This window comes from Lactuca serriola, chromosome 9 (genome assembly GCF_051521515.1).
Source record: "Lactuca serriola cultivar US96UC23 chromosome 9, Lser_US96UC23_V15, whole genome shotgun sequence".
NCBI classification, from domain to species: Eukaryota; Viridiplantae; Streptophyta; class Magnoliopsida; order Asterales; family Asteraceae; genus Lactuca; species Lactuca serriola.
Window position 1 is genome coordinate 179,328,226 of NC_136416.1, and position 72,089 is coordinate 179,400,314.

The window sequence follows — 72,089 nt, forward strand, 5'->3', positions numbered from 1 at the left end:
AACACTTTGTCCACATAGGTGCTTTGACTAAGTCCAATTAGTCTTTTACTCCTGTTTCTCAAAATCCTTATCCCTAGGATATTGGCAGCTTCACCAAGGTCGTTCATATCGAAACACTTCCCAAGCCAGGACTTTACTTCCTGTAGGGTTGGGATGTCATTTCCTATGAGTAGTAGTCATCCACATACAGTACCAAAAAGCTGACTATACTCCCACTAGCCTTGATATAGACACAAGATTCATCTTCACTCCTTGAAAAGCCAAATTCCTTAACTTTCTCATCAAAGAAAAGATTCCATCTGCGAGGTGCTTGCTTTAACCCATAAATGGATTTCTCAAGCTTACACACTCTATTGGGGTACTCCGTACTTACAAAACCCTCTGGCTGAACCATGTAAACATCTTCAGCCAACTTTCCATTAAGGAAATCGGTTTTGACATCCATTTGCCATATTTCATAGTCATGAAATGCAACAATGGCTAACAGAACCCTAATAGACTTAATCTTGGCCACTGGTGAAAAGGTCTCATCATAATCAACTCCCGGAGTTTGAGAATAACCCTTTGCAACCAGTCGTGCCTTATAAGTGTGTACATAACCATCCATGTCGGTCTTCTTCTTGAAGATCCATTTGCACCCGACTATCTTACGATCAGGTACATTGTCAACCTAGTTCCAAACTTGATTGTCATATATGGACTGTATCTCACTATCCATAGCCTCTTTCCATTTAGCAGCCTCAGGGCCTGCCATGGCTTCCGTGTAGCTGTTAGGCTCATCCAGATTTACCACTGTGTTATCACTGATAAGTGTCTCACCTTCTACAGTAATATGGAAACCATAATAATGCTCAGGTGCATTCCTAATTCTGGTGGAATGCCTCAGAGGTATAGATTCTTCAGTCGACTCAACAGGAGTTTCCTCCTCAGGTTGAGGGCTAGGGTTTGAGGTTCCTTCATCACTTGACTCTTGAATTTCCTCAAGGTCAATTTGCCTCCCACTGTCTCCTTGACTCATGAATTCTCTCTCTCGAAAGAATCCTCTTCTTGCTACAAAGACCACATTATCACTGGGTTTGTAGAAGATGTAGCCAAAGGATTTCTGTGGATAGCCGATGAAAATACACCTTTCACTTTGGGGTTCGATCTTATCGTGAGTCTCGCGTCTCACGAAAGCCTCACAACCCCAAATCTTGATGTGGTCTAGATTGGGAACTTTTCCAGTCCACATCTCATGAGGTGTTTTGGCAACCTTCTTTGTATGGACTAGATTAAGGATATGAGCGGTAGTCTCTAAGGCATACCCCCAAAATGAGATTGGTAGCGAAGCTCGACTCATCATGGAACGAACCATGTCCAACAAGGTCCGATTGCGCCTCTCAGCTACACCATTCAACTGTGGTGTCCTAGGAGGTGTCAATTGTGAGATAATCCCACATTCCTTAAGATAGTCAAGGAACTCAGTACTAAGATACTCACCACCTTGATCGGATCGAAGCATCTTAATGTTCCTGCCCAACTGATTCTCCACTTCTTGCTTAAACTCTTTGAATTTCTCAAAGGTTTCTGACTTATGCTTGATTAAGTAGACATATCCATATCTACTAAAATCATCAGTAAAAGTCACATAAACCGATTAACATCTCTTGTGGTGGTTCTGAAGGGTCCACACACATCTGTGTGTATAAGGCCCAACAAACCTTCACCCCTAGCACAAGTGCCAGTAAAAGGTGACTTTGTCATTTTACCAAGCAAACAAGATTCACAACTATCATCTGACTTTAGGTCAAATGACTCTAAGACTCCATCCTTTTGGAGTTGGCCTATGCGTTTCTTGCTTACATGTCCAAGACGACAATGCCATAAAGATGCTTTATCTAAGCTAGTGGAAGAGTCAATACACAATACATTATTTCCTAGATTATCTACAACAGATACAGTTTCATACACACCATCACAAGGTAATGCTTTAAAATAATGAACATTATTAAAGAAAGCATCAATACTACCATTATTATTATCAAAATAAAAGGTAAAACCTTGTTTATACAATGCATGAAAGGAAATAACATTTCTTGCCATTTTTGGCGAATAATAACACTTATTCAAATCTAATGTAAACCCACTATTTAGCACTAAGGAATAAACTCCTATCTTGGTGACAAGTGAAGCTTTCCTATTTCCCATGATCAAGTTTATCTTTCCCTGCTCCACATTCTCACTTCTTCTTAGTCCCTGCAAATCACAACATATGTGAATACCACAACCTGTGTCAAGGACCCAAGACTTAGAATGAGGTGAGTTATTAGAAAATATAGTGTATATACCTGCATGGTTGGGTTTTACTTTCCCATCCTTCACATATTGCTGGTACTTTGGGCAGTTTCGCTTCCAGTGCGACTTTTCATGACAATAGAAGCATTCAGCCTCATTAGGGTTAGCAGAAGGAGTGACAAAGCCTTTCTTGGTTTTTCTTGAAGAGGGTATTACCCTTGGTACCCTTAGAAGGGTTCTTTCTCTTCTTCCCTTTTCCATGCCCGATTTCCAAGACATTGGCCGCAATTGGAGTAGGAGTAGGAGTAGTAACAACCAACTTTCCACGGTCTTCAAGAGTCCCTGAAGTTTACTGAGGGTGACTTATTCCTTGTTCATGTGATATGTCAAGCGGAATTGATCATAACACGATGGTAAGGAGTGCAAAATGATGTCTATTGCTAACCCCTCGGGGAAGTTCACATTCAGCTTCAGTAAACGGTCCACATACCTTTGCATTTTCTGCATGTGGCCCGTGATGGGTTCACCATCCTTCATTCGGGTTTTTATCATGGAGGAGATTATTTCATATCGCTCTTGACGAGCACTTTGATGGTAACGGTCCATCTAATCCTGGTGCATCTCAAAAGGATAATAGTCCTCATAGGACTTTTGGAGCTCGGCTGTCATGGTGGCCATCATGATGCATGCTACTTTTGTAGCATCCCTTTCATGTACCTCATAATCAGCAAGCTCTTCAGGGGTAGCAGTTGGCTCGGGTACCTTTAGCTCCTTGTCGAGAACATATTCTTTGTTCTCATAACGAGTGACCATCCTGATGTTCCTGATCCAATCAGTAAAGTTGGATCCATCGAAGATGACTCTCCCACAAAGATTCATGAGAGAGAAAGAGCTAGTAGGGTTAGAGCCAGAAGCATTGTTATTGGAAGACATCTGAAAAGAAGAGGGAATAGATTAGATTAGATTTAGAGATAGTCCTTAATAAAACACCCAAATGTAGTATTAAGGCTAGGACCCAACACAATATTTTATAACTTATAAGAGGGAGGCCGTAATCTAAGCTATAATATATTTGAAGGTAGGTGAATGACGATTCACCAATTTCCACCATGAAAAACGAAAATTTTTAATTAGGTTTTTTAATTTGTTTAGAAACTCCTAGATTCTTTGAGATTCATTGAACTTTCTTCAATGGCATGTTTCAATCTCGAGTGTGCCCTTCAAGTTTTGTGACTGGGATGCCGAGGATCACAAAACAAGGTGTGAAGTAACCATGCAAATTACTTGGTACCCTTAACGTATTACCCCTCAATCGATGTGCCGGTTAACCACACATGCTCCATCGATACTATGATAAACATTAAGTCACCCTTTACCTACCTTGTTAAGTTCAAGTTAGTGTGCCGGTTAACCACACACGCTCCACTAATGACTTAAACAAAGTGTAAAGTGTAATTTCATGGATTAGCACCTTATTCACATTTTCCTAAAATAACTAAGATTGCGAATTCAATAAAATTTAGTTACTTTAGTATTATCATTATACTTTTAATGAGAATTTATAAGTCCTTGTCCTACCCGTTCGGCTAACGACCCTCCACCGATCAAGGAAGCGGTGGGTGAGAGTGGACACCCATTAAGTTGCCATTTTATAGGCAACAACCTTATACCCCCCTTATAGACCGGCTTCGTGAATGAGGCGTACTAGCGGTAAGACGACTTTGATCTTATACATATATATATATATATATATATATATATATATATATATATATATATATATATATATATATATATATATATATTATTAACTTATAATATTATAAGTATAAGGGTTGAATTTTAACTTTTAAAATTCTAAGGGTTGGAACTAAAGTTTTAATCGTGACTTTACTTGTTCCAAAACTTGAGGGCAAGTTTTGTAAACTTTCAAAACTTTTCATTTCTTATAACTTATGAAGTTAATTGAGTATTAAAATGAAGACTCTTCATTTTTCTAACTCTTGTGTTCTTTTAATGGTTTTAATTCAAGTGTGACTCTTGGTTTTCCATAACTTGAGGACAAGTTATGGACTCCATTAAAACATATTATGATCAAGAATTAAACTACCAAGTAGGTTACAAACAATTCCTATGATCATCTAATCTTCATAAGTTCAAGAACATGAATATGAACATTTCAAGAATCATAAATTACTCATAAATCTTGTAATTTTTTATTATAGCCATTGTAAATGGATTAGCATAAACATTACACCATCTAAAACAAGTTTTATAACACCAAAACAGTTTAGGGTAATGTTTCTAGTCCATTTCCAGCATCAAAAGTCGAAAATCTGCATTCTGAGGCTCCTACTCGTCGAGTGCATGAACCTACTCGGCGAGTAGGATGAAGATATGCATGAACTCGGCGAGTCCCCCCATGGACTCAGCAAGTTCATCAGGCAGATAGCAAGATTTCGACTTTTTTCCAATATTTTGCATCAAGTATCAAACAAACAAGCCTAGGCTCTGATACCACTGATGGGTTTTGAGCATTCTAACACTTCCTAAATGTACATGCAACCCTAATAAACCTTGGATCTATGTTTGTCTAAGGAACATGTAAATAATTATTTTTACAAGGTTCTTATCCTATCTAGCATGGCATGGGGAACTTGAATCAAATAAAGCTAGTAAAATTACTTACCTTGTAGTTGTAGTTGATTGCTTGGAGTTTTAGAGCCTAGCACCAATAGTGTGGATGCCTCAAATGGAAATCAGAAATCACCACAAACTTGAAACTTTGAGAGAATAGTCACAACTATCTTGAAATCGTCCCTCTTGCTTTACTCACCTCAACTAGTGTGATTTCAAGAACCAAAGCCTCCTTTATATAGTGTGGTGGATTAGGGTTACATCCATGTAAACCCTAATACCCATGTCTCTTTATTTCCATGAGATCCATGGGTTAAAGCTCCATGGAGTATCCATGGACTTTCCATGCAAACCTAGCCCATTCCAAATGAGCATTAGCCCACACTATATAAATATAGGAGCCCATATTTAATTTGTAATACCTTTGATCTCTAAATTAATCCTAGATTAATTATAGATCAATACTAATTAAATAATATGATCTTATATTAATATATTAGAACTTATAATATATTAATAAATCATAACTTATACTATTCTCAAAAGATTATCCATAAATTGTTTGGGTGAAGTGCAACCCAAATGGACCATGCCGGGTCGGGTCGGGTCAAGTACATACCAAATATAGTTATGGACTTAGACACTATATCCAACAATAACTTCTCGTATCCGCTCATCCATCAGCTCACTACCAACACCTGAACCTGAATCAGATTCTCTTCCATGAGTGTTCATCACCATACTGAAAAGCAACCATACACATGATCAAAACACACCCAAATAATCCTCATCCCACTGTCTTCCTATATTTTCTATGACTCTTCTCGATTCGAGTATGGATCTTGTGCTTCCAGTAGTATGTAACGCTCGTAGATCCGGGCTAGTCAATTTAGAGATGATAAGCGTCAAAAATGACTTTTTGATGGAAGATTATTTAGAAGGATTAATGTTAACTAAATTTTAGTATATGTTACAAGGGTTTCATACATCTAAAGAACACTGAAATCCGAGTTATAACGAAGAAGTTATGACCTGTCGAAGTTCCGCGACAGAATCGGCACGACACAATGCGACATAAATAGTGAATTTATGATGAAGTGATTTTTTTAGCCAGAACAATCTAAATGAGAAACGAAGGTCTCGTCAATAGTAGTTCAACGATAAAAAGACAGACGAAAACAGACGTCAGATGAAGAAGTTATGAGTTTATAACGGAGTTTTCCTGTCCCGGCCTACTAAAAATAATATAATAAAAAAATAAAGTGAAAATTAGCCGACGAAGTCTAAACAAGAGTTTAGAGCATAATCTCACCTATGTGTCGATATAAAGAACGTCGAAAACGGAGCTCGTATGCGAAAGATATGAATATCTGAAGTTCAGGGCGCGAACCCCAAAGTTGTGTCAGAGACCACGACGTGAAAACAGTATTCACAACGTGAACTGACTTCTGGAGCCTTCTTGAGCATGATAGAGCAAGTGGACGGATGAAGAACGCACTGGCCTATGTCTGACCAAGCCCACGACGTGAAATAAGGGTCCATGACATGGAAATCAAAAAATCAACCCTATAAATAGAAATCGAAGGCAACCGGTTTTGGTTGCTAATTTCTCAACCTCTCTCACTCCCGATACCCTCTCTAGCCCTCTTAAAGTACCCCCGAAGCCTCGGTATCATCCCGACACCCGAAGCGAGTCCCGAAGCCCCAAAGATCCCAAGGAGAAAAGAGTTTCAAAGCCGAAGCTCTACCTACGAGAAGCCCGGTGTGTGAAGATAACCCGGTTTCATCGAAGAATACTACTTTACAAGCCGTAGTGCTGTCCGAGCATCGTCTAATCAGGTGAGTGTGTAGTTACTTTCTTCCAACACATAGATATGAAGTATTTGCTATGAAATACGTTTTATGTGTTTATATATTGTTTGTTTGTTTGAGATGGATGTTGGATGAATGTTTTATACACATTTGTATATGATTTAAACTATATATGTAATTTATATCTACAAATATGTTGGGTAGAACATGGGTAGATGAAATAGTTGGTGTGTGATGAAAGATGAGTTTAAGGATGAGACGTAAGATGATATAGATCATGAGATGAGGGTGACAGGTGAAAAATGAGTGAAACCTTTACCCAAACGATGGCCCCGTCATTCAGCAGAGTAAGGATGACAACCACGGACGATTCTAGATAGTCCAATGGAATGTTGGCAGGTTCATAACCTATAGGTGTTGTGAACGATGGGTTCACCGATATACTCTAAGAACCCTAGCAGCTATAGATTTAGTGCCTTATATATATATATATATATATATATATATATATATATATATATATATATATATATATACAATGGTAGCTATGGATTTAGTATTGTGTAGATGAACCTTGGTACCTATGGATTTAGTACTGTGTAGATTAACCTTGGTAGCTATGGATTTAGTATTGTGTAGATGAACCTTGGTAGCTATGGATTTAGTACTGTGTAATGAACCTCGGGCAACAATGGACTTTGTGCTAATTCCTTAGGTCAATCCTTAGGAATGAATGAAGGAAGGATAGTTGATTCTTAGGGTAAAACCTTAATAAATAAAGAAGATAATGGGGATGGGTAATTGGGTTGATTGTTTGATGATTAAATATAATAATTATATTATTGTGGGTTGAAAACCCTATATGCTCACCAGGCTCCCAAGCCTGACCCACTCAGTTTTCTTTGTATCACAGGTAGTGGCACAAGAGCATAAGTTGGTTGACATGACGAGAGATTTTGGATGATAGATCAGTAGTTATAAATAACTGTTGTAAGGTCTATTTTATACTGTTTATGTTTTTGGTCTGTATCGGAACATGACATCCCGAGATTTTATTATTTAATGAAAAGTACATTCTCTTTGAGAAATGTTTTGATAAAGTTTTATCATATCTTGTTTGGGAATGTGTTCCACAACTATTTTCTTTAAAAGATTACTCTGATTTATAAAACAAAGCATAAACAAATCGGTCTTTTCTGGCTGTGAAAAAAGGGGATGTCACATAGTACATGCCCAATACTATCTTCCACACCTATCCATACTTTCCTCAAGAATTGTATCGAATCCTCTAGGTCACATTCTCAACTAGTACTCCAATTATTCTCTAAACAAAGCAACCAACCCACTAAAGCACTTCCTAGGCTCTCCTAGGTTCCTGACCTCACCCTGCAATCAGCTGTCGGAGAACTCCCAATAATGTCGATTAACCACCACATGAATACAATCACATGCAAGAAAGCTTAGATAATCCTTCAAGTAAAAGTCCCATCCCTAAAATGGTTAGACTCGTACAAGAGCTACACAATAGGTCCAAATCAATCACTTTGAGATCAATTAACTCGCATCACTAAGAGTTCCACAAAGCACCAATCAAGCAATATTCGGACATCGGAAAGTCTAACCAATGTACCACCTATTCAAGCCATTCTATCCAATCATCTGAAATCCATACTGGCATATGACACTAAAAGCTCAAACAACAGGCATACAAAGGCATCTATCCTATCATGAAATCTTGAGCAAATCATTAGCCCAGTTCTAGCATGCAATTCTCATATAACATAAAAACATGTATGGGTATTCTGGGAATCACTTACTTAAACTCGGATGATTGCATACACTACACCCCCTTTCTTTTATTAGAAAAATCCTTTAATAAAATATTTATTTTATGAAAAATCTACTAAACCCTCAATTTGAGTTTAGAGACACCCGAGAATGTGCCTGAATCCCTCAAGCCAAGGCGCTGATACCAACTTGTAACGTCCCAAAAATTATAAGGTAAAATTTTCATTTTTAGTTCAACCATAAACACCATTTGACTATTTCAATTATTTAAAAGTAATCAGAGTAAATAGTTATCAAGGTACAATTCCCAAAATCATAAAGTGTAGAAACATGGGTGGATGCGTTGCGATCAAGCCAGACTTTTCCTTCACAAACCGGGAGTACTTGAAAAACATTCTAAACATAAACGATAAGCACGAAGCTTCGTGAGTTCCACAAAACACCACATACCATACATACAATGGGCCTTTCCTTCCAATCATCGGGCCACGCCCGACATCAGGCCCCACCCGAAACAAATATGTCAATAACATACGATGGGCCCCGCCTAACATATTCAGCAGGCCTGCCAGGTATTCATACAATACACATAAAACACATACATAAGTCACTAAAATAAGCAGCAAACAATATACTCATCAGGCTCCACCTGGCATCAGACCCCGTCTGGTATACACATCACTTATCACACATGCAAGAGTCACACAGAAAACTAGCATCCAAATCATAATAAATCATCGGCTGGCATTGGGACTTCGACCCGTCAAACATAGGGAGGAGACTCACCTTAAACTGCTGAAGAATCAGATAAAAGCTCGGGCTGCTGATCCAGGAAATCTCCGCACTAACATCATCAAATAATACCCAATTAATAATTGATCCATAAACCATAACTGAAATTCCTAGTTCACATGTCCAACACCCAGGGTAAAGGACCATTTTACCCTTTCCTTACTTGGCCCAAAATCAAGGCCCAACCCAATGGCACCAAAAAGCCCAATACAACCCAAACTCCTAAATGATACCTAAAGTCCATTATGGGCCCATTCCAAGAAGGCCCAAAGTCATAAAAGATATTGGCCCAACAAGGCCCAAACCCTAATAGTCCAAAATGGCCCAATTCAACGGTCCAAACTTCAACAGTTGATCCTTACGGCGTGACCAGCTCATGATCACGTCGTGAGCATCAACTCGACCTGATCCTAACTCGGCGGGTCAACTCAGCCCATAAATTCGATTCCAGTTATCGTCACGTTGTGACCACTTCCTGAGTCACGTCATGACCTAATATGGACAAAACAGTTAGGATGGCAAGCATCCTCATGACATGACAGATTCCTCATGTCGTTAGCGTTGTCATGGCCAACTTTTAGCATTAAGCTCTTATTCCTTTCAGCCATAACTTGGGACTTTCCAAAGAGTCTTCCCTCACCCAAAGGATGATAACAATCATAGCTTCTTATTCATGCATGTCCAATGCATGACTTAAACACTCATTAGCTTAAAAAGAGGAAAAATGAGATCAAGACTCATGCTTGGAGCCCAAAACTATTCCAAAACTCATATCCAAAGCTTATAATTCAAAAGATGTCTCAATGATCCATAAAGTTGCCAACTTTATGGATCCCATGCATGTAATCCCACACAATCAAGCAAAAATAAGCTTAAAGTCTAAATCTATAAACTTAAACTCATAAAGGTTGAATCTTGGAAACTTACAAATGTCCCTAATGTGAACAAGATGAAGCCTCCTTGCTGGACCAACACTCTAGAACATCTTCATCTAGTTACTAAAACACCAAAATGGATCCAAACCCACCAAAAAGGACTAGGGTTAGGGTTTTCTGAGTTGGGAGAGGTGGAGGCTGAGAAATGAACCCTAAAACCGAGTTACGGGGGATTAAATACGTGGGCCCTAAAAGTTTGTGGGCTTGGGCTGCCGCAGTTCTCACGTCGTGAGCACATTATGTCTCATGTCGTAAGACCAGTCCCGCATAACAATTCAACTTAACCCATCTCACGACGCGATCCTCTTATTCCTCACATCGTGAGGCTCATTTTTCTCCAAAAATCCGACCTTTTGACCATTGAAATCCTAATTCGATTCGTCCAGGAAAACGGGTGTTACACCACCCCACCCAACTATCAGTCGCAGAAGAAACTTCTACCGATATCAACTAACTAGCCTACAAATACAATTGCATGCAACAAAAATTAAATAGTCTTTTGACTAAAAGATCTTGTACTACAATAGTTAGAATTAAACGAGAGTGCACAATAGAACCAATAAAACATTCTAAAACTATTTAATTGTTATGGCATGCAACCTAACTTATTCACTTAATAGTTATCTAATATCAATATAAGTTTCTCTTAGCACAAAGCCAGCAACATTCAAGCAGTCAGTCTAACAAGCAATTCTATCACATCCACTTTATACTAGTATTTGCTACATCTTTCCTAGACCAGTAGGAATCACCCTCACCCTGCTACACTAAATCACATGGATTCTCCACCTGTCCTGACATGTTGTCTCTTGAATGCACATTCGTATACATTGTAAAACTAGATAGTCATTCGAATAAAAGATTCCACAGTAGAACGGTTGGACTCAAACGAGAGTTGTGCACCAAGCTAAATAAGGCATTCTATGTCTACCTAGCTCCTATTACATACAACCTAAAACATTCACTTAACAACCTATCATTACTAGCACAAACTCCAAACAACACATAACATGCATACAACATATCATGTAAACATATCAGGATATCTAGCATACATACACCTTATGTCCTAGAAAGCAGTAAATCATATCAAACCATTTAACCTTTTCAGATGGCTTCGACTGACTGTACACACTGCGTCCTCAACTTTGTTTTAAATTATTTATTTATTTATTTATTTTACAAAACCTATCTTTCAAAATAATTCTCGAGCTGCTAACTTGAGTTCAAAACTCCCCGAAGTGAGGTTGATTCTCTCAACTGTGTTCTGATACCAATTTGTAATGTCTCAAAATTTGCAATAACTTTCAACTTTTTAAAACTATATAAGTATAATCAAAATCGTATCTTTTATTCAAAAAAAGTTTCAAAATGCTCCTTTTTGACCCCTCACATAAAAATCTTTAGATTTTGCTAATTTATTATTTTTAATTAGTTACTATTACATTTCTTATATTATTATTATTATTATTATTATTATTATTATTATTATTATTATTAATCATATTTATTCATTTGAATTTATACCTATATTCTTTCATTAAATAATTAAATAGAAAACGAGGCGTTACATCGAACTCTTGAGATCAAATCAACTAAGGCATTGTTTGGTTCGTAGAATGTTTCTAAAGGAATTGAAATTTGAATTGGAAAATGAATATGTCAGTGGTAAGTGGTGATGGTGGCGGTAGTGACGGCGATTGCAATGGTGGTGGCGAAGGTGGTGAAGTTGGTGGTGGGTGGTGGTGGACGATGGTGATAGAAGTTATGTTGTGAAATAAAATAAGGATAATAAGATAAAATGTCACTTTCTTTCATAGTAGGAAATTAATTTCATCATCTTTTTGAAGGAAAGTGTTTTCCCCTATTTGATGAAAAAAATTCATTTAGGATTCTAATTCTATCAAACAAAGTTGAATCAAACACTCTACTCTGGTGAAATTGGATTCTTTTCGGCCAAATTTCATTCCATTCTTGTGAACCAAATACACCCTGATGCAAGTGTGCCCTCCGCACTATCCGAACTCGTGATATAGCCGAACATTGTTCAACACATATCGAATTAATTTTGATCTCACTAAAAAGTTCAATGACACTAAAATCACCTACATAAACTACAATTGCTTTGAATCAACAAAAATATTAGCAAAACTTATTATATCCGGTCATGTTTTGTTATTTATTAAAAAAGACTTGCAAAATTCTTGATAATTAAATTAAACAAAAAAAAAATACAACTAAATTTTGTAATTTACCCTAAACTTTTTGCTCGTTTCGAAATTATTTTTTTTACTTTGGATCGGATTCAAGCTAATTCTTTTTATTAAAATTTTTGAATTAAAATATTTAAATCCAATAAGTAGGAACCATCAATGAAGCAAAATGTGATGTCAATTCAAAAGATCCTTAGGGAGTCGTTTTCAATTAAATATGGAAACAAGCGGCAATGGTGCGCACTACGTAAGTACGTAGGTGTCACAACATGCAACCATTCAATTTATTTTCCTTTCATAATTGAATAAAAAACAAAAGTCAGCATATCGTGCATTGACCTTTTGAAAGTAGTAGGAAAAAAGAATATCAGTACTCAAAAGGTACTAAAAAATTGTTGAGGCTAAAAAAACCAAAGGTTGAAGAACAAATTCCCTCCATACGATAAAGGCATCACAAGCACCAAAAAGAAAGTTTTTCACAAAAAGTCGATCCCATCCTTTCTCTTCCACCAGAAATTTCTGGATCAAGAACAAATGGAATTCAAACTAGAGGCGACCCTACTCCCTACACCTCTGTCGAATTTTGCTTTCATGATCCCTAAACTATGCTCTCCTGCATTCAATCACACACCTTCTTCTCCTACAAAACCCTTGATCTCTCCATCATTCACTACCGATTCGTTTTCGAACTATAACAACAAGGAGATTTCATATTTGAAGATTGTAGTATCGACTAAAAGGTTAGCTTTTTGTATATGTACTTTGAGTTAGTTATATGTATTTTGTTGTTGTATGTTTGGTTGTAATTGTGTTGATTTGGCATAGAATTACGAATGAAATAAATAAAGATTTCTTAAATGCGTGAGGTTTAGATTCATGTGTTGTCTACTGCTGACTATGAGATTTAGATCGAAATGTTTACAGAATTAAATACAGTTGCCGATTTTACGTTTTATTTAGAAACTTCATTTTGAATAAAAGGAAATATGATTATCCATTTATGTGTATAAGAGTGTGCCTAGTTATTCATTTTGCGACTTTTCGGTGAATTCACAACAAGGCTATGGTGAAATGAGGGTAACCAGGTTACCCTTTAAGATGTTTTAATTAAATTACTATTCTTTGACCTTAATGATGTTGTAAGGACATTATCATATGTATATTAAACCAAAAGTTTCAGTATTTGCCTTTCTTATTTTCACCATAATAGTTTTATAATAATATTAAACCAAAAGTTCATATTCTTATTTTCACCATAATACTTTTATAATAATATAAAACCAAAAGTTCTTATGAATAGTAAAGTATATGCCTTTATTTTTATTTATAACTTTAACAACTTAAGTCCTCAGAATTTAATATCACCATTTAACTCTCTCCCTAAGCTTTCATTATTTACAACTTTGGCCTACATTTTAAATTGTTTTACAAATTTAGTTAGTATATTTTTATGCTTTCATACTTTGACCATACATGTTTTTCATTTCATACTTTAGCTACAAAAATTCTTTTTTCTTTGACATATTTGGTTCCTATATTATAGTTTTGTGGTTTCATACATTGGCCATAAAACTTTTTTATTTCAGATTTTGACCATAAAAGTTTTGTTGATAGATTAGGTCCCTACACTTTCGTATGTTGACACTTCCCATCCCTACTTCCCCCGTGGAGAGCGGGAGCAGGCAAATTCTAGTTTTAAACTATAAGAGTGTGCCTAGTTATTCATTTCAACTCGAAGGACATTTTAAAACCTATTCATTGATCTTAATGATGTTTTAAATATTCACATAGAAGTTTAAGCACCTAGGAAAAAAAGTTTGGGACCAATTAAATCAATTTCAAAATTTTTATAGAGTACCAGTGATATTATCTCTATAGAGATGGTTCGAATGCAAAAAAAGAAAAATAGAGACGAAACTATCAATTTTGATCAACTACTAGAAGTCTAAAACAATTTCAATAATTTACTCGCTCATATGTTTAACAACCAAAATAAATAGTTATAAATGTGTTCATAAACTTAAAGTTTTTTAAATTTGAAAAACAAAAATAGAACAAATTCCCTCCATAGTATAGGGGCATCCTAAGCACCAAAAAAAGGTTTTTCACAAAAAAAAAAGGCATCTCATCCTTTCTCTTCCACTCAAAATTTTTGGATCGAGAACAACCCGCATAAATGAACTTTCATTTTCTTTCTTTTATGATTTTCAATATTCTTTATTTAAAAAATAAAGAATATCAACAACCTTTGCTTTTTCTTTAAATCTATATCTTTTATAAATATTGATGTTATTAAGAAGGGATAATGACTTGAAAGGGTAACAGACTTTCGATTTTGTTCACATTTAGTCATTAAACTTTTTTTCATTATCTATTTGCCGCTTAACTATTGAAACTGTTCACATTTTACCTTTATGTCCGGTAACAACCAGTCATAAGGGTAAAATCTGAACAATTTCAATAGTTCAGTGACAAATAGATAATGAAAAAGTTTAGTGATTAATGTGAACAGAGTTGTTCAATGACTAAATGTGAACAAATTTTCCTCTTGTATTATGGTTTAGCAAATTATGTATTTTTGTTAAATTTTAACAAAATTTGTTGATGAAAAAATCTATGAAATAGAAAAGAACAAAACCCCGAAAAATGTATAAAAAACAAAAAACGAAACCAATATTAATTTATAAGTTTTATATTATAAAACTATGCAATATTATATGTATAAAAATTATCCTAATATTATATGTATGAATTTTGTGTTATAAAATTATGCAACGCATAAATTGACATACATTAAACTATATACGCTGTTTATAAAAGAATACATACATACATTGATGCATTATATATGTTGTTATACTCCATGTATTGACATATATCATATTAGTATATTTACTATTAAAAAAGATATCGAAAATGAAAGTCAAGTTGTTTAGAATTTAAACATTTTTAATTTATCCGGACAATTGATTTATATTTGAGATTGTATTTTTTTAAAAAATTTGAATATTTAATGAAATTTATGATTATTTAACTACACATATAGAGTTAACTAAAATCGTTAACATGTTTTATAAAGTGTTGGCACAAACCACCCCATCCATATTACCTTTACAAAAATATTTTTTTTAACAAAAAATAGCTATATATTCAACAATTAAAACGGTGCTATGGGTGAGAATGATTTATTTTTTTGTTAAACCAAAAGCAGATTAGAAATTTTTATTTTTTATTTTGGAAAATACCAAACCATTGGTTTTTTATTTCGGTTTCGGTTTTTCATTTTTTTTAATGTATTTTTTGGGGTTTTGTTTTTTTATTTTATAGATTTCTTCATCAACAAATGTTGCTAGAATTTAACAAAAATAAATAATTTGCTAAAACATAATACAAAAGGAAGTTTGTTCACATTTAGTCATTGAACTTTTTTTTAGAGGGAAATGAACTTTCAACTTTGTTCACATTTAGTCACTAAATTTTTTTCATTCTTTAGTTGCCACTATCGGTCATAAGGGTAAAATATGAACAATTTCAATAGTTCAGTAACAAATAGATAATAAAAAAAAAATTGATGACTAAATATAAATAAAATGGAAAATTCGTTATCCTTTCAAGTCATTATCGTTATTAATAAGAAACACTACCATATTATCAATGATTTTGACAAGTATTTTCGTGTTTCCCTTATGAGGTTTCTATATGCTAATGCTAATGGTAGTGTCTGTTAAAATAATATAATAAAAATTGATGACACATGTGTCATGTGAATTTTTGTTTACATGCGAAAAGACCACGTGGTTGGTAACACAGAGTTCTTCACTTTTGGAGTGAAGGTAAACAAAGAAAAAAAAGTAACTTATTGATTTTATTCATGTTTTTAGATGAAAATTGAAAACCAAAGAAAGGAAATAATATATTCTTATAATTTGTTGCTTTTGACCATCATTATAGATTGTCGTAACATAATATATTAGTTTCCATTTTTTAGAGGAGGCTCTTTTACAAATTAGTATAGTTGCTTAGGGCATTCCCATTCAATATATTAAATTTGAATATAATATAGAAGAGTAGATTAAATTTGAATATAATATAAGAGAGAGAAAGAAAGTATGTGTATAGAGTTCAAATTCAATCTTATTGAAGGGTTGTATTTTATGATGAACTTGTTTTTTTTTTTAATATATAATTCCTAGTTAATTGCATCTAAACTACACCTTACATATAATGAATCTAATCGAGCATAGTATAATTTTGATAAGTAAAATTGTCGAACACAAGGGTAACTGTAGAGAACTAATATTAAAATATTTGATTATGGGTTACATTAAATAAATGAAAGCAATAAAAAGAGGGTTTTATTATAAAAAGCTCAATTAAATCAACAATTGAACTAACTAGATAAACTGATTAGAAACGAATCACTTTAGGTACTTAAGTTTAGATTGAATTACTTCTCAAAATCATGGTTAACTTCGATAATAGTGTAATGGATCTATTAGTTGGTTACCAAATTCTAATGTGACTAGTTATCTTGATCAAATTTCTTAGTACTAATAATTAATGAACAACTAACACAATGATCATACAATTAGTAAATACATAATTAATTTAATATATTTGGATTATGAATGATATGATCTAATGATTTCTCATCAATGGTCATGACAATCAATCAAAGCATAACATGGATATCTAAGCTCTCTAAACACTCAAAGTCACATATTAACATTACCTAATCCTAGGATTTGATCAATCTCTAGTCCTAACATTTTAATAATCATAAACTAATTAAGATTCAAGTTAATGTAATTAGACTGGTCCTCTTAAATACACAAAAGTCAACAATAGGCAATAAAAATCATAACTTTAAGATGATAGGTGATGATCAATCAAGCACAATTAATAACCAAATTAATAAAATACAAAATCATTGAAATCAACACATAAAATCGAGTTTTATCTACTCTAAACAAAAGCAACAGGTTTTAACACCTGAATTTATAAAGTAAAAACAGTAGGAATACAATTGGATTACTAATCGTGACCAGAAAAGCAAATCGAATGATTCCCGACATGAATCTACTCTCGAATCTTTCAGATCTTCGCTCCATATCAGCTTAACGGCCATCCGACCGCCTTTTAGACTCTCAAAACGGTTTCTCTGAGGTTTATAATCGTAGGGAACAAATTAGGGTTGAAGATATATCATTAGAGGTAATTCTCGACTCTATTTATAGCTTATAACTGGTCACCACGTCGTGGTTGACCGCCACTACGTTGTGGTCCTCATTGAAATCTCGTATCCTCCATGTCAGCCTGATGGTATCGAACATTCTAATCACCACGTCATGGTTGGATCACCATGTCATGGTGAGGGGGAATCAACATTTTCTCAAAACACGAAAGTGGTTCGAAATTGTGTCTACTTTTCAGAACATTTTAAATTCCACTAATTGGAGTTACGAGTTATGAGATATGGCCAAAACACTGACGAGCGGTCAAGTTGTCCAACAACATCCTTTTTGCGTCTTTTTAACTTCTTTCTCCTCTTTTTGCATTCCAGCTCTGATTTTAACTGTAGTTGAACATTTCAAATCATATTAAGTATCTTTTAGTTCTAAATAACATAAAAACGTATTATAAAATAGTAAGAAAACATCATAAATATATACATAAAATAGACGTTATCAAAGGGTTGAATAGAAATTTTAGCACAAATTTATGAGTTTTTTAAGAATTGAATTGAAAACACACATTATCTCCCCTATCTGGCATTGTATTCAGCCCTTATTGTGGATGCCCGTAGAATCATTACAAAGTATCGATAAATTAAGTTTGTTTTGCTTCATATTTCTATTATTATTTAAAAATTATGATCCATAATTTCTCCAATTATTTAAAAATCATTTTGGAAATGATCAAATATTTTTATTAAACTATTTGCTAGATTTATATTATAGATAAAATTTCACGATTAGTCCCTATAGTTTACAAAAAGCCATACATCTACTCTTTATCCTTTTATTTATCTGGATGGGCTTAGTGCTAGATTATATACTATATTATAGACAAATTTTCACGTGGTTTTCATGTGATGATTTTGGTTCTTGGTGATGGAATTCTTGCCTACTATCTCCCTTTTTAACCCTTAAAATATTCTATCATTTGAGAGGTACAACCCATTTAAATTCATATGTTTCTCTAGATTTTACATTTTATGTGGCTTTGCAATAGTTCGGAAATCTGGAAAGCCAAATCCAAGTTTTTGTAGGTCTAGACATTTTCCCTAACTTTTATGGGTATGAATAGTTTCCATAATTTTTTTTCTTTTGATTTTGATATCAATTGTAGTGTTGGAATCTAAAGATATACAGATGACCATAATTTACATTGGATTCTGACAACTGTATTGGAATCCAATATAAAGGACCTTGATGGAGATGCAGTCACCGATAAGAAAAAGGTGACCAAGAAAACTGAAAAATGAGGATGGTAGTTGGGGGTAGTGGGGCAAGGTTTATGATGATGCCTTTATAAAGTAATACTAATACAAAATTATAAATAAGTTTAAGGAAAAAGTAAAAGATAATAAAAATATATAAAAATCATTTTACATCTGTTATGGACCAACCATACAAGAAATTCAAATATCATGGGGCATCTACACAAAAAAATAGACATTAAACCTAAGACTTTTGTAAACAAGAACCAATCATAGAATTTTTTTTATATATATTATATTTTTAGGTAAAATATCATTAAATGGTCAAACACTTTATTTGCTCTTTAAGAAACTAAACTTCTTATTGTATTTAATTTACCAACAATTTTTTTCTTTTATTATACCATCAACTTTGTCTTTTACTCGGGATAATTCGTTATGTGCCTACGTGGATGCTTCATCCCCTTATGTCCACATAGTCAATAATACAATACAATAAAATAAAGTTTGTTGGTTAACGAGATACAATTGAAACTTTAGTGACTCAAAGAGAAAATAAAGTATTATTCATTGTAATATTATGATATTTTCTATCTAAATAAACAATTGACCATAAAAATATTACTTCCTCCGTCCCAAATTGATGGTCCACTTTTGACTTTTGAAGTATTTTTTCTTCAACTTTGACCTTAAATATTTTTATTTGTATTATATATTACTTGATAAAACTTATAAGAATGAAAAACACTTAAAATACAATTCATTCATATATTTTGCATTAAGTATTATCTATCAACAACAAAAATAATTAAGGTCAAAATTGAAGAAAAAAGACTTCAAAAGTCAAAAATGGACTATCAATTTGAGACGGAGATAGTACATCTTTATCATAAAAAGACTTTACCAGCTTGAAACTGAAAAAAAAAATAAAAAAATAAATGAACAATCATATCCACGCATATGTACACATCATACAAACTTATAACCTTTAGATTATCATGAAGTTTTACTAATTTGAATATCTTATTGAGTTAACTTTGGTATTGTGGATATTAAAGTTAGTGATAGATATTTAGGAGAAATTAGGACTTTAATATAAAAAATATTGTATGACAAGTTAGTGATGCAAGAATGATAAAGGGTATGTCATGCACCATACCATGAACAACTTAAGAGACATTGCTGGCACCCAAAATTTTAAGAATATTGGCAAACTGATGAGGTTTGTGAGGGGAGAAATAGTGCGAAAACAGGCATTATTGAGCAAATTTATTGCATACAAGCTTACACATACACACACATAGAGAGAGAGAGAGAGAGGTTCATAAAACAGAGATCTTGATATTCAATCTCAACCATATATTTCACATCTACCGCTCTAACCCTCCGGCGTACCAGCACGACATACCTGTTATAATCATAAATGATTATATCGCGCCGCCCGTTCATTTCTCCACCGCCACCATCCCATCACCACAACTGACACCGCCACTACCACTACCACCACCTCTAATACCAACCGACCCCATCATTGTCACTCCGTCACTTATACCACTGCCACCTTTGTCACCACCACCTCTTCTGCCATCAACTATCATAATCATATATGATTACTCAATCAGTGAACAAACATATATGTATACTCATTTAAGATTAGGCATATACGTACAAATATGTATAACCATATATGATTATACCTCTCTGTCGTATAATCATTTATGATTAGGCATACCTTGCTGTTGCCGGTACCGATGAGAGAGAGGGGGCAACCCTTCATCGTACGATGTTTCGCCTCACCTTCACCGCACCGATAGTGTAGTGTTCGCCACTGTGGTAAAAACACCACCATACCCCACTGCAGTATGTGAGCGAGGTAATCCTTCCAAACTTACGGGGATAATACTTTCCTTGCCTACGTGGAGTCCATGTCATCGGTTTATATCCAAGTAATCAAGGAATAATAATGTCAAAAAAAAAAAAACAAAAATTATGGTCAGTTAGATACAATTAAAACTTTATTGGTTTACATAACAAAAAAATGTATTAATTGCCATTTTATGTCATTTTCCATTTCGACAAAAACAGTTGGCCATAAAAAAAGATTACATCTTTATCATAAAAAAAAGTTTTATAAGTTTGAGGCTAACATAAGATTCAAAAAGAATCTAACAAACACGTGTATACACATATGTATACAACATACGCATAACTTTTAGTTTGTTTTTTAATAAAATTTGGTATTATGGAGATCGAAGTTATTATGATTATCAATGTTACTAACAGATACTTATGAGAAAACAAGACTGTATACTTGTTTGTATAAGTTTCATATTAACGGGGCATCAATATTGTGAGTATCGAAGTCAGTGATATTAAAGACGATATACTTCCATTTTTTTATTGAACGACAATCTAATCTACTCTGAATTTTATATAAGTCTCTAATTAGACTTGAATTTTTAACCTTAAAGAGAAAAGACAATATTTAATATTAAAAGATTAAAATTGATGGTATGATAAAACCAAAAAATGATGCTTGATGATTAATTAGATACAATTAAAAATTTAATAACCAAAACAACAAATAAATTATCATTGATGATTATTTTAGATATTTTCCTTATTTTTCAAGATAGAAGGACTAATGTTTTTAAACTTCTTGAAAATATACATTTTTGCAAAATATATTTACTTGCGTCAAAAGAGACCAACAAATAAAAAGGGTTCAAAAAAGTTAGGAACAAAAGGATCAAAAAAAGAGCGAAAAAGATTTGGTTGTCGTAATCGAAAAGATATTACAAAGTGTATTCCGTATGTGTGTAAATTCATTTTATTATTCGTATAAAGTGAAAACGAATAAAAAAAACACTTTCTCGAAGAAATTTATAGTTTTTAGTTACTATATATATAATAATTTTAAACTTATTTATCAAAAGCATGTTTTTATAAATATTAAGAAGAACAATTCCAAATCGCATTCAAGTTTTTGAAAGCTTTGCCTTCTACCTACAATTCTTTTGGAATGTGTTAACGACCCAGAAAGATAACGAACTTTGGTCTTTCTCCATATGTAGGTAACCATGTTTTTTCGTACACTTTTGACAATTGAACTTGTTTGATCTGTTCAAAATATGGTAATATGATCGGTAATTACAGTAATATTACCCTATTGTAAACAGGTCAAACAAGTTCGATAGTCAAATGTGTACGAAAATAACATGATTACCTAAATGTGGACAAAGACCAAAGTTCGTTACCTTTCTAGATCATTAACCATTTTGGAATAGATGCAGCGTGTGTATCTATTGTAGTACAAAGCTAAAATAATATGTATCAAAATTTGGATTAATATTTTCATTTGAACATATATTGTTCGTGAACGTTGTTTGTTACTTTGTAATGTAGTATGCTTATTATGATGGTAACTAATTTTTTCCTCTTCATCTCAAGCAATTAATCTGACGTGATATATACAGTAAAGTCCCAATATTTTCATCGATTTGATAAGAAAGTCCTAAACTTTATTTTTTTGACAGTAAAGTCCAAATTACCGGCAGTTTTTGACACATTTACCTTTTTTCTCGGTTAGCCGGTAATTAGGACTTTTTGTCAACAAAATAAAGTTTAGGACTTTCTTGTCAAATCGTCAATTAGGACTTTACTATATATATAAAAAAAGTTAAAACTTTTTTATCAAATCGTTGAAAATATTGGGACTTTAGTGTATATATAATTTTTTTGGTTAGAAATTTAATGGTATGATACTCTTTAAACATAAGAGTTATTGAAATCTTCTCTAATCAGCTAGATCCTATTGAAATCCTTTACGTTTGCTTCTTGTTAAATCGTTTTTTTAATCTCAACAAACCGACATTGAAAAAAATTGAGATAATCAAGAAAGAAAGAAAGAACCAGGGTTGTGTTGGCCTTTTGCAGTCTAAAAATGGAGAAATTAGAAACCTAAAAAAACGAAATTGTCTTGGCTTTATACAAACACAAACAACACATGCCTAGTCAAAATGGTGTGAATGTGGAGAAGGGAAAGAAGGGCAATTTCGTTTTTTTCGGTTTCTTATTTCTCCATTTTTGGGGCTGCAAAAAGTCAACACAACCCTTGTTCTTTCTTTCTTGATTATCTCAATTTTTTTCAATGTCGGTTTGTTGAGATTAAAAAAATGATTTATCAAGAAGCAAACGTTAAGGATTTCAATAGGATCTAGCAGATTAATGAAGGTTTCAATAACTCTTATGCTTAAAGAGTATCATACCATTAAACTTTTAACCAAAAAAAATTATATATACACTAAAGTCCCAATATTTTCAACGATTTGACAAAAAAGTCCTAAAATTTATTTTTTTGACAGTAAAGTCCTAAATGGCGATTTGACAAGAAAGTCCAAAACTTTATTTTTTTGACAAAAAATTCCAAATTACCGTCTAACCGGGAAAAAAATGGTAAAAGTGTCAAAAACTGTCAGTAATTTGGACTTTACTGTCAAAAAAATAAAATTAAAACTTTCTTATCAAATCGATGAAAATATTGGGACTTTACTGTATATATCCCTTAATCTGACCATTTATTTCTTTAATATTGTTTTGGTATAAAAAATTATAGGATTCAAAATATCTTTTGATAAGTAAATTCAAATTATAATTGTTAGTAAAAATACACATTTCTTTCGAATTACCATCATTTCATACAAAATTCAAAACTTTCATAGGGTTAAAAGTAAATGCCAAAAGCTTAATTTTATTTTAACGATTAATCAAAAAAGAAGTATTCTTTTTTGGGTTTTTCCTTGGAATGTCTATTTTATCATAATGTTGATTGCAACATGCCTAATTAAAAGCAACATAAATCTTTACTTTTTTTCATTATTCAAAAAATAGAAAAACGTAACATAACTTATTTACTTTCCTTGCCTACCGGAACCTAATCATGCACCTTTTTGAAAAGTATTTCTAGACTTTCATGTGAAAAACAACAAAAAAGGTATTGAAAGGGATTATAGGAAAAACAAACCAAAATTTAGGTAAAATAATATGATAAATGACTTACTTTTTACACTTGAAAATTCTCATTTCACCTTTGTCCTTCTTCTTGAAAATTCTCATTTCAACTTTAACTTTCTTCTATTTTCTTTCATATTACTAGATTTCAAAAATTGTTTGTTAGTTATTGAATAAGATCTAGTTGTTGAGTCAATTTTGATCAAATCAAACCATAACATAATCTTTTTCAAACTCAATAAAAAACCATATCAAAAAACCAATTCAAATTATGATATCAAGGATATTAGACTCAACTTATACAAACCCCTTATTATTTAAACAAAATCAATTTTCAATTTAAATTAATATAATAATAATGAATTAATAAATACAATCCCGATCATCACCAATCATCGATGTTTTTTTACTTGCATGGCTGTGAGACATAGACCTTGTAAAGCTTACACGAGTTTCCATCTGTTCCCTCTTCTTTCTCCCACTATGTCTATATTCTGCAACCCAAGCGCCTCCTCTCTATCTTTCTCTCTCTCTTAAACCCTCAATTCAACGGCGGGGATTCAAAATCTCCGGCGATCCGACGGCTGATTCACTCCAAGAAAATCATTCGATCTTGGTGAGTCGGTGTTTGATTTCTTGTTTCTTGAATCCATATCAACTGGGTTTTGTTTAATTTCTCGAAAAGCTCACTCTTTTACGATTTTTACCCAGTTTCGATATAACAAACTTGACATGCAATGCCTTTTTTTGTCAAAATAACCTTGAAACTAATTCGAGTCTATGGTAAATTAGGATGAATTAAAACGTGGGGTTTTGAAATCTTGGAGTAAAACAATACGACACAAGTGGTAGACCCCATAAATTATTTGTGGATCCCATTCGTTCTCCGTATTATCTCTTTCTTTTAAGCTATAATCCCCCTTTTTTGGGTCATCTTGTTTTCATTCTGTTTACTTACGATAATGAATCAATCCAATACAATTATTACGATCAGTGATTTAACTGTTTGTTACACTTATAATGTAGAAGAAGAAGAAGTAGTAGTAGAAGAAGAAGAAGAAGAAGGGGACATTTTCGAGTGGCGTTAAGGTTATGCCTGGGAATAAGTACAACGGAAACTCATCTATTCCAACAAGTCGTATAGAGAGGCTTTTGAGAGAAAGAGAATTACGAAAGAATAGTAAAGCTTCTTATAGTAATGAAGCTAACAATGATGGAATTGGAATCGAGTATGGTGAGAATTTAGTTGAACAGTATCTAGAAGGTGCTTCTTCAGCTGCACGTGAAGGGTGGGAAAAGCCCGATGGAGGGTTGTTTACACAGCGGTTGTTGGTGGTTGCTAATAGACTGCCGGTTTCCGCCGTTAGAAGGGGGGAAGAGAGTTGGTCTTTAGAGGTTAGTGCTGGTGGCCTTGTTAGTGCTCTTCTTGGTAAGTTTTAAATCTTTTTTTTTTCTTTTTTTTTTTAATGGAATTGTGTGAAAAGATCAAAAGAATGAAACCTTTTAATCTGTTTTTTGTTTTGGTTGAATTGAAAGGGGTTAAGGAGGTTGAGGCGAAATGGATTGGATGGGCAGGTGTAAATGTCCCAGATGAACCTGGTCAAAGAGCTTTGACCAAAGCATTAGCTGAAAAGGTAGTTTTCTGTTTGTAGTTTTCTGTTTGTTACACAGTACATGACATGACTACTCAATATTTGTACAATAGATGATACTGTTTATGGCATGTGTTGATTTGTTACACATGACATGACATAACAGATGATACTGTTTTTGGCATGCATTTGTATGTTACACATGAGATGACATGTGTGATACTACATTGGACTAGGTTTAGGATATAGACTTGTTATTAGTCACTCTTATGTGCAAAAGACGTAAATGGCCTTCTGATCTTCATCATTGGAATTTGGAAATACCCTTTGTTCGTCCAATTCTAGCCTTAAGAAACTTGGTTTACACTCTTTGGTCATATGAGATTAAAAAGTTAAAATAAAGGGTATTGTTATTATTATTATTATTTGAGTATTACTTATGACAAATTATTTATGATGTAGAGATGCATACCGGTGTTTCTTGATGAAGAAGTAGTGCATCAATATTACAACGGTTATTGCAACAACATATTATGGCCACTTTTCCATTACCTTGGTCTTCCACAAGAAGATCGATTAGCCACAACAAGAAGTTTTCAATCCCAATTTGCAGCATACAAAAAAGCAAATCAAATGTTTGCAGATGTTGTAAACGAGCATTATGAAGAAGGTGATGTTGTTTGGTGCCATGATTATCATCTTATGTTTCTTCCAAAATGCCTTAAAGATCACAATAGCAACATGAAAGTCGGTTGGTTTCTTCATACTCCATTCCCGTCTTCTGAAATTCATAGGACATTGCCTTCTCGCTCTGAGCTTCTACGCGCGGTCCTTGCCGCCGATTTGGTTGGGTAATTTCGTAATTTTGTTCCTTACAATTCTATACTTTTGTAGTTTTGTCATGTCAGTCATCAGTCAGTCATCTAGCAGGCCACTGTGTATCTGATTTTGAGACAGTGTGGGCCAGCTCAGGGGTTGTTGGAAGAATGACAGTTATGTCTTGTCATTGTACCAAGAATCTTGCTTTATATTTCTTTATTGTGATTTAAAAGAAACTTTTTTCACATGTTGAGTATATTTTAATTTACTTGAATCTTTTTTTTTAATAGTTTTCATACGTATGATTATGCAAGACACTTTGTTAGTGCTTGTACTCGTATACTTGGACTTGAAGGAACACCTGAAGGAGTAGAGGATCAAGGGAGGCTCACTAGAGTTGCTGCGGTAATTTTAAAATTAATTATGTAAAATCTACTTGTGGGCCCCACTGTGTACCTGATTTACATCTGACATGATTATTTCTTTTCTTTTTTTTTGTCTGATTGAATTGGTGGAATTACAGTTTCCAATTGGAATAGATTCAGATCGATTTATTCGTGCACTTGAGAATCCTCAAGTACAAGAACATATTAAAGAATTAAAAGAGAGATTTTCTGGGAGAAAGGTAATGTTACTACTATTAAAAAACTAAATCTTTTAAATTTTTTTGGAATAATAAATCTAAATTCCTTATAAAAATTTGTTCTTTGTGGAAGGTTATGTTAGGAGTTGATAGGTTAGATATGATCAAAGGGATTCCTCAAAAGATTCTTGCATTTGAGAAGTTTCTAGAAGAAAATCAATATTGGCGCGATAAAGTGGTTTTATTACAGATTGCAGTTCCAACAAGAACAGATGTTCCTGAGTGTATGTTTCTAAAAAATATTGATATATTTTTTATATTTTTTAATTTCTTATAATTTTTATTTTTTTTGCAGATCAGAAACTCACAAGTCAAGTCCATGAAATTGTGGGCCGAATAAATGGAAGATTTGGGACTCTCACAACTGTTCCTATACACCATCTGGTTAGCTTTTTATTTTTTTATTCGGTAAATTTACAGGAAATAGCAACATATTTTACTCTTTTTACTAATATAGACAATTTACTTTTTTTTTTTTATGTTTTCTTTACACATAGTAGCAACATACTTACAATTCTTTACTCATAAAAGCAACATAATTAATACATTTCCTTACTGATTATAACAATATGTAACAAATAAAGTACAATGCTATTATTGGTATAAAAAAATAAAATACATTGCACATATTAGTATGTTGCTATTCTCTACAATTTTCCATTTTAATTAATTGGCTTTTCAAATTTCTTTTAGGACTAATCAACTTGATTTTTTTTTTCAACTTTTTAACCAATAAAAACACATAGAATTGAGAATAAGTTGACAGAATGTGCATCAAAGTTTTCATCTTTTTTTCTTATTAATGTTTGTTTTTTATCAAGTTTTGAACAGCTTTATGTTATGTTTTCAGGATCGATCTCTTGATTTTCAGGCTTTATGTGCACTATATGCTGTTACTGGTACTGATACTGATTCATTAAAATTAATGATTACACGAACTTACTTTATAATTTATTTTGTTTATTTATTTATTTATTTTATTTTTTTTACTTTTTTACATTGCCAGATATAGCAATTGTCACATCATTGAGGGATGGAATGAATCTTGTTAGTTATGAGTTTGTTGCATGCCAAGATGCTAAAAGAGGGGTGCTGATTTTAAGTGAGGTAAGTAACTATTGCCTATTGCTATCATAAATGTTTTCTAGAATGGATTTTATTTAATTAATATTTGTTATCAAAGATTTTATATAAAATTTCTTTTGGTGTACATATATAGTTTGCAGGTGCTGCACAATCCCTTGGTGCTGGGGCTATTCTTGTTAACCCTTGGAACATAACTGAAGTTGCAGCTTCAATTGGCCAAGCTTTGAATATGACACCTGAAGAAAGAGAGAAACGTCATCGCCATAATTTTTTACATGTCACAACTCATACAGCTCAAGAATGGGCTGAAACTTTTGTTAGGTATTTACTTAAATGCCCTTCTCTTTCCCCATCTGTGGGCCCCGTTTTGTTTTGTCATACAGGACAAAACAGAACAGAACATGACAGTCTTGTACTGTGTCTCTGACATGCATTGGACTCTGGGCCTAGGAGTATTGTGAATGAGACAAAAATTGCAACTTTTTGTCCTACCCAAAAAGGCGAAACAAAATAGGACAGGGATGCACTCTCGATCTCTCGTTTGTGTAAAAGACGTAAATGCCCTCCTCATTCTCATCATTGAAAATAGTTGTACAAGTCTAGTCTTGGTCTATCCAAGCTCTATCCCATGTAACAAATGCAGCCGAAGGCTGCATTTGTTACATGTGATTGGACTGGAGTAAACCAGACAAGCTTTCTAGGGCTATTTTTGATGATTAGGATGAGGAGGGCGTTCACGTCTTTTGCACAAACGACAGATCGAGAGTGAATCCATGTCCCATTTTGTTTCACCTTTTTGGATAGGACAAAAAGTTGCAATTTTTGTCTCATTCACAATAGTCCTGGGCCCAGAGTCCAATGCATGTCAGAGACACAGTACAAGATTGTCATGTTTTGTTCTGTTCTATCCTGTATAACAAAAAAGAGCTTAAAGTAACAAATTTATTATCCAGAGTTTAAGGTTTAATTTGTTATTGTAGCGAACTGAATGATACTGTAGTTGAAGCACAACAAAGAATAAGACAAGTTCCACCACTACTTCCGGTTGAAGAGGCGATCGAGTGCTATTTACAATCAAGTAACCGTTTGGTCATACTGGTATTGCCTCCAAATCTTTTTTTTTTTTTTTTTTTTTTTTTTTTAAATAAAAAAATCCAAACACTTGAATTATCTCATAACAATTTTTCTCATGTTCCACAATAATTAATATGAAAATCCACAGGGATTCAGTGCTACATTAACCGAACCAGTGGATACTCCTGATAGGCGTGGAGGTGATCAGATCAGAGAAATGGATCTAAAATTGCATCCTGAATTAAAAGAATCGCTAATAAAACTTTGCAATGATCAAAATACAACGGTTGTTGTCTTGAGTGGAAGCGATCGAACTGTATTGGATGAAGTAATATAATAAAAACCGAATTCATTTTTATGTTTCTGAACATGTTATTTTTTGACAACTCTGAGGTTTTTTTTCTCCTTAATTTTTCAGAACTTTGGTGAGTTCAACATGTGGTTGGCTGCTGAGAACGGAATGTTTCTGCGGTCTACTAGAGGAAGCTGGATGACAACAATGCCCGAACATTCAAATATGGAATGGGTCGACAGTGTCAAGGTTATTTTCGTCTTTTTAACATGAGTAAATTACATGAATAGTCCCTATGGTTTAGGGTAATTTGCGCGTTTGGTCCCTAACCTATTTTTTTAATTCGAAAGGTCCCTGCTGCTTGTTTTTGTTACGCGCTTGGTCCCTGTCTTACCTAAAAAGACTATTTTGCCCTTGATTTTTTGATTTATTTAAATAAACACACCTCAATCCCACTCCCTCATCTTACCTTACATACCTCGCCATTTTTCCCTATTTAAATAATAATCTTTTTAGGAAAGATAGGGGTCAAACGTGTAACAAAAACAAGTTGTAGGGACTAAACGCGTAACAAAAACAAACAGTAGGGACCTACCGAGTTAAAAAAATAAGTTAGGGACCAAGCGCGCAAATTTCCCCAAACCATAGGGACCATTCGTGTAATTTACTCTTTTAACATTTTCCTTCCTAGTGTCTCCTTTTGCTACATTAGGGTTATTTTTTTATGATAAGGGCATTCCCGTCTTTTTATGAGTTGTGGTCCCATTTCAATATATGCCAAACACAGTACAAAATCATCCTGTTCTGTCTTGTCCTGTCCTGACATTACTGTGTAATCTTTTATGGCAGCATGTGTTTGAGTATTTTACGGAACGAACACCTCGATCACATTTCGAGCTTCGTGAGACGTCACTGGTATGGAATTACAAATACGCAGGTATTTTTACGAAAATGCCCTTATCCAAGTTTTTAGATAAGCCTTCATTAGTATTGTGTTTTCTTTTGTTTTGCTCGTTGTCATGGCAATGGGAAATGCAGATGTTGAATTTGGGAGGCTTCAAGCACGTGACATGCTCCAACATCTGTGGACGGGCCCCATTTCTAATGCTTCCGTGGATGTTGTACAAGGTAGCCGCTCTGTAGAGGTCCGAGCAGCCGGCGTAACTAAGGTTGACTTTTTGACTTTTTGACTTTTTTTTGGTGATTGTGTGATTACAATAGCAAATGTACATAATATAAAATTATTTAGTAGATTTTTCAAAGTACAAATATAAAAGGGAAAGTAGAATGCTATAATTTAGTGGATTGTTTGAGTTACATTGTTATAATGAGAAAAAAGTTGAATGTATATTGTTGTAATAAGAAAAAAATATTGAATGTGTAATGATGTAATCAAAAGAAATGAAAGCAATATGTTTTAAGCAAAAAATGATAGTAAAGTACAATGCTATAATTAGGTAGATTTTTCAAAGTACATTGTTTTAATTACAAAAAAAAAGTTAATGAATAATGTTGTAAATTGTAATAGAAAGAAATGAACATAAGACGGTATAATAAACAAATAAATGAAAGTAAAATCCTATGCTATAATAAATTAGTTTTTTCAAAATACATTGTTATAATAATAAAAAAAAACACATAACTATAATGTTGTAATAGAAAGAAATGAAAGTAAAGTATAATGCTATGATTAGGTTATAATAAAAGTACGTTGCTATTTCCTATATTTAGCCCTTTATATAATTGGATATTATTCTAATCCATTGGATCAATCTTCTTTTACAGGGTATCACAATTGTTCGTATATTAGGGGAGATTGTTCATAGCAAATCCATTTCATCCCCAATTGATTATGTCCTATGCATTGGCCATTTTCTTGGAAAGGTATATATATACCCAATTCTTTAAAAAAATCTACCCAATTGCAACATTCCACTTTACAAAGTATAATGTTATCATAAGAAGAAATGAAAAAGCAAACAAATTGTAATTTTTTTTGTATCTTTGTAGGATGAAGATATATACACCTTTTTTGAGCCAGAGTTACCCTCTAATAGCATCGGTATTCCTCGACCGAAGCAAAGTGATGCTACAAAGCCTCAGGGAAAAAGCGGGTCATCAAAATCTTCTCAAAAACAGAGTCACCAACACCAACGAGCTCCGGATAATAAGCGGATGAATAATAATAATAATAATAATAATAATAATAGAAATCATCATGTGTTAGAGAATGGTGGGAAACGATCGTCCGCAACGCCGGACAAGGTATCGTGGAATGTTCTTGATCTAAAAGCGGATAATTATTTCTCGTGTTCCGTGGGAAGGACACATACAAATGCTCGGTATTTGCTTCCAACATCGGATGATGTGGTGTCGTTTCTTAAGGATCTTGCTCAAGCTACTTGAATATTATTATTTATAGGAGGTTAGTTTTGGTATCTTATTGTTATAGAGTTAGTTCTCTCTATTAAAAAAAAAAGAAAAAAAGAAAAAAAAAAAAAGAAAAAGAAAAGAAAAGAAATCCAATTGGGTCAACAACTTTGTGTCATGAGCATATGTTAGACGTGAATTAGATGCATTTGGGTCAGTGCACACAAGTAGCTCACTCCACCTTAAAATAAAAGCTCTTGTACTTTGGTTGTTCGATTCGTATTTTTGATTTTTCTTGCAAATGTAACAAACTATGCTAATAAAGGGGGTTTATTATTTGAAAGGAAAGTATAATTTCCTTCTATGATTGACATGTGTAATGTACTTTTTTTTTTCTATTTTTTTTTTCGCATCCTTTTATTTTGATACTACTTGTCATGATTTGGTGAGTAGGAGGATATTGTATCTTTTTTATTCAAATATTAATGCGTTTGAACAATGTGACATAAATATTCGTTGATTTTGAAAAAAAAAATGTTATTTTTTATGATGTGCATATGTGGACAACACTATATGCATATATACATATAACAAAAAGAAATCATCTTTTATGATAATTTCTACATTCTTGCTTATATATGTTTGTCTAGATGCATTAAGTTATTTTCTTGAAAAGGTTATCAAGAAAAAAAGTTCTTAAGAAACTATGAGTTCTTAAAACTAATTGATTTTTTTTGTGAAATTTAGTATTATTTATCTATAGTTTTATGTACCAATTACTATTTGATCAATATAAAAAATAAGTTTCCCCACTTTCTACTACAACTTCTTGATATCACATAGTTAAACACATAAAAAACGATATATAAACATCTTAACACTTTCAAATTATGAAAACATATTTGATTTGTTTTTATGGGACATGTATTCGATAATGATCATACTATTGCAAAATAGCAAACTTGTTTTTGAATGGTTCCACCACAAAAAACTTAAAACAGTTCGTAATGTCGTAATCAATACCTTATTTGAAGTTTTTACGAAGGTTTTTACCATCAAAATAACAATTTCTCAAATCAAGAACCATTACTAAATTGAGATTATTTTGTTTAAAGTATAAAAAAGATTATCATTTTCTTAAAATAAGCCGTCTATTTTGGTCTATCCCTATATTAAAAGATTAAGCATTAATATATATGAGAAGATTGCCAGCTATTTCTGTGGTGCTGTAAGAATATTTATATCCTCATGTGGAAAGATCGATGGCGAGGTGGAAGGTATGATTGAGGACGTAGTGATATAATTAATATTCTAAGATGGGATCTTGTTTTTGGTTCGTGTCAATTGTACATTTAATCCCCAAAGTTCATCTAACGTTACATGAATATATAAATATTATTAACAAGAAAAGAACTTTAAACATGATGGATTCGTTGCTAAAGATCATGGATCTTGTATGCTTTATTTTGTACATTCTTGAAATAAATATAATATTTTTTGGTCCAAAAAAACTTTTAGTAATAAGTATTTTTGATACCGGACATTTTTTTTTCTCCTTTTTTGCTAATTGTAGGTATAACTTGGTATGCATTTTTTTTGTGTGTGTTTACTATAAATAATTGTCCACTTCTTTATTAGCTATATAAATTAGAAAGCGTTATATTTTTTAAGACAAATATATTTATGAAAATTGTGGAAAATAGATTCCATGATTTCAGTAATAGGGTAGCAATCCATGACACAACACAATAAAAATACATTATAGGAAACAAAATCGGAACGAAATTAAATTTTAAATTCTTGTTTGTGTTCGTGTCAAGTGTAAAAAAACACAACGTAGTGTCGTGTTTTTCATGTTATCTAAATGTTTATTTTTATTTTATCCTTTTTCGAGATAGTCATTTTTAGCGTGTTTTAGTTGGGTGATTGTCGTGTTAGTTTCGTGTTGACTAAAAACATGACACGACCATCCGATTTGTCATCGCTAGTGATAAAGCCATTTTTTCTAGAGGCAATAAGCTATTGTTGCTTATTAAACATTTAGTATCATTTATTGTAATTTACCGAATAATACAAAACCATTATACTTAAACCGAAGGCCTGTAAACCATCTCTAAGCAAATCCGTATAAATTGGGTTGTTCCATTTGTACATATTGATTTAGGGTGTTCTTGGAAGAGAAAAAGAAAAAGCTAGAACATGGAGTTGAAACATTAAGTTATAATTTTTATTTGGAATTTTTGAAGATTTAACTTTTATTTGTATGAAATTATTTGTTAAAAGTAGTTGCAAGCATTACAATTATATTTTTTTTAGAACAACTAATATACATATCTTTTAAATTACTCTTAACCTACACATTTTGACCACCATGAGATTTAAACCATTAATCTTTTAAGAGGTGACACATTTTCAACCATGCTAGACCAAATGCGTTTTGATATTACAATTAAGATAAAGAACACATGAATAAAAGCTAGAGTTGAAGCCCGAAACTTTAGTTTTTATTTCGAGTTGGAAGCTCTAACTTTATTTCTGTAGGAATATTTGCTAAAAAATAGTTTTTCCTTTTTTAAGAAATATAATTAGATAAAAGTACACCTAAATAAAATATATATAACTTTATAAGAAAAAAATTATTAATTTTGTTATAAATAATAGGAATTTTTCTTTAAACACTAATTAAAATAGTTTTTGATTAAAATTATTTTGTTTAAAATAATAATTTTATGCTTGTATTTTCTTAAGAAAATCTTTTTTCTAATTTGAGCTTATTTTTAGTTAATTACCCTTGATATTTTATTGAAGGGACTTGTCAGAGTAATTATCTTTTTGTCTCGTTCATTTTAGACAATTTCTTTATTTTTATACACATTTGACCATTTAACTTGTTAAATGTGTTCACATATTACCATTGTGACCTACTATAGCCGGTGACAATGGTAATATGTAAACACATATAACAAATTAAATGGTTAAATATGTACAAAAAAAAAGTTGCTTAAATGTAAACAAAACAACAAAGATGATTACCATGATAAGTCATTTTCCCTTTATTGAATAGTTGAGCCAATCTTTTGAAAAAAACACTCCACTTAAATTGGAATTTTTTTTCACGAAAAACAAGTAAGAGATAACAAAAGTGTTTCACTAAAATTTCGAATGACGTGTCATCGAGTTCAAGTTCATTCTATTTTGTCTTTTCCTCAGAGAAAGATCTAGACATCAATTCAAATCTACAAGATTGGATATATTTCATGTACCCTTGTATTTCTCATGAAAAAATTCACTTTTTCTTTGGGTTATTGTCACTTAAGCCCAACAATGTTTCATATATTGGTTTAAATAGTCAATTGTGACTTTTTTTTTTGCATTTGAAGAGTACGAACTTGTGTTTTACCGGTTAATTTCATACATTTACCCATTTTTGAAGGTTACATTGCCAACTAAGCAGGTGAGTCAACAATGACTCAGGAGCGAGTCGCTCATCGTTGCCACGTAAGCCAAGAGTTATTACGCCCATTTAGTCAACAACAACATCTCTCTCTCTCTCTCTCTCACACACACACACACATACCATTTTTTTTTGCTTCTCATTACATAGATCTTCAATTATTCGTCATATTTTGCAGTCATTGCCGCCTGCTTTTGCTGAGAAGTATTTAGAAAAAGACATCAACAAGAGAGCAACAATTGTTCTCAAGAAAAAAAATCTGATGTTGAATAGAGTATCAAATATGTTAAAATCAAAGACAAATACTACTTCATGGATGGATGGATCAAGTTCAATAAAGAAAATTGTCTTCAAATTGGCGACTTGCTTGTCTTTTCGCTTCTGTCTCCACCTCCAAATCAATCTTTCAAACACCCGATTGTTCTTCAATTTATGAGCCCACAATTTGATTAACCCCCTTGGAAATCAAATCCATTTCCCTCAATACTTTTTCGATTTGTGAACACAGATTTACCATTTAAAGTGATGAAAGAACAGAGCTCAAGAAACAAACCTCTTGAATTAGTTAAATCTTTCAAATCAGAAAAACCCTTTTACTCTGTGACGATGAAACTTTCACACCTTCGAGGTTCAGGGGAATGGGAGGCAGTGCAGATCTGTCTGACATGAGAGGCGTCAAGTTTTCTAGTAATTCATTTGGAGGAGGTGGCGGCAACAATGGTTCACCCTTTTCTAGTAGCAATGGTGGTGATGGTATATTCGTCTTCTTCAATGGGGGTTCTTAACACATTTCCATTGGTCTGCATAATTCTATCTTCGATTTCTCGTATCACTACATCGTCGTCAACTGCATTTTTACACAAAATCTTATCGTTTTCGTCAGAGCTTAAACCCATTAATCTAAGGAAAATATGTTTTCATTGGACAACACTTGTAGGAGCGTTGGTCCATACCTCATATCATACAGGAACTCATTTGGCACCAAGTCGAATTAGCCAATCTTCTATGTACCCTCAAAGAGCTTTACAAAGGTATAACAAATTTAACTGGTTCGATAGCTTAAAATCCTAAACCAGATCTGGAATCTTTTTTCTTAAACCTGGTGGATGTTTCTGGTGGCAGAATATGATGGATTAGTGGCAGTGTTGGAACAAAGGGTAAAAGGAATAATAGAGGTAGTCACCGGTGGAAGGGTAAAAGGAATAATAGAGGTAGTCACCGGTGGAAAGAAATAGGGGATTAGGGTTTTCCGACGGTGGAGAGAGAGAGAGAGAGAGAGAGAGAGAGAGAGAGAGAGAGAGAGAGATCTTTATTGATAAGGAACGTGTCTGATGAGGTAACATTTTTTTAACTTTAAACCTACTGATTAGGAAGGGGTTCACCGGGTCTCGGGTGACCCCTCATTTTTTTCAAAATGACTTTTTAAATCCCAAAAACATGAGTTCATACCCTTCAAAGGCAAAAAAAAAAAATCACAAGAAACTATTTAAACCAATATACGAAACATTGTTGGGCTATAATGACAATAATCTTTTTTCTTTTTCAAAAAAACGCAAGGTGGAATCGCATAAAACATGCCATTATTTTGTACAAAAAGTTGAATGCATTTTAAGTTTTTAACAAATTAGCATCACTTTCAACATAAAACTACATCTTAGAAAAAAAATACATATCATATTCCAAAACCGATAATAATTATTATTTTTGAGCAAAATAATAACCTCAAAACTTCGTTGAAAAAACGTCCAAATTAACATGTTATCTTTTATAAAATGCAAATTGTGAACCATTTTTCCAATCTCATATTGGATTAAACCTAATTTTTTAAGTAACTATTATTGTAAGCGTTATTCAAACGGTACATCTAATATTATAACAGCCTAATGTCATTTCTTTCTATCGTACTTCAAATTTCTTATCAACCAAACACATAAAAATAGCTAACATACTTTCATTTATTTGTATATAATAAATAACAAATCAATGAAAGTACCATACGATATATATATAAATCAAAACAAATCACAAAAGTACTTGAAAAAAAGAAATAACTCAAAACGTATTTTACTCAATAATAAGAAACATAACAAATCTTGTAGAAAATCCAATATTACAACCCTCCTAGAATAACATCATACGTTTGTTTCTCTTTAACGAAATCTAAAGGGAAAATATTCATAAAACTAAACTTTTTAACGAAACACAAAAAACACGAAGAATATTATAAAATACCTAAAGATTCATAAAAGAAGCCTCAAGTTTACAAATTTTCTTTTTAAAAAAAAATGATTGATGATTTTGTCAATGTTTCTTATTAGGTTCAAAGACGTACTTGATCAAGGACTCCTGAATGGACATCAACTCGGGAAACTCCTTCTTCAATTTGGAAGCGTCCAATTCGTTATTGCTACGTGGGGCCACGATGACAAGAGCTTGTTCTTGGAGGGTGAAATTTTGCCATTTGAATTCGGGATTTATGTAATTTTGATACATTTGGAGGATTTGATTGTGGCTTATGACACCGGGGTTTGTGAAGTTCCATATTCCTTTGAGGTTTCTTTTGGCCATTTCTATTGAGATTGGGAGGAGTTCATCAAGGATTGTCATGCTGTTGGGGATGTTGACTACTTTGTTGTAACGAGAGATTTTCGTGATGAAGTTTCGCGGGTTGTTGAGGTCTGACGAGATTGGCATTCGGACTCGGAGTGTGCATACGTTGTCGTATTCTTTTAAAAGCTCTTCAACCTGGAATGGAATTGAAAATGGTCGGAATGGAATCGGTCATTGCATTTCGGAATCCAATTTTATATGATTGTTCTTCTTTTGTATGTATTACATGTTAATACAACGTGTGGGGTTTTGAACAGAAAAGTTCCGATTATGTTATTTTCCCAAAATAATGAGACTTTTCTGTTCGAAAAGAAAACATTTAGGACTTTATTGAAAATTTTCCCGAAATAATGAGACTTTTCTTAATCCATATAATGTGTATTTTAGACTTTTGATTATAGGTAATGGAATTTTGTTTATAGAAATAAGACATTACGGATGATGAAATGAAATTGTAATAATATATATATTAGTTATTTTAAAAGTATAATTTAATTGAAATGATGAATATTTTTCAAAGGAATTGTCTGTGATATTTTTATGTCATACAAGAAAACTACCTTTTGTAGCAGAAGAATTTTTTTTTTTTTTTTTTTACAAAAAAAGTTGAAGATAATAAAAGTTGTCATTTATGATAAGAAAATATGATTTTACTTATTTAACAAGAATAGATTGTCATTTAATTAAAATAATGATTTTTTTTCTTTGCAAAAAAAAAGTTGTCAGATTAAAAAAAAAGGCTATATCTCGATTTCTCATTCCATTCCATTCGATGAAGGAATGAAAAAGAAAAGCAGACTTAGGAATGAAGGTAAGAAAATGGAAGGAGTTGGAATCGGAATCGGAATGGCCCATTCCATTCCTTCTTTGATTCCATGGCCTTTTAGCAATTAGAAAAAAAAAAAAAAAAGGAATAGTGATTAGTACTTACCATAGCCTTAGTCTTGGAATAAAAGGAGCCAAGGAAATTGGGTTTATCTTCTTCCTTAAAACCAATTCCAGAACCTTCCGGATGTGCAGAATCATACTCAAAAATACATCCAGTAGCAAAATTAATCATCAACAAACCATGTTCTCTACAAACATCAGCCAGATTAAGAGTCCCTGAAACATTTGTGCTAATTGTCTCTGTCTTGTGAGATTCACACCAGTCAACATTCGGTCTTCCAGTAACACCAGCAGCATTGAAAACATGAGTAGGTTTAACACTTTGAATATCTGCCAAAAGCTGTGATCGATCCTGCAAACGCCCTTTTCCATATTCATATTGAATCCCTTGTTTTTGACAGATTTTTCCAAGTAATCCACCAATCCAACCTGTTTTGCCATAAATCAAGAACTTCAAGGAAGGTTTCTTGGTGGAATTGGAACTTGTTTTGGGGGTGGAAACACTGATTCCGATCTGGGAATTGTTGTTTGCTTCATGGGGTGTATCGAATTCGGTGTTTTCAGGTCCATCAACAAGTCGGTCAACGCCACCTGGCATCATTAACATTCTTGGATGAGGGAGAAGTGCACCTGATACATCACCCCACCAATTAGGGTTACTAGTGTACCATTCGATTGTTTTTTTTAAACCTTCTTCCCATATTGTCCTTTCAGACCACCCTAAGCTTTTTAGCTTCTCATCATCTAGAAAGTATCTTTGATCATTGAATGGTCTGTTTTCAACAAACTTGATGCTGGAATCAGGATCCATGTTGAAAAGTTTGCACATGTCTTTTGCAACATCGATAACTCTTCTTTCCCTTTTTGTACCTATGTTGTAAACATGACCAACTTCACCTTTGTGAAGAATGACTTCAAAAGCTTCAGCTACATCTTCACAGTAGAGGTAACTCCTTACATTTGATCCATCTCCATGAATTGGAAGTGGTTTTCCTCTCATGGCTAAGAGAATGAATTTAGGGATTAGTTTTTCTGGGAATTGGTTTGGGCCATAGACATTGTTTCCTCTTGTGGTGATTACAGGTAACCCGTATGATCTACCATAAGCCATTACAAGCATTTCTGCACCTGCTTTTGTGGCTGAATATGGATTTGTGGGAAGAAGTTGAGAAGCTTCATGGTTTCCAACAATGGCATCTTCCTCTGTTTCACCATACACTTCATCTGTGCTGACATGGATGAATCGTCTGATTTGACCAGTGACTTTGCAGGCTTCTAGAAGGACATGGGTGCCATAGATGTTGTTCTTTGTGAACTCAAAGCTGTTGCCAAATGAGTTGTCAACATGGGTTTGAGCAGCAAAGTGCATTATGGTATCGATAGATTCAGTTATGAGGAGGTAGTTGACTAGATCTGCACTTCCGATGTCACCCTTGACAAATTTGAAGTTGGGAGATGATCTGGAGGGGTTGAGGTTCTTGAGACTTGAACAATAATCAAGCTTGTCAAGCACGACAATCTTGTAATCAGGGTAGCTTCTGATGAGCCGATTTGCAACATGAGATGCAATGAAGCCAGCTGCTCCAGTGATAAGGATGTTCTTTGGCGTGTAAGTAGTCATACTGGAGCTGTAAGAAAGGTAAACAAATCAAAAGCCTAACTCAAAATCGACGTGCTAAAAACCTTCACAGATTTGAATATGAGAAAACAATCTTACTTCAACAGCATACAGAACACATAATTACTTAGTCGTATGGCATGTTTAGCAAATCTAAACAGTATTTTACAGGAACGAAGGCTCAATAATAAGAATATGGAGAGCGCAAGCTAAGTGATCACTAGCTACAAGTCATTGCATTTACCATGGAAAACAACATGTTAATTTTTCAAAAGCACTAAAAAAATCGATAGGGTTTATTATAATCAGCTAATCAAAGTAGATCACGATCAGCATCCGCATTGAACTCAACCTAACTCTCGTCAGATTTGGAATTCGAATAAAATGACGATAAACCGTTAAGTGAAATCACACATTAAACCTAAAACACGAATCAAAATAACCAGATCTACATCAAATTACGCATTTCCTCGTATCGAATTGAGGTTTATGCAAGTTCGATTTAGCACATCAAACACTAAAAGCCAGATCTAAGCAAAATAATCAATTGTCAGCAGCATATAAACCAAAACTCGAAATCGCTCAATAGAAATGAAGATCGAAGTTTAGTCATACATGTAACAGTACATAAATTAAGAGAAATTAGCTCATAGAAGCATCAACTTACATAAATTTTTATTCCGGATCGGGATCAATTAGAAGATTGCGTGTTCGAAAAAGAGAAAGATCTCGACCAGAAAGGTGATGAAGAAGAAACCACGGAATTTCTGGCGAGACTCAAGGAGTGGCAACCGACGCCTCGATCGATATATACACACAGGTATATATACATGTGGATGGTTCACCTCAACATGAATGTATTGTATGTTTTGACAATTCTATTTAATCCCAAATGGTTATAATTATTACGGCTAACACACTTTAAAACTAAAACTGATAATAAAATTGTCTTAATTATATTATACAACATTAAAGTTAAATGTTACTAAATTTTATTCTAATTAAAAGTTTCAAGTTTGTATTTTGGACGAAATTTTTTCTATAGTTCAAACATTTTCAAGTTTGTATTTTGCATAGATTTTGGCCTTTTGTTTTTTGAATTAATAAAAATAAGAATGAAGTACATAAATGGTCCATGTAGTTTAACCCATGTAGGTCATGTTTTAGAAAATCGAAGCCAAACATCCTTATTGTTTCAAAATTGATCACTTTTGGTCTTTATCTCGGTTACCATCTAATGGACTCGGTTAGAGAGCCCTCACATGAGCTGCATATGATGACAAATTTGTCTTTTCCATATATTCTTCTGCGAGCCAACATCTTGTTGCTAATGGTGTAAGTAATTATGCCTATGATTTTTAGAATTCGTCCCTAACCTATAGTTATCATCTTCCCCTTAAGAAAACCATTTCATGATCCGTATTCAAAGCATCAACCTCAAATCATATCGCAACAGTTGAGACATTTTTTTTATCATGTTTAAACTACAAGTTGGACCATTCGAGAACCAACCACTGAACTTGATTCAAAGGAGCACACAGTAAGTTGTATTTTGTTATTACATTTGTTGTTGAAGCCCATTCACTTAGGGAAGCTTGAAGATTTTGTTTATGATTTATAGGGATGTTACAATATATATTTACAATGTTAATTAATCATGGAGGGTTTTTCTTGAAATCACTTGGAAGAAAGTATGTGCATGAGAAGGTGACATTTGTGGATTATGTCGATGTTTACGAGTTATCTGTTCACGAGGTTGACACGATGATGAAAGAGACTGGATACGTGAAAATAGTACTAATATATTACCATTCTTGCATACTTGAAACATACGTGAAAATAGTACTAATATATTCACATTTCCAGTGAACATGGTAACACCAACCTCAAAACGTACATCATGTCTATAGTTAAAGTTATTATTGAGGAAGTAGATGATGATCCATTGAAACAATGTAAGAAAAAAAAACTAAATTACTTGTGTTAGGAATGCATTTTTTAGATTTCATGATGCAAAGTTATATATGAAAGTTATGTTAATATTGGTTATTGTTGATAGTCATTCTTATCTAAGTAACACTAAATATTACAAGTTAGGATGTCAGGCAACAAAACTTGTTTGTGTTGTGGGATGTTTATTTTTATATTATAAAGTTCTAGTTATAGTTACTGAAGTTGAAGATGTTGAAGCTTATATCAGTCAATTGCGTTAATAGCATATCCAACTATTTTACTTGATGTTTATCGACAAATTGCCTTAGTTGTTGTTAATCACCCAACTAATTTGATCTAAACTGAAGGTACTGAATATGAAGTTAATCAGATTTATTGTCCAGTTAAGTAGTAGTATCCCAAAAAGTTTGAAGATGTTAAAGCTAATTACAAATCTTATGTGTTCAAGATTTGTTATTATACTATGGATATTTATTCTGAAGATCACATCTGAACTTATCTTCTTGAAGATATGATTTTTGTTATCGTTAAATATATTAATTCCTACAATTTTTGATTCTAATTGATTTGAAGATATGCATATCATAATTGATTGAAAGTTTCTCCTTTAATCGAGGAGATTTATTATGACTTTTATTGTCTATATCATCCAAAAAAAATTTATGTGTTGAAGATTAGTGATTGATGATTTTAGACTTTTGTATTCTAAGAGTTCTTAGTGAGTTTTTATAGAGGATTTAGGAAAGTGTGTTTTTTCTATAATCATTGTGCTTAAACATTACTGAAAAATAAAGTGAGTTCTTTATTTGTTGAGTACATTGTAGAAATAAAAAGGGAGTCAAATAAATGTATTCTCTTGGATATTAACAGTTGGAGCACATGTTATTTCCCGTGACATGTTTATAGGTAATATCAGTTTTGTACTTTGAATTGATATCCTTGATGATTTAATGTCCCTGATATACTCTACTATGATTGTCAACTATAATTACAAAAATTAAGCGACTCAACATTCTTTTTGTTAGCCTGCTAATGGTTAGGGTTCAAGTGTGTTGATGGACAAGTGTGTATGTCAACAAGTTTTCTAAATTGGAAAACACCACCACTAGAATTGAGTTGCACACCCTTAATACATTAAGATTTTTTTGATAACAATAAACCCCAAACCTTTCTTTCGTAGATCTATATGTTTTATACTGAAAGCCTTCCTTAAGATTTTTTGCTCCAAGTGCATAGTGCAATTTTTTTTACTACCGAAGGTTTATAGGCTTTGGGTCTTTTGAACAGCGTGTTGATTGTGTGATGAAGTTGGATGATAAATAAGGCCTAGACATGACGACATAGGAGGCATAACCTACAATAGGGTATTTGTATACTTATTTTTTATGTTCATCATCCGACAATTATTATCATAATTATTTTTGACTAGGTCGAAAAAACCCTAAACAAACATCTATTGAATCCATGTAAGGTCAAATATTAGCATCGTTTAAAAGAGGATGCGTTTGTTAGTAGCTAAAATCATTATGTATACCGACATCATCAACATATGTGACAACATGATGATCACCAACATGGTTAAAGATTTCAAGATCAACATACTTCATCGGTGATTGCATTATGGTTTCATATCTAAGAACACTATGATACTGTGGCACACTAGGAGAGATAAAATTGCATATTTGATTGTTGCTGTATAATCTGATAGATATATACTCACAAGAGTCTTTTGCTGCCACGTTGCATCGATTATCACCATCACCTTCAACTGGATACACATGCATTTCACTTCTGACACCTTCAATTACACCGACTAAGTGACAAACATCATTATCATCAATTATTTCTATAACATAAAACATTATTGGAAAGGGAAACTGACAACCAATTTTCTTTTTCACCAAATATAAAAAAATTGTTTAATTAATAACTGCCGAAATTTTACTCCATAATTCTTAATGAAAAGTCTAACATATCTAGTTGATCATTAACAATCTCCACTTCCCACTGGTGTAAACAACGAAAAATCACTAGAACTTAATTTTTTTCATTTGTTAAAATCAGATTGAAAAACATTAATTTTATTTTCCTCCTTAATACATAGATAAACATATATTCTACAAAAAATCTATATATTTTTCATTAGTTAAAATGTTATAACTTGCGGTCAAATATACGAAACCGTAGTCAAAGTGTTAATACTCGTAGTCACAATGTTAGTATATAAAAGAAAACAAACACGCGAGATTGCACTTTAAGAGAGGAGAAACCGTAGTTGGTCCCATGCCATTTACGATTTCTATCGATGCAAAATGGCAAAATTTTCTTTAATAAATAATTTTTTTTGTCATATATCATATTCTTATTTATTTTAGAACGTGTCATTTTGTGATTATTTTAAATTATATTTTTTATCCACATGTCATTTTATGATTTTTTTTCCATTTCATTAAAATCCACGTGCTATTTAAATATAATAATTGTAATAAATATAATAATAAATGCATATCAATTTTATTAATTCAACTTTCCTTCTAATTTCAAATTCCTAAATTAAAGCCCAATTATTTTATATGTTTATTTATTTAAATTATTTGTTTAAATTCAAAAAAGAAATAAACTTTTCAATTCCAACGACTCAATATTTCTCTCATTTCTTATATAAATTCAAACTCCTAAATATTTAAAAATTAACATTTTATTTAATAAACCTGTACATTCATATATAACTGTTTTTTAATAAACTTCTATAATACACAATCAAAATAACAAAACCACAACTAGTAAAATAACAAAACCAAAGCCAACTTATGAAATCGTAGACCGTTAGGTCAAATCGTTGTCCAGAAAAAAGCCACTTGTAATTTCGTTAGTTATTTTGGTTATTTATTTTTATTTTTTATTTCAATTCATTGGCTATTTTTAACAAATAATTAAAAGAGTTAAGATAAATTCGTCATTTTCTCAATTATTTACACTAGAAGCCTAGAACGAAAGGTACTCCCAAATGATATGTCATTTCTTCTCGTAATTACACTCTAATAAACTTAAAGTCTTTTAACATTGCCAAACTCATTTGTGGGTCAATTTCTTTATTATTTTGTATTTTACTATATCATAACATTAATACGATTTCAAATTTATTGTTATATTATTTTATAAATACAGTTATATATTAAGAGTGTAATTTTTATGATTAACCTAGTTTAAAAGTTAAAATTACATTTAGAATAATAATAATTCATATTTGATTAATGTATTGGTACCGATTCAAGTATTTATTGACATGAGTTCTTATAGTGAAAAATGCAATATGAATTATGAATTAGTTATAAAGTAACATTCAAAATACACCTTATTATCATAAATAAATAATATAAATACATGTATTATGAGGATCACATGCATGTATTTGAACACATATGAACTCATGAGAGGGTAGATCTTGCCACCATGTCTCCACCATCCCACCCCAATTAATGTTCTCTTAAATAAGTGGAACCACACACCACATGAAAACCTATTTGTTTTTGGTGACACCTCTTAAATTTATTATTTACAATACGAAGTGTACTATGATATTTTTCTAATATAATAAAATCAAATTATATTTAATAAATATATTTTGCTTAAGAACATGAGATGGAACAATCAAGAAAACATAAATCGTATTTTATGAATTATGGAAACAAAATTGTAACAAGTGTTTTGAAATCTTAAAAAACAAACCATTTTCTACTAAATTGATTGGGGTTAATATCATAAAATAAAACAGTAAAACTATATATATATATATATATATATATATATATATATATATATATATATATATATATATATATATATATTAACAAGGAACCATTTTAAATCTTATAACCAAAGAACCAACATTTTCTTAACTTTTAGAGCTTATTTTTTTATAAAAAAAAAAAAAAAAAACTAAAAATATAAAAATTCATAACATTTTATCCCCTTTAAATTTGATATCAAATTTGATATATATATATATATATATATATATATATATATATATATATATATATATATATATATATATATATATATATATATATATATATATACTTTTCTAACAGACCAGAAAAGTAAAAAAAAAATATCGAATTTGATATCAATGGAAAGAGAATAATAATTTATAAATTTAAATATTTTTCAGATTTTTAACTTGAAAAAGTATAACGGTTATTTTGTTCCGATGTTTAAAATTGTTCCATATATATATATATATATATATATATATATATATATATATATATATATATATATATATATATAGAGAGAGAGAGAGAGAGAGAGAGAGAGAGAGAGAGAAAATTGCAAGAATGGTCCCTGTGGTTAGGTCGAAATTGCCATTTTGGGCCAAACAAGTTTGGACTAGCACTCATGGTCCAAAGGTTTTCATTTTCTTGCCCCTTTCTCTCTCTCCTGTGAAAAAGAAAGCCAAAATCCTCCACCCACTTCTTCTTCTTCCCAAGATTTCTATGCTTTCTCTCACTGCCGACCTTTCCCCTTCTCCGACTGATCCTTTTTCGATTTGTTCTTAAACATAAACACATACCTGTTTTTACATAAAAACACACACCAGATGAACCAAAATGAAGATGAACACAAGAGATCTAAAAAACATGAAACCAAATGTTAAAGAGCTCAGATTCAATATTTTTGTTCTTCAAAGATTTTGCAGATTTCGACTTTGATCATAAACGCAAAACACATACATACAACCCATATCTGAGGTCGAACGACACCTCTTTCACTATCTCTCTATAGTCTCTCAAGAGCTTAGGCACACACACACACATTATAGTCGTCAACCCCACTGTTTCTCTTTCTTCATCAGTAAAACGAAGATGTTAAGATGTTGGGGTCATCTCCAACTGTGAAATCGTTGTTTGCCATGGAGGTTTATCTTCGATCTGACTTGGTAGCTGTAGTGATGGTGGTTGTATAAGAAATTGAGTCGGTGATGGTTGGATCTGTGAAGAAACCCAAAATCAAAACTAGAGTTTTTGGAGTTATGAAGGGTTTTCTGAATATTTCAAGTTAAGTTCATTAAGACTCCAAAGATTTCAGGTTAAGTTCTAGGGTTTGCTCATCGGTGGTCATTTTTGGAACACAAGAACCAAATTCAAGAACCAAAATGACAATAATTTTGAATTGCTTCACTATGAACAAGATTTCAGATCTTACATTTTGGGCTTCTATTTGTTCATACCAATAACACTTGAACACAATCATCTTAAGTTTTGGGTTGAGTTTTGTTGAACCTCCCACCTGCAAATCATTATTCCTAAAATGGGAGTTTGAGACCCACTCACCCACCTGCAATTTTTTCTTGCCGGAAATCAAATTCGAGACCCATCAGTAATTTTTTTTTCTTGCAATAAAATAATATCTCGCCGGAACTAGTTAAATTTTCTGATGTCCGACTGTGGTTGCGTCTGGTGTTGGTGGCGGTGGTAATGTGGACCGGTGATGGTTATGATGGCAAAAAAGGACATTGGAGTTTGAAGGTGTATGACAGAGAGAAAGAGAGAGAGAGAGAGAGAGAGAGAGAGAGAGAGAGAGAGAGAGAGAGAGAGAGAGATTGAGATTTTCTTTTTTCTTTTTCTTTTAATAATTATAAAAGTATTTCTAGCCCAAGGGCAAATTGGTCATTACAATAAAGTTTAAAGTAAATTGGACCAAAGTGGCAAGAAAATGAAAACCTTTGGACCATGAGTGCTAGCCCAAACCTTTTTGGCCCAAAGTAGCAATTTCGACCTAACCATAGGGACCATTTTTACAATTTTGTCATATATATATATATATATATATATATATATATATATATATATATATATATATATATATATATATATATATATATATATATATATATATATATATATTGTTTTTTTAATTTAATTTCAATTTGTCTTGCATTTTTTAGGTTTGATCTTTTTAGCAAGTATACATGCAATCTTCTGTTTTTATTTTCAAGACTTTTTTTTAAAACCTTTATTTTTTTTTGAAAAAAACCCTCAACCTTTTTTTGTCAAAACGAAACTCATATATGACAATTTTTTTTGGATCTAATGTTAAATTTCTTGTTTTCTGATTAAAAACATTTTTAATGTTAAAAGTGATTTAATTCATAATAATCTCATTATGTTTTTTTTAGACTTAACTTTTTTTCCATTTGAACCAACTTTTTTTTTTGTTTTGACTTATAATTAGCATGGCTTTTTTTTGCTGTTGTTTATAGTCTTCTTGTTGGTTTTCAACATTAGAAAATGAAGAAAACATTCGATTTGTTCGAAACAATGAGAAAGACTACTATATCCAATTCTTGTTGGCAAAATGTATATATCAAAGTCTATTTATAGGATTCTCAAAGATTATAACAAATGAAGAACCATGATTTAAGTTATCTTGACCTCTTCGATTGGTTTACGAATTACATCTTCCAAACACCGATCTATGTTTATAATCTAATCTAAGCTTTTATGTTTTCCATGTTAGAAACATTATCAGTCACACTAGATAGTTGTTATTGACATGTTGTAATCTACAAGCATCCTACAACATCTCTCTTTGGTTATTCTTTTTTCTCTTTTTATATTTTAATGTTAAAAATGATCAAAAACACCATACACAACAACAATAAACATGAGAATTATGAGTCAAAAGAAATAAATGGTTCAAAAAAAAAAGTTTTTTCAATAATGAAGTCATTCTAAAAAAAATTGAGGGTTTTTATGGAACAAAAAAGTTGATTTTTTTTTTGAGAAAATTGACTCATAACCAGAAGATTACTAGTTAACATGCTAAAATGGCCAACTAAAAATGAAAAAAAAATACAATAATCTGAGAAAAGACTCATGATCGACTCATAAAAATCTCAAGCTTAGTTTTAGGATCGTTTATTAAACGAGCTTGAGCATAAGCTTCATCTTTCAAGCTCAATAAGGGTTCACAAGCCTAAATGAGCCTATGCATATTCATATAATATAGTTTTTAAATCATCCAAGACTAAGCTTTGGAAAGTATACTTGTTTACGCTATATTGACAAACGAGTCAAACCTGAACCGAGTTCAAGCATGTTAAATCATCTAAGACTGATGTTTGGAAAGTAAGCTCAAAACGAGCCAAACTCGAACTCGAGCCCTATGAATTTAAATGAGCCTACCCGAGCTTAGGCTCATCTAGGCTCTCTTGACATACCAGTCGAGCCTGAGTCGAATTCAAGTATGTTAAGTCATCAAAGATTAAGCTTTGGAAATTTAGCTCAAAATGAGCCGATCTTGAACTTGATCTCAAGCCTCATGAATTTAAATGAGCCTACCCGAGCTCAAGCTTGACTTGGATATTTACACCCCTAATATTAATATAACTAGTAAAATATAATGTAAAACCTAACATGTTAGTAATAAAATATAAACAATGGATATTTTATTTTTATTTTAGAACGATGACTCACACATACTATAATCTACGCATATACTTATATCTAAGACAAAACTTGAATCATTAATGTAATGTCCCAAAAATTATGAGGTAAAAATTTCATTTTTAATTCAATCAAAACATTAATCATCTTTTATTTAAACATCCAAAAGTATTTCATAATAAAACAATCATCAGAGTACAATCCCAACATCATCACAATGCAGAAACATGGGTGGATGCGTTGCGATCATGCTGGGTCATTCCCTTTCAAACCAGAAGTACCTGAAACCATAACCATAAAAACTGTAAGCATAAAGCTTAGTGAGTTCCCCAAAATACAACACACCATACATACCATTGGGACTAGTCCTCATATTGGCCCAACCCACCATAATGGGCCTAGACCTGCCAAACCAATGGGCCTAGCCCGATCATACAATGGGCCTATCCCAACATACAAATGGGCCTAGACCAACATACCATGCAAGAGTCAAAAAGACAATTAGCATAACATATCCTAGTGGGCCAACATTGGTGCCTTCGACCCACGAGTACAGTGAGGAAACTCATATCAATCCGCTGATAACCAAATAACTGCTCGGGTCACTGAACCGGATAAGCTCGCACCAACTAACAATAAATACAACCTTAATTAATAATTAACCCGATAACCCAAAATCCGAGGCCCACTCTATAATCCAACTTCCTAAAGGGTAAAAGACCATTTTACTCTTTTCTTACTTGGCCCAAAACCAAGGCCCAATCCATTTTGCTCAAAAAGCCTAAATCCCTAAATGGCATCCCAAGGCCCAATATGGCCCATCTTCCTAATTGGGCCCAAATCCATCATGGACCTCATCCCAAGAAACCCATTAGTCCATCCATGGCCCAAAGTCAGAAGTCTAATGGTCCAATCAAGGCCCAAATTGACATACTGGAGAGTACACCCTGCGTACGCGCCCCTGAAGCACAAGGTACAAGACACTGATGTGTAAACCACACATTACGTTGAGCGTACTCCTATGTACGCGCAACGTACTCATCAAAGAGCGGAAAATCCCACAAAATCTTTTAATGGTTAAGACTAGGACTTCCAAAACTCAAATATGACCCTAAGGAGACGTCTTAACACGTATAATTGGCAACTTTACTCCTTTTCATGGCTTAATGGGACTAGCTCCTTTATAAAATCCATAATAAACACCCAAACTCATGCATGGTTGTAACGACGTAAAATTTTAACCAAATTTTTACTTTTCAAAAACACATTAATTTTAATAAATAACCATAAAATGCGCCAATGTCAATCCACCAAAACTCATGTTCAAAATAAAACAGTGTATAAAACGCCAGGATCCTCTAAATCATAAAACAATCTCCAGTGTGTATGTACAATCAAGTCGGCGCCTTCCCGTGATCCTAAGAAGTACCTGAAACACATAACACATAACACGGAAAGCACAAATCTTAGTGAGTTCCCCAAAATACCATACACAGCTCATTAGCCACTTTAGGCCATAACTTAATAAGACCCTCCGGTCAATGTGTCTCGGTGGAACCCTCCGGTTCCAACTCAATAAACTCATAGCAACAATATTCAGTAATAATCACAAGACAGAATGCAGAATATTACAATACACAGATAAACACATAAAACAGCTCAATCACATAAAGATACCACTCTTGGTAAGTATAGTGAGAAGACTCACCTCATAAGTAAGCTAAGTGAATGAATACTCTCGCATGCGAATCACCAAGTCTAGCCTTCTCCTTTTCACATAAGATAATTATATCTAATTAACTCTTTGAATTACATATTTTACTAAGTTATCTCTCTCTCTCTCTCTCTCTCTCTCTCTCTCTCTTTCTATCTCTTGAAGTGGGAAAAAGACCAATTTACCCCTCCATGGTTTCCCAAAGACAAGGTTGACCAAACCCTAAGTCAACAGAAGTTAAACTCGAGTCAACAGTCCATGTTGACCCTACTCGTTGAGTGCACTTATGGGACTCGACGAGTCTGTTCGCCATCCACATAATCACTCAAAAGTCTGGCTCAACTCGCCGAGTTGCTGCACGATCAGAACCATCACGACAACCCCATCCGACTTGTCGAGCCGGATCCTTGACTCGGCGAGTCCATTCATACTCATATCTCATTCAGTCGTTTCAAGACAGAGAACCTTCCCAAACTCTAGATCTACACTCCTAAGGCTTATCAATCACGTAAAGTCACATGCTTTACGTTCATGAATGGCATTTTGAGCTTAAAAATGCCAAAACACACCCCAAAAAGGGTTTTTATTCAAGATCACTCTTATAGTTGGATAAAGTAGGGACTTTTGGACTCTAGGGACCTCACATGGTCCATATTTGAAGTTCAACCCTCTCAATGAGCATGAAACACTCAAGGTCCTCATATTTGGGTGGAAAAACCCTAGATTCACAAAATCATGAGATCTATACAAAACAATGAGAAAGGTGCAAGCTTTATTCCTTCCCCAGAAGCTTTGAAGTGAAACAACCTCAGATCTAGTAGCACCCTCTTTTCCTTTGGCTTGGAAATCTTCTCTTCTCTTCACAAGATGCACCAAACACTCACAATTAGCAAAGAACTCTCTCTCAAAGCTCAAGGTCGTTTAGGGTTTGCTCTCAAGGAAGTGTAGCCACAAATGAGGCTACAAGTGCCTTTAAATAGGCCCCAAACACAGGGATTTAGGGTTTCTCATCCCAGTGCCTACTCGGCGAGTCAGCTCCTCATACTCGTCGAGTAGGTCATTAAACTCACGTGGCACATCGCGACTCTACTCGACGAGTTGGGGCACCGACTCGTCGAGTAGCTCAAGAAATAAATAAATAAGTAACAAATAATATACCCTGATGTTCGGATGTTACAATTCTCCCCCACTAGAATCAGACTTCGCGCCTCGAAGTCATGATCTGAAAATAACTCTGGATACTGCTCTCGCATCTCGGACTCCGACTCCCACGTCAACTCGGACCCTCTACGATGTTGCCACTGGACCTGAACCAGGGGTACCTCTTTGTTCCTCAGAACCTTCACCTTTCAATCCATAATCGTAATCGGTCGCTCAATGTAATTCAGGCTCGCATCCACCTTAATGTCCTCTAATGGTACCACTGTCGTCTCATCGGCTACACACTTCCTCAGCTGAGACACGTTAAAGGTGTTATGAATCTGATTCAACTCTGTAGGTAGCTCTAAATGATACACTATCCTACCCACCCTGTCGGTCACCCTGAAAGGACCGATGTATCGGGGCCCAAGCTTGCCACGTTTCCTGAATCGGATCACCCCTTTCCAAGGGGACACCTTCAGGAGTACAAAATCTCCGACCTGGAACTCCAGCTCGGATCGTCACCTATCTGCATAACTCTTTTGGCAACTCTGGGCCGTCAGTAACCTCTGTCTGACCTGTTGTATCTGCTCAGTCGTCTTCAGCACTACCTCAGTGCCACCCATAACTCGTTGACCCACCTCTCCCCAACAAATGGGAGTCCGATACTTTCTCCCATAAAGAAGCTCAAAAGGACGCATACCAATACTCGAATGATAGTTGTTGTTGTAAGAAAACTTAGCCGAAGGTAAATAAGTGTCCCAACTTCTCCCAAAATCCATGACACATGCACGTAGCATGTCCTCAAGCGTCTGAATCGTCTGCTCGCTTTTCCCGTCTATCTGCGGATGGTACGCGGTACTGAAGTGTAACCAGGTACCCAAATCCTCATGAAATTTCTTCCAGAATCTGGAAGTGAAACGCACGTCTCGATCTGACACTATCAAGGTCGACACTTCATGCCTAGCTATCACCCCCTCATATAAATCTCGGCCAATCTCTGTGCAGAAGAGCTCTCCCTGATGGCGAGGAAATGAGCACTCTTCATCAGCCGGTCTACAATCACCCAAATCGCGTCAACTCCACGCGTAGTCCTCGGCAACTTGGTGATAAAGTCCATGGAAATTTGTTCCTACTTCCACTGGGGAATCTCCAGAGGCTGCAACGGACCATGAGGACGCTAGTGCTCGACCTTAACCTGGCGACAGGTCAAGTACCTCTCAACTACCCAAGCCACGTCCCTCTTCATAGAGGACCACCAATAATCTCTTTTCAGGTCCAAGTACATCTTAGTGGATCCTGGATGGATCGAGAACCTCAATCTATGTGCCTCCTCCATCAAAATACGATGAGATCCGCCAGTATAGGGCAACCAAATCCGCCCCCGGAAAGTCATAAGCCCTCGACTATCAGGCAAAAACTCAGATACTTGCCTAATCACCCGCTCCCTCTTGCGTTTCTCCTATCTCATGGCCTCCACCTGGGCCTCTCAAATGGTATCTAAGACTGGAGTCATCACTATCATCCTCATGCACATATCTCAGATCGGAGCACTCTCTGCTCTACGACTCAGGGCGTCGGCTACCATATTAGCCTTTCCCGGATGGTACAAGATCTTACAGTCATAATCTTTCACCACATCTAACCACCTCCTCTGTCTTATATTTAAGTTGGGCTGATCCATGAGATACTTCAAGTTCTTGTGGTCCGCGTAGGTGGTACACCTAACACCATAAAGATAGTGACGCCAAATCTTGAGAGCAAACACCACCGCCCCTAACTCCAAATCATGGGTGGGATGCCTCGTCTCGTGAGGCTTTAGCTGCCTCGACGCATATGCAATCCTCTGCATCAACACTGCACCCATCCCTGAGATAGATGCATCACAATAGACTACAAAGCCCTCGACTTCCTCTGGAAGGGCTAACACCGGAGCTTCGCACAATCTCTGGCGAAGGGTCTCGAAAGATGCCTGCTGCTCCGACCCCCAAACAAAAGTAACGCTCTTCCAGGTCAACTTGGTGAGAGGAACCGCAATCATGGAGAAATCCAGGATAAATCTCCGATAGTAGCCAGGCAATCCCAGAAAACTCCGGATCTCGGATGGGGATCTCGGAACCTCCCATCACATAACTGTCTCAATCTTGGCCGGATTGACCAATATCCCGCTCTGATTAACGAGATGTCCCAGAATCTGGACCACTCATAGCCAAAAATCACACTTGGAGAATTTGGCATACAACCTCTCCGACCTCAAAACCCCAAGAACCAATCGCAAATGCTCCACGTGCTGCTCCCTGGATCTCGAATACACTAAGATATCATCAATGAGCACAATCACAGACCGGTCCAACATAGGCCTAAACACCCGGTTCATGAGATCCATGAACGCCGCCGGTGCATTGGTGAGTCCAAAAGGCATCACCACGAACTCGAAATGTCCATAAAAAGTTCTAAAGGCCGTCTTCTGAATATCCTCCTCGCACACTCTTATCTAGTGATATCCGGATCTCAAATCAATCTTGGAGAAGCAGGTTGCCCCCTGCAGCTAATCGAATAGATCGTCAATCCTCGGAAGTGGGTAATGGTTCTTGACCGTCAACTTGTTTAACTCCCGGTAATCAATGCACATCCGGTGCAAACCATCCTTTTTATTGACAAAAAGGATCGGGCCCTCCCCATGGTGAGCTCCTCGGTCGAATAAATCCCTTCCCTAGTAGCTCTTGAAGCTGCGAGGATAACTCCTGGATTTCTGGCGGCACAAGGCGATAAGGTGCCTTGGTAATAGGCGCCGCCCCTGGAACCAAATCAATCCAAAACTCCACTTGCCTCTCGAGAGGCACACCCAGTAACTCCTTGGGAAAAACATCAGGGAACTCTCATACTATCAGAACGTCGGATATAAAGCTCGGCCTCTTTGACACGGTTCGCGAATCCATCACATACGCTAGGAATCCCATACAACCCTGCTGTAAACTCTGCCTTGACCTGGCGGCAGAGCAGACAGCTGAACCAGATCTGGTACCCTCGCCATACGTTGTAAGCACTCCTCCACTTTGGTCTCGTATAGTCACCAACTGGCGCTCACAGTCGATCACTGCTCCAAAATGGCTCAACCAATCCATGCCCACGATGACACATACATCACCCATCGCGATTGGTACCAAGTCAATCGGAAACTAGATGCCAAAAATATCCAACACGCATCCTCGAAACACCTTGATAGCAAAAACCGCATGCTCATCTGCTATAGAAATCCTCAGAGGTCGACTCAACGCCTTATGCTGGTTGCCAATGTGATGATAAAGGCTACGGATACGAAGGATCGACTCGCACCCGAGTCAAATAACACTAAAGCAGGCACATAACTCACATGAAATGTACCTAAATATAGCACATGATAAACATAAAGAGAAGCGCTAAATGAATAAATGAATAAATTGAGAAATACATATCAGCCACGACATCACGTGCTACGCGGACCTCCTCCGCTGTCAGCTGGAAAACTCTCCCATGAGCCTTCGGAACCTCGACCTTCACCGGCCTAACATCAGTAACATGAAAAGCAGCAAGAGTGGATCCGTGGCTGATCCCTGAACAAGCTGAGGGCACTCAGCCTTCCGATGGCTAGTCTGATTGCAGTGGAAACAGACTGCAAAACCCTTGGGGCAATCCTTCGCCATATGCCCCTCCTTGCCACATTTGTAGCAAATCCCCGCCCGACAAGATCACTCGTGACTCTTGCTGCACTTGCCACAAGTGCGGCCCTTCTGGCCTCCTGATCTCGGATCAGTGGGCTTAGCCCTCTTGGCTTCCAGCTGCGACTGTACCGGCCACCGGTCTCTCCCCTGAGACTCCGCATCCTCCCTTGCATGAGTCTCCAGCTCAATCTCCCTCCTCTTGGCATTCGCCTGGAACTCAACAAATGTACGATAAGACGATTTCGCCACGAAATCCCGAATATCCCTCCTCAGAATGCTCAAGTACCGACTCATGCTAGCCTGCTCAGTCGCCACATGATCAGAGGAAAACAACGCCCTCTCGTGAAACATCCGCATAATCACAGTCACCGACTCTGTCTTCTGTCTAAGAGAAAGAAACTCATGGGCCAGTCGTTCCCTTTCCATAGGGGGAACATAATCATCTCGGAACATCTCAAAAAATCTCCCCTAAGTCACCGCAACATGCTCTGCAGGGGTGAAACTAGCTGTCACAAACGTCCACCAGTCCTTCGCTCCGAAGCGAAGCTGGTTTAGCGCAAACCGTACTCTCAAATGCTCTGGGCATGAGCAAGTGTAAAAGCATCCCTCAACATCAGAGATCCACCTCATCGCAACAATCGGATGCTGAGTCCCATCAAACTCTGGTGGCTTCGTGTTGCTGAACTCCTGGTACAACAACGAAAACCCCTTGTGGTCTAGCAGCAGCAACAACTACGGTGGCTGCAGTAGCTGCCGCCTCGGAAACAACAGCATATCGCTCATCAAACTCCTCAATCAAAGTGGTCTTTATAGACCTAAACATCTCCGGAATAGCCTCTCGGATGGCTGCGGCCACCTTGTCGTGAATCATCCGACGAATCTCATCATCGCTAACTCCACTGGTCTCTGGGGTGTGGCGCGTACCTACCATGATGTCTTTGAAACACAACACACAATAATCAAAGACTCACTCGAGCATACTCACACTCGACCACTCATCCCTACTTGCTTATTAGTATCCAAAGGATTTTTACTTGGGTTACCTGCAGATCGGGTGATTCTAGTAGTAAGGGCCCAATACTACCTTCCACACCCCACATGTAGTCACCCCAAGTCCTCCTCCTAGGATTCTAATTCAAAAATACTCTATATATCAATAATCATAGACTACCTTCTCAGAAGACCCCCTTTAAGCTCATCTAAGTATCTCTTCCTAGATTATTTACCGACTCAGAACTCAGCACATACTCAAACAATAACCGATAACACTGATTAAAGCATCCCCTAGGCTAAGGCATCATAGATCAGGCAACTCTAGCCATAGAATATGAAATACATAGATTACCCTCTAGCATGCAATTTTAGTAAAATATCTCATAAATATCATGTAATACAACATAAAGGTATTTTGGGAAATCACCGTTCGGGCTCTGGCCGATTGTACACACCTTTCAACTTGTTTCTCTTAAAACTCGTTCTTGTTTTGGAAAAATTCTTTTCTTTTGAAAATTCTTCTCAAATCCTCAGTTTGAGTCCAAACACACCAGGAGGTGTATCTGAATCCCTCAAACCAAGGCTCCGATACCAACTTGTAACGACGTAAAATTTTAACCAAATTTTTACTTTTAAAAAACGCATTAATTTTAATAAATAACCATAAAATGCCACAATGTCAATCCACCAAAACTCATGTTCAAAAGAAAACAATGTATAAAACTCCAGGATCCTCTAAATCATAAAACAATCTTCGGTGTGTGTGTGCAATCAAGCCGACGCCTTCCCGTGATCCTGAGAAATACCTGAAACACATAACACATAACACGGTAAGCACAAAGCTTAGTGAATTCCCCAAAATACCATACACAACTCATTAGCCACTCTAGGCCATAACTCAATAAGACCCTCCGGTCAATGTGTCTCGGTGGAACCCTCCGGTTCCAACTCAGTGAACTTATAGCAACGTACCAGGCTTATCCTTTAAGCCTTCAAACTTCTGAAAGTCATAACTTCTTTGTTCTAAGTCCAAATTCAACGATCCTTGTATCTACGGGAAGGTAACGAGAAGCTCTACACTTCTATCAACTCATCCTTGCCTTAAAACTTTCCAAACTAAAATCCAAAATTCATAAAAAGCCTGAATTGACACTTTACCGATTTACCCTTTGGCTCCAAAACACAAACCGAACTCCCGGGTCATCATATCACATCACCCACACCCAAATGGGTCTAAATATCTCTTTCCCAAAGGCCCTAAGCCTGATGATAATCGATTTTTCGGGTCACAACCCCGAATTAGGAAATGATTCGGAACAGGGTGTTACAATTAACCTCTCACATGGAGAGCATCTCACCATACCACTTACCCAAAAGCATGTTAGTAAGATTTTTAAATTTAGCGGTGTAATGTCTTTTTTTAGGCTTATAATTTTTTTCCTTTTTAGTATTAATTTTTAATTAAAAAATTAAAAAATTAAGAAATTAAAAAACAAAAAATACAATAATAATAAGATAATTTATTTATAACTTGTAAAGGATAAATTCATAATTTAATAAGATTGGATAATTAATTTGGTTGAAAATGTAAAACTAAGGCTAATTTTTTTAGTGTTGGAAAAGTTTAGTATTTGACAAAGACTTAATCATACTAACCTCTTGTGGACCAAATGATTAAAAACATTATGATAAGAGGTTATACATTTAAATTCAAGAAAAGACTAGTCATTTAAAGTTAACTTGTGGTTTAGGTGAGAAAAACCAAATTTGAGAAATGTCACACCCCCAAACCAGAACGGTGGAAACCTTTGGGGGCGGATGGAGTGACTTCATGTAAAATATCATAACAATTGAATAGTAATGAAACATAGCAACTCAAACAATCATACATTAATAATACAAGTGGTTTTGAAAAGTGTCGACAATTAAGTTGGTGAGTTCATAAGCATTTTTATGTGAGAAGGATTTGTGACACTTTCGTATAAAATGATTTGTATACTTCTAGAAAATCCAAAATTTTCTTAAATGAGTTGTATACGTATGTGTTTCTATTGTATCTTTCCTTGTAAAATGATGATGTATGATTCCAGAAAATCCAATATTTTCTTAAATTTGAATTGCAGTCTTAAACCCTAAGACCAAAAATGTATGAGTATTGTTGTACCGAACAATGGTACGTAGTTATATCTTTTTATAAAACTAATGAAGTGTAAGCTTCCCATAAACCAAAATAGTATCGTTAATCCCTATGTGAGTTATTATAACCAAGCTAATGTGACTGTTATGCATGTACGATGTTCTTCAGGCGTCAGAATCGGTATGATATTTGTCATCCTAGACTGGTCCGTCTAGCTGTAGCGAACAAATTAGGTGTGGGGTTGTCAATCCCGTATTGATCTATACACAACTATCTCGCTCTCCCTCAAGGAGACTCTGGTTATAATGTAGGACTTAAAGTGTACGCTAGGTGGGTACAGTGAAGAGAATGTCTCACAAGAGCACTAAATGATTTATGTGAACTATGACTCCTTTTTCTTGTAAAACGAAATAAGTATATATTTGAAAATTTTTATGTATGTTCAGAAATGTAAGTGTGGTTTTTAACTTCCAGACTATACCAATTATAATTTATCTTGTTTGTTTGAAACTATTTATATAATCTTCTATATAAATATGAATGCATATTTTGTCTAGTATTAATATATGAAATCAAAACATATTATTTTTGGGTTAAAACCCACCAAATTAGTAAATGGCTATAATGTAATCATTTTTGCTAGAAAAGCTATCTTTTAGAAAAAGTTTCCAAAACCATGTAGTTTTACAATCATAAATATTCTTATGATTTTATAACATAGATTATGTTTGTTTTAACAATATGTATATCACAAATATTTATATCAAAAACTAGTATAAACCATGACTTATGCAAATAATATTTTATCTTTAACATAAAGATGAAAACATGAAGTTATTTGTGGGATAAACAAAGTTTTACTTGTATTCCCCCCCCCCCCCCTAAAACATGAAAAAGATTGAAAATGTGGGGGTATGAACTCACCTTGAGTGGATTTTGTGAATAGTTTGAAGGGTTGAGATGAAGATTTCGAGCCTAGATCTTTGAATGAAGTAGATGGGCTTCTTTAGAGATGTGATTATCCTAAGAATGTTAACACATAATAATAAGTAAAAATGATGAATTTAACTTAATAATGTGTAGATACACTAGTGGTTTGTGAAATGCTTACCAAGACTCTAAGGACCACTTGATGAAGATGACATCGGAGAGTTTTAGTTCTTGTTCTTGAGAGAAATTTTATAAAGATGAAATAAGGGAAGGATAGTTAAAGAAAGTGATGGTGAATGGAATTAGGCCTTCTGGCCGTGGTTTAAATGGAAGAATGGAATGAAGGGTGCTCATGTTTGTTTGGGGAATAATCTCAGGTGTTGCATGGTTATTTGAAAGGTAAGGGAGTGTGTTGCATAGTTGTACGTTGGGTAAAATGGGATAAGGCTGAATTATTTTTCCCAAGGTAAATCTTTGACTTATAGAATATATAATGGAAAATCCCCACTAGAAACTACTTTAATTGGCCGAAAACCCTTTAAAACTTCTTTTCTTGACCGAAATCACCCCATTCTCTTGGTGATTTCGGTCCTAACACTCCACACGAGTATGATTTCGGCCTTAGTGGACCTTTCATGGAGTTTTCGGCCATGTTGGACTTAGGCAATTGTGTTTTCGATCCTAGGATACCCTAGATAGGAGATTTCGGTCCTAAGATATCCTAGTTTGGTGATTTCGGTTTTTGAGGTGTTCTAGGGTGGGTGGGGTACTAGGCTAGATATTATTAAACAATGTTCAAATTTCATGATTTCTATTCCCACTATTTGACTAGTATTGCTTTGTTTAAACTTGTTTACTTCCGAGAGGTTATTTACCATATGGATTTCAAAGTATAAGTATGTAATAACTTATATAAAACAGGCCCTTCATGGATTTCAATGTTCTAGGGCATCAGGTTACGTTGTGAATTCACTAGGGTTAAGGTTTAGACCTTTCTTGATCCAAAATCTTTCGAGTTGTCACAAGAGATAATAGTTGACAACGTGTATAAGATAGAAGCTAGACATCTCTTTTTTCCCCCTATTTTGAAAAAAAATGAAAACCTGAGAGGGAAGGAGGATGCTAGGGAGATTTTTCCTCCACCTAAGGAGGATTAGATAAACTTGAAATGATTTGAAAGAAAAAGAGAAAACAATTATCACCTTTGGAGCATTCGAAGGTAATCTCTCTTGTGCTTCTCTCTTAGATTTAAGGTTAAGGGTTGTAGTGAATCTCCAAATTCAAAGTAAACATGAAACAAGGTTTTAAGTTAGTTTTTAGCTTTAGATTTACAATCTACTTCTATTCTTAGCATTCATATCCTAATTTTCAGCATAAGTGAATTTTGAAGCTTCAAAACCCTGTCAATGGTGGAAATACGAATTTGAAGTTATTCTCATGAAATTGATGTTTTTTTTAAGATTCATTTGATGTTTATAAAATATATTTGATTTAATCGATTCACTACTTGTCAGTAGTCACACTTATTGAGCTAATTTGAAGATTTCAAGTTTGACTTAGGGCTTTAATGGTGATTCAAGCTTTACCTGTGACTTAATTTAACTTTAGGTTCATTAAAACTCATGGAATTGTCATAATCTTGATTCAATAAGTCAATTTAATTAGGACTTATTAGATGTTGATCTAGTTTTGTAAAAGGTTTGGTGAGAATTAGAAATTTATAAAATATATTTGGAACTTAATCAAGCATTTTTTGCTTGATACACTTAATATTTGAGTCATGATGCATGTGTGATTATGTTTTTTTGCAAATGAATAATAACATGTTTAGGATTTCATTTGAGTCTATTTTGACAATTAGAGCCAACCTATATGAATCTCTGAGGTTGAATGAGACTTAAATGATAATTTTGAAGTTTGATGACTTATATCAATCTCATTCAAACTTTGAAAAGTTAAGACCTTTAACCATTAAGTAATTAATGAAATAAAGTAATAAAATATGTTGTTAGGACTTATGTCATCCATGAAGTTATTAGAGGTGGAATGTATGTGATTGTAGTTTATTAAGATATGTTTGGCCTGACTTTTTGGAAAAATAAAGCTGAAGTTATGTAGAATTTTACACAATTAAAAATCATCTACGAAGATTACAAACCATCATATAGAAGATCAAATCATCTTAGATGATTTTAGTTGATTTTGGAATTGTTTTGATCATCCTAATTGTGCATTTGCATATGTTGAGAGACTTTGGGAGTCATTCATTATATGTATACAAGTTTTGACTATTGTGAAGTGATTATATTTCTAGATAATCAACATTGTGCATAAGTTGAGTATCTCTTCCCTTGTGTGGTGGCTATGTGATATTAATTAGTCACCTAGTTTGAGATGGGCATGGAATGTGTATTGAGTAGATATGTATACCATCATTTTACCCGAATCTAACCATTAATACGAGTCATGAACTTTGAGATTGAAGTGGGATTGGGAATAAAAGAGAATGTTTTTCTTAATTGATTTTGTTGAACCACTTCCTTTTGATATACTGAATTCTTGGAATTAGTTTATTTTGTTAACCATTTGTTTAGTACTATTGGATTTTTCAGAGTATTGATCTTTGAGTTATGGGTCTAATAAACCCTTGACTTTGAATATGAAAAATATTAGTTTTATAATGTTTTGAAACTATTTTTTGAAGTTTAACTTTGAGTTTGGATAAATGCCATCATCCAAAACTCTTTAAGAGTAAACCTCAAATATAATTAGTAGGTTTTCCAAGCCTAACACTTGTATTTTGACATGTGCTCAAATTAGCATTTGATAAGAAGATTAATGAGTGACATCATGGATCTTTATAAGAAACAATTGTTATTTTGGACTTTGGGACCTTATTTCCGCCTAATTAATATATTTTGAAACTGATAAATATATGTCCATAGACACAACAACTTAGTAACGTTACTAACGATGCACAGGCTTATTGGGTTACACATAAAATGAGAACATGGTTCAAAACAAAAAAAACTAATTTAAAATGGACTAATTTATCTATTCGTCACACGATGATTTGGTTAGAAATTATATCGGTTTTTTATTTAATTAATATATGGGTGGATAATTGTAACGCCCGCAGATCCGGGCTAGTCAATTTAGAGGCAATAGGGGTCGAAAACGACTTTTTGACAAAAGATTATTTAGAAGGTTTCTGTAAATATAAATAACGCCGAAATCCGAGTTATAACGAAGAAGTTATGACCCGTCGAAGTTTTACAGCAAAACCGGCATGACACCGGGAAGCGTAAATAGTGAATTTATGATAGAGCGAGATTTAGCCTTAGCAATCTAAATGAAAGTCGTAGAATATGTTAAACTAATAGCGTCGATAAAAAGAACGCCCAAATCTGACTTCGTATGAGGAAGTTATGATTTTTCTAACATTCAGCTTAGTAGTGCATGGCCTGAAACTCGAATTTTAGTTCGAGCGGTTTTTGGCTTAAGTGACCTAAATGAGAGTTGAAGATCTCATTAATATGAACTCAAAGGTAAAAAGATAGATGAAAACGGAGTCCGTATGAAGGAGTTACGAATTCTTCGCGGTCATTTAACAGTCGAGAATTAGCTGACGGAGTCTAAATGAAAGTTGTAGATCTTGATTTTACCTACGCGTTGAAAAAAAGAACGTCAAAAACAGAGCTCATATGCGAGAGTTATGATTTTTCTAAGTTTGAAGGCTGATACGCGATAGGGGGTGACGTGGCACCACCAGAATTGGACACGTGGAACCACCAGAAGGCCACCACATGCACCAACTCGGCGAGTAGGTCCCCCTACTCGGCGATTCCATCAGATATTTTCACTATAAATAGAGGTGTCGGGTCTAGCCTCTTCTTCACACCTCCGAAACTCACTTTCTCTCTCTAGTTTCTCTCTCTAGCCTCCCCCCCTAAAGCCTAGGTAAACCCCCTAGAACAAGAAGGAAGCCCTGAGGCTCCCGGAGTCCCGAGAAAAGAGTCTTTCGGCTCGGGAATGTTGCTCCAACAAAGCCCGGTTTTCGAGAAAACCCGCTGTAAGTGAGCTATGCCTACCCTATCTTTAGTATAGCTTATGTTTTAATATAGTAATGTTATTAGGAACATATAATAAGTATTTGGGCTATTATTATGAGTTATATTGAATGTTATTTAACGCTTATATAATAATAATAATTGCTAGACTATTAATTTGTCGCGGTTATCGTTAGACTAAACCCTAGTGGTATTGGTATTAGGTTTTATCGAAGGAAAATTGTTTTGAGAGTATCGAAATGATGTACGACTGCTGCATCACCACCTTTCAGGTGAGTGCATGGTCCCCTTCAACTTACACATAGATATGAAGTATTTACTACGTGCTATGTGTGCATATTGTCTATTTACTTGTTGTCTATGCTCGGTGAAAGATTTTATACATGTTTTAAATGATTTAAACTATATATGTATTTTATATCTACGAAAATGTTGGGGTAAAACATGGGTAGATATAATAGATGAAATATGAGTTGGACGATGAGTTGAGAGGTGATATAAACCATGCGGTATGGGTGAGAGGTGTACGATGTGAGAAGCCTTTTTCCCAAACGATGTCCCCGTCATTCAGTAGAGTATGGATGACAACCACGGACTATTCTAGACAGTCCAGTGGAACACTTGCAGGCTCGCAACCTGTAGGTTTTGTGAACGATGTGTTCACCCGGTGTACTCTAAACCTTGCTGACCATGCAGACTTGGTGCCTAAACCTTGGTGATCATGCAGACTTGATGCCTAAACCCTGGCGACTATGCAGACTTAGTGCCTAAACACTGGCGACTATGCAGACTTAGTGCCCATTGTGTAAACCATGGCAACGATGGACTTCGTGTCGATTCCTTTGGATGATCCTTAGGAATGAATGAACGAGGAATAAGCTGATTCTTAGGGTAGATCCTTAAGAATAGAGAATATAATGGGGATGGGTAATGGGGTTTAATTACTTGATTGTTTAAACATAATAATTATATTATTGTGGGTTGAAAACCCTGTGTATTCACCAGGTTTCCCAACCTGACCCACTCAGTTTATTTATATCACAGGTGTTGATATGAAGTCACATTACACTAAGAGATTTAAAGAGATGTAGATCACTAGTGTAAATAAATGTAAGTTCTGTTTATGCTTATGTTTCTGTATTAACGATGACATCCCAAACGTTTTAAAATGAATAAAATGTGTTTCTTCAAAAATGTTTTAATAACATATTTATCATGTTTTCCTGGGAACAAATTCCGCAACATTTTTATTAAAAGAAGTACTCTGATTTTTATAAAGCATAAACAAAATCGGTCTTTTCTGGCCGTGAAAATGGGGATGTCACAATAATTACCATATATAAATTAGTAATAGTAATTAATATTTTGAATTTCAAATAAAACGATAAAGAAAAAAGGGGATAAAGCCTTTGACTCATTCTTAATCAAGAAGCTCTCTCACATCTCTAAATTTTTGTCGGTTCTCTTTCTTTTGGTTGAATACACGTAATACACACAATTTACATGTTTGATTTTTGGTGCTTAGATATTAATGTGATGCATGATTACATTTTAGTGCTAAAGGTTATGGGTCTTCCAATATCCGAGTCTATAAAGACAATGTCACCTTGTTTGATGTTGAACTTAAGGTTATGTACCATATATGGGTTCATATCAAGGAACACATCACCTCGCATGATGTTGTACAAGTTGGTTAAAATATGAGGAATAAATCAACATATAATGGCTCTTATGTTTATAGACATCTACTTTGGGAAGGGATGTATCATCCCAATAGAGTTTTGTTGGTCCCATTATGGGGAATATCTTTATTGTTTGGAAATTACTTTACTACTATGCAATCACACTCAATTTATACATGAACATCACTTTTCTTTTATACAAGTCAATCACACAAGTGCTATGGGATGGTTATGTTACAGTAATAAAATTTTCATACTTTAAAGAACATTCATTAAGCTTTTCATAATGTCGTGGAAAATAATAAGATTTAGAAACTTGTAATAAAGAACATATAACATGTATTATCTTTCAAATGATACTTGGAATAAACTAACATATATGGAAAACACTTTGGATAACATTGTAAGTCTAAGTACACTACTCTTCTTTGCTCCTTCATGATCTTCTTTACTTTCTTTTCAATTCCTAAAGAATGATCTTATTGAACATTTAATAACTAACAATATTTCTAAGTATAAACCATATTTTCTAATACCAATTAATACATTTCGGTTCTTTTAACCAATGTGGCAACACTTTAGATAACATTGTATCCAAAATATAATCCATTTCCATTTCAATACTCATGAATAGCACAATTACTTTTTGTTTTACCTATTGTACATAATGTTTAATGCTACTTCCCTTTACAACACCTAATGTTTATTGTTACATGCATTGCTATTTTCTATTTTTGATGTTGGTGTCTCATATGTTAAGTTATGTTTATTTATCTGCATTCATTTATGTTCGTCCGTTTAACATCTTAAAGAAAATGAACAATACAATTAGTTAATGATTAACCACGAACAAGAAAATATGTTCATTTATTCATTCATGACCATTTGTTTGTTCGATTAACTTAAACAAACGAGATGAACAAGCCATTGTTCATGTTCGTTCAGTTCGTTTACGACCTTATGTAAAGATACAATAAAATTATGAAAAAATGAACATAATAAACGAACATAAACAAACATATTATATAATAATAATAATAATAATAATAATAATAATAATAATATAATACTCTTATAATAACCAAGCATACAAAAATTTAAAAGAATGTAAACGAACGATATAAATAGACATTCACGAATATAAATGAATGAACTCAAGAGCTTAATCAAAGATTTAAAAGAAAATTATAACTAGAATAAATCTATGATTTATTGAGAAAATAAATGAAAACTAAAATTACAATAGGTTCTATGTATTATCTCTAACTTGGTAATATATATATATATATATATATATATATATATATATATATATATATATATATATAAAAGGAGTCATAGGAATTTCCTTTCTCTACGAGTTTTCTTAGGGTATTAGGAGTTATCTAATATTAGGAAACCTCTCATATATATATATATATATATATATATATATATATATATATATATATATATATATATATAGGAGAGGTTTCCTAATAATAGATAACTCCTAATACCCTAAGAAAACTCGTAGAGAAAGGAAATTCCTATGACTCCTACATTCATAAAAATTCCAACATTCACCCCGAAATTTCTAAGGGGAAATAGAAAAGTCTTGAACTCCTATCAAACTCCTCATCTCCTTGAACTTTATACGAGCTAGTGGCTTTGTAAAAATGTATGCTTTCTGTTTTGTTCTCGGGACATAATCAACATCTACTTATTCATCTTCAACTCTCTCTCAAAAATAATGAAACCTTATGTGAATGCGTTTGCTACTCCAGACTAGATTTAATATTAAATAACTCCTAATACACTAAGGAAACTTGTAGAGAAAGGAAATTACCATGACTCCTACATTCATAGAAATCCCAACATTCACCCCGAATTTATAAGGGGAAACAGAAAAGTCTTGAACTCCTATCAAGCTCCTCATCTCCTTAAACTTTATGCGAGCTATTGGCTTTGTAAAAATGTATGCTTTATGTTCTGTTCCCGGGACATACTCAACATCCACTTGTTCATCTTCAACTCTCGCTCAAATGTAATGAAACCTTGTGTGGATGTGTTTGCTTCTTCCATGGAAAACAGAGTTCTTAGTGAATGAAACCTTATGTGAATGCGTTTGCTACTCCAGACTAGATTTAATATTAACTAACTCCTAATACACTAAGGAAACTTGTAGAGAAATGAATTTCCTATGACTGCTACATTCATAGAAATACCAACATTCATCCTGAATTTGTAAGGGGAAATAGAAAAGTCTTGAACTTATATCAAGCTCCTCATCTCCTTGAACTTTATGCGAGCTAGTGGCTTTGTAAAAATGTATGCTTTCTGTTCTGTTCCCGGGACATACTCAACATCCACTTGTTCATCTTCAACTCTCTCTCAAATGTAATGAAACCTTGTGTGGATGTGTTTGCTTCTTCCATGGAAAATAGAGTTCTTAGTGAGTAAAATCCTAACTTGTTGTCAACCTGTATGGTCATCATTTCTTGTTCTTTATTAGTGATTTCACTGAGCAAATCTTGAATCCATATTGACTAACATGCTACTACTGTAACTTCCATAAACTATGCTTCACATGATGATAACGTGACAATATCTTGCTTTTGTGAGCACTAGGTTATCGGTGATGACCCATAATAGAAAACATGTCTTGTTGTACTTTTGCCATCATATTGATCGATATTATGACTACTATCACTATAATCAATGAGTCACTTTTCACCAGTCTTTCCATACTTAATATCATAAGTTGTAGTTCCTCGGAGATACCTAAAGAGGTGCTTCATTGCATTTACATGTGACTCTTGGGGACTTTGCATATAACGGCTTATAACTCCAACCACGTATATCTGGTTTAGTCCATAGTAGATAAATAAGACATCCCACAAGCCTTCGATATCGAGTTGCATCAATTTCTAGCTCATCATCTGCTTTAGTTATCTTTTTACATGGTTCCATTGGAGCATTAGGTGGATTGCAATCTTGAAGTTCAACTTCTTTTAGAATATGTTGGGCATAAGGGCTTGCTCGATGACAATCACGTCTTCTTCTTGCTTTACTTCAATTCCAAGGTAATAAGTTAGCTTACCAAGATCAGTCATCTCGAAGATTTTGGCCATGTTGGTCTTGAATTTCTAGATCATATTCGAGATTGATCTTGTGAAAAATAGGTCATCAACATAAACCGCCAAAATCAAAATATTTTCTACATCTATTTTCTGGTAGACTTTTGCTTCTTTCGCACACATATGAAATATCATTGTTTTTAAGGTTTCATCAAGCTTCATGTTCCATGATTGAGGTGATTACCTTAAACCATATAAGGCTTTTGAAACTTTGTACACTTTACCTTCACTCCTTTTCTTCAAATATTCTTCTGGTTGCATTATGTAAACGGTTTCTTTTCACCATGTAGGAACGTTTTTTTTACATCCAAGTGGTGAAGTTCCCAATCATTCTTTGTTGTAATTACTATAAGGAGTCGAATTGTTTCAATACGAGCTACCAAAGCAAATACTTCTTCAAATCAATTCCTTATTGCTGCACATTACCCTTTGCAACTAATCACACCTTGTATTTGTTGATCGTGACATCAATATTTTTCTTGATTTTGTATACCCACTTTAATCCAATTAGATTCAATCCTTTTGGTTTTTTAACTAGCTTCCACGTATTGTTCTTGTTTTGATGAATCAATTTCTGGATCCATTGCTTTAACCCACTCCAGTTGTACTTTTGCTTCTTTGAAAGTTGTTGGTTCTTCGGCTATTGATAAGTGGATTACCTCATAATCTTGATCAATAAGTAATGTGTGGTCATTTTGGAGTCGTCTTGGAATACCAGATACTATATAGTCATTTTAAAGTCTTCTTGGAATCACAGTTGTCTTTGAGATTGTCGAGGACCAGTTGTTTGATCAACATTTGTCTCTTGCTCAACTGGAACTGATGATTGACTGGTATCTATCTCATCTCGGATTGTTATGTCCTTTTCAATTATCGTTTCATCCTTTTGACTTTTCCATGGTACTGGAAATGAACCCAAAATTTCAATTTCACTATTTATCAAACTATCCTATGTCCTACCCTTTGTTTCATCGAAAGTGACATCTTGACTTATCACAATTCCATGGTTTGCTGGGTTAAACAGTCGAAAAACTTTCGAACCTTATTCTTTACATAGATATACTAGTGTTCTCAATCTTGCATCTAACTTCTTTAGATCGACTACCTCAACTTTTTGCATACGTGAGACAACCAAATATTAGTAAGTCGTCGAGATTTGGTTTCTTACCTTATAGCTTTTCGTAAGGTGTCTTATCAACAAGTACTTGAGTATAGAGGCGATTGATGATGTAAGTTGAGTGATTTTATAGATTCTACCCATAAACTATTTGGAAGTTTCATTGCTTTGAGCATACTTCTTGTAATATCCATTAATTTGAGTGATTTACAGCTTCTCCCACAAGCTATTTGGAACTTTCATTACTTTGAGCATGCTTCTTGTCATATCCATTAGTGTTTGATTTCTATGCTCAACTATGTCGTTTTGCTCAGGCGTATATGGTGTCGTGAGATGTCGCTTTATACCTTTTTCCTCACAGAACGTATTGAACTCGTGTGAGGTAAACTCGCTTCCTCGATCACTTCTAAAAACTTCCAAAGGTTTGTCAATTTCCTTTTCCGCCAATACTGTGATCTTTTTGAAGTGAGAAAAAGCATCGCCCTATTCTTTTAGCAAATACGTGCACATGGATCGGGAATAATCATTGATTAGAGTAAATACATATATGTTTCCTCCCATAGTGGCTAGTGTGATTGGTCCACACAAATCGCCATGAACTAGCTCGAGAGGGTGGGAGGACTTGAATGAAGTCTTTGTTGGAAACGAGTTTCTTGTCTTCTAGCCCACCAAGCAAGATTCACATAATTAATTCACATGATTGATTTTTGGTAATCCTTTGACTAAATCCTTTTTCTCCATCTTTATTAAAGACTCGAAGCTTGTATGACCAAGTCGAGCATGAAATTGCCAAGTATCCTCACTAATTTTTGAGTGAAGGCAAACATGACTTCCAATGTTTACTTTTATTTTTTAAAGCCAATTTGTGTTTCTTTTTACCTTCATTAGTAGACATCCATCGACATCATGCATTTTCATGTAGTCGTTTTTCATCTGAATATCACACCCAACTTTTGTGGCTTGTTCGAAGTTGATTATATTATTCTTGAGATCCGGTATAAAGTAAATCTCCATCATTAGTCATTGTTGACCACCTTTTCCTTGAAAAAGTATTGAGCCTTTCCCTTTAACTTCAACACACGATTTTTCACCAAAATTAACTCGACCAGTTATGCCCTTATTGAGTTCTGAGAAGAATGGTCTCGTTCTTTTCATGTGGTTACTTACTGCATTTTCAAGGTACCATACATTACTTTCTTGAGACTCGTATTTTGCCGATATTACTTTTTCTTCTTTTAGGAATATGGTTTCATGCAAGAAAACTGTGTCATCTGCATATTCGCTCATTGAGATTGGATTCTTGTATCTTCTTGAGTCGATCAGGTCATTTAGATGTGAAGTGTCATGTTCTGTCGCATTGAAAACAAACAATCTTCGATCTATCTTTCTCCTTATTTTCTTTGTTTGAGTGATCTTTACTAGTCCCTTTGTTCGTTGTCTGCGACTTCTCTTTTCTGTTAGATCTTCCTTGATTGTTTCCTTTTGACCCTTTCCCACGTCCTCTATTGTCATGTCTTCCGGTTGTCTTGACTTTTTGGAAATAAAAGTTTTGATTGATCACTATCACCGAAATCTTCTTCACTTATTTGTTCTTTATTGGCTTTTAACCGTCCCACAATGTCTTCATAACCGGTATTATTGAGGACAAGGAATTGCTCAGGTGAAGCGAAAATATGCATGAACTTGGCACATGGACCATTTATGATGTTTTATCTTTTTTTTTTTAAAAAAAG

General features: G+C 34.1%; 2 protein-coding genes across 7 annotated transcripts; one reads left to right on the forward strand and one right to left on the reverse strand.

The window, feature by feature from the left end:
• Positions 1–12,835: 12,835 nt before the first annotated feature.
• Positions 12,836–32,146, forward strand: TPS1 (trehalose-6-phosphate synthase). Of its 6 annotated transcripts, none has more exons than XM_079021362.1 (18): positions 12,836–13,191; positions 24,930–25,332; positions 25,440–25,537; positions 25,958–26,346; positions 26,605–26,719; positions 26,838–26,939; positions 27,031–27,181; positions 27,253–27,341; positions 27,808–27,856; positions 27,964–28,064; positions 28,177–28,364; positions 29,024–29,141; positions 29,266–29,445; positions 29,536–29,658; positions 30,259–30,346; positions 30,448–30,578; positions 31,195–31,293; positions 31,420–32,146. In XM_079021362.1, exons 2-18 carry the CDS (start codon positions 24,996–24,998, stop codon positions 31,813–31,815), a joined length of 2,754 nt encoding a protein of 917 aa, XP_078877488.1. In that variant the 5' UTR covers positions 12,836–13,191; positions 24,930–24,995; the 3' UTR covers positions 31,816–32,146. The 6 variants fall into 6 exon arrangements, 5 of the variants coding, with proteins under 5 accessions (XP_078877488.1, XP_078877490.1, XP_078877492.1 ...); XM_079021364.1 differs by having other exon boundaries at positions 24,933–25,332; XM_079021366.1 differs by having other exon boundaries at positions 24,951–25,332.
• Positions 32,147–37,281: 5,135 nt separating this feature from the next.
• On the reverse strand, positions 37,282–41,186 carry RHM1 (rhamnose biosynthesis 1). The gene is made up of 3 exons (XM_079020988.1): positions 41,017–41,186; positions 38,775–40,359; positions 37,282–37,978 (listed from the first exon to the last, which is right to left on the reverse strand). Exons 2-3 carry the CDS (start codon positions 40,350–40,352, stop codon positions 37,535–37,537), a joined length of 2,022 nt encoding a protein of 673 aa, XP_078877114.1. The 5' UTR covers positions 40,353–40,359; positions 41,017–41,186; the 3' UTR covers positions 37,282–37,534.
• Between the last annotated feature and the right edge of the window lie 30,903 nt (positions 41,187–72,089).

Coding starts and splice junctions, on each gene's coding strand:
- RHM1 (XM_079020988.1), bottom strand. CDS start 40,352: ATGACTACTTACACGCCAAAGAACATCCTTATCACTGGAGCAGCTGGC. Junction 37,979..38,774: donor ATTCCAAGACTAAGGCTATG/GTAAGTACTAAT, acceptor ATTCCATTCCAG/GTTGAAGAGCTTTTAAAAGA.
- TPS1 (XM_079021362.1), top strand. CDS start 24,996: ATGCCTGGGAATAAGTACAACGGAAACTCATCTATTCCAACAAGTCGT. Junction 27,182..27,252: donor AAGAACAGATGTTCCTGAGT/GTATGTTTCTAA, acceptor TTTTTTTTGCAG/ATCAGAAACTCACAAGTCAA. Junction 30,347..30,447: donor ATGGAATTACAAATACGCAG/GTATTTTTACGA, acceptor TGGGAAATGCAG/ATGTTGAATTTGGGAGGCTT.